General features: G+C 37.0%; 1 protein-coding gene across 2 annotated transcripts; it reads right to left on the reverse strand.

The window, feature by feature from the left end:
• Window positions 1-1,600: 1,600 nt before the first annotated feature.
• LOC108047339 (lachesin) lies at window positions 1,601-24,923 on the reverse strand. Of its 2 annotated transcripts, none has more exons than XM_017127482.2 (12): window positions 24,780-24,923; window positions 18,314-18,780; window positions 15,412-15,518; window positions 13,689-13,893; window positions 13,450-13,611; window positions 12,757-12,885; window positions 10,232-10,322; window positions 9,303-9,386; window positions 8,981-9,090; window positions 6,582-6,644; window positions 4,512-4,793; window positions 1,601-4,451 (listed from the first exon to the last, which is right to left on the reverse strand). In XM_017127482.2, exons 2-12 carry the CDS (start codon window positions 18,426-18,428, stop codon window positions 4,390-4,392), a joined length of 1,410 nt encoding a protein of 469 aa, XP_016982971.1. In that variant the 5' UTR covers window positions 18,429-18,780; window positions 24,780-24,923; the 3' UTR covers window positions 1,601-4,389. The 2 variants fall into 2 exon arrangements, with proteins under 2 accessions (XP_016982971.1, XP_016982972.1); XM_017127483.2 differs by lacking the exon at window positions 24,780-24,923 and adding an exon at window positions 23,900-23,981.
• Between the last annotated feature and the right edge of the window lie 47,166 nt (window positions 24,924-72,089).

Here is a 72,089-nt window from a genome sequence, read left to right on the forward strand (position 1 = left end):
AACTTTGCCGACAAATGTGGTTTCCGCTTCTATCTGGCTCCCTTCGTATTTCCGCCTCTGGCCGCCTTTCGTTTTGCATAAAATGTATATATACAAATATGTGGCTGTAAGTGGCGTCTGAATCTTCGTCTCGCCATGGCATAATTTTCGCGCTTTTGTGCGCATAATTTAAATGACTTTTGAAAAGTTTCTCGAGTGCCGCAAAGCAGGCATTTCAGATAAGAGTGCAAGGTGTCTCCGGCCCACTTCTCCCCACCCCTGGAATCCCCATCATCCCCTCCACAGCCCTGTAATTATGATAATGTTAGTGTGCCCAAGTGGTTACCCCTCAGATGTGTGAGGAACTTCAGTAATGTTCCAGAAATATTGCGTATACGTAGCGGGTTTGCACGCAAAACGATTTGGCGTCACTTCCGTTCACCTTGTTTCGTTGGAATAAATTACTAATGTTTTAAACCTTAGTTTTAAATGAACGATTAAAAAAAATGATTCCCATCAAATTAGTACGATAAAATAGCTAAGTACGTTGATTAATGGTTCAACAATTTTCAATGCTTGCACGTTGGATCAGAAATGTTATATTAAAATATCAATTGTTATTCAAATTTAAATAAAATTATTTATTACTCGAACCTTTTAACACAAAGCAAGGGAAGTACTTTAATTTCTAGGTAAATTTTTAATGTTATAAAATGTTTCCATTATATTTTTCCATTGAGCATGTCATTAAACAAATGAGGTGCTTTGAAATTTACCTTCTATGATACCTACAAAGTTATTCATTACTCGTGTTGTCTAAGTATAGAAATATTTATACACTATATCCTGTGAAAAGGGAACTTTTTCCATCACTGTTTATCCACTTCATTTTTGATAAGTTACTCTCTGGTAAATTCGGAGTTTTGGAGGTGCGTGTCGAGGCTAATAGCTGCACGTCAACGCTCAAGCGGCTGAAATCTATGCAAATAACATTAAATTATTAAACATTTTTCTTGTGCGGGTCCCAGAAAGTGTTTAGCATATTTTGTGTTAAATTTATTTGCGTGACTCAAACAATTAGTAGACGCACACCGAGGTTTTGGCGGTCTGCCGGCTCTACACTCAGCGAAATACATTTGACTAGATGATTGTTGATAAAGAAATTCTTGGATTGGATTGAAGAACTTGCCAAAAACATTGCCAGTGCACATGTGTGTTTGTAATTTGCCTCTTGCTGTAAATAAACGCGCTCATTAACGTTGTTTTTTCGTGTGGTGAGGATTGCTAAAACCAACCGCCGAATGTCAAACCCCGAAAAAGAGGAAATTTGCATAATGCCAGGCCAAAACCAAACCAACAACGTTGGGCATTCCCCTATGTAATTGAGAGCTAGAATCAAATGCAAATGGTTTAATGAAACAACAGTTATTTATGTTCATTTACTTTGTTTGTTTTGTTGAGTTCGCTTTTTTTTTTTGGTATCAATCAACCTAAAGTTTTATTGTTTAATTATTATCGCATAATTATATAACTGCTTACAATTTAATTTGATCAATCTTAATCGTAGATTTGTTTAATTTACCTTAGTTTGTTTTTTCTTCGATAATTTTTATTTTACAATAGTTTAGCGTTGATAAACCAGCTCAAATTACTTATTTTGCAAACAATTTTTTTGTTAAATGAATTAAATTTAAAAAGAAAGTGGTCCACTAATTTGTAAGACAAATTTCTTAAAATTTCTTATGAGCTTATAAGTAGCTTAGTTAGCAATTAACAAATAACAACAGAAAAACAACATGAAAACAAAAACTCAAGAAAACTATAAAGGTTTCCAAAATAATTTAAAAATATTTCACAGTTAAATACTTTGGCTTTAGTTATAATTCCTGTTTATTTATTTTACACTATGCCAACATGTTTATAGGAAAACAGATCCGTTCTTATATTTTTATTTGCACAAAAAGCTTTTAACATTTTACACATTATTCATTTGATGTTCAGCTAATTTTTGAAATACAGGCAACAAACAATATAATTACTTTGTATAGGCTATATTTTTTCTCATGTATTTTTTGGTTTACTTGCCATGTAAGAGTTAATTAATTATGTCCTAGTTTTACGAACTTTACATACTTTTCATTTGGTATTGTTAATTATTTGACAGAGCTTTGACTAATATATTTTAAATTATTTACTGGCTGACTTAATTGTTATTTTATGAAGTGAATTGGTGATGCTTTAATTATACTTTATCATATTTACACGCAACTAAAATGCTCAACATTTATTTACAGCTGTATTCGGTTACATCGAAAATATGGTTATGACCTCAATGGATTTATTTACAAACATAACTAAAATTTTAATTAGCACAATTTACTAATTAAGATAAAATGTGTGGTTGAATTTCGTAAACATTTGACGAGCAAATTATTGAAGCCCCAAATGAGCACTACAAACTGGGTGAAAATGTCGTTTATTATTCAGGCAATATAAATATTAAATAAATACATAAATATTGATAAATTTTCGACAGCATGAAAATCTACGACTCCCACAAGATTGTCATATATCCTTGGCCTGTCGTCTTTCCAGCTGAATTTATAATGCTTAATTAGCTGCATTGTTCGAGTTAACTGCACAGGCGACCTTACTTTCCTGTCCCCCGTCTGCGGGGGAAATTAAATAAAATGCATTAATTTTGTTATTGTCAGGACGTCGACACATCCAGGGCACAATGTTGATTATCAATATTTTCAACGCTGAATGTGCTTTTTTTCTTTCGGCATTAACAATGTTAATAAACGAAAGGGCAAGAGGATGGAAATGGGACCTCTGGCCCGGCGGAGAAAGGCAATTTCGCATGCGGTTTTCCATCGTTCATTATGTTTATGTCAATGCAAACTTTATGCAACACAAGTTGAATTATTAAAATCGTGCAACGACGCCGAGGCATAAATACAGCAAATTGGCAGGCCTTTAACCCGCAACTCTCCGCTTTTCGCCTGCATGTTTATACATATACATGAACCTATATGCAAATGGGCCATATATCTTCTGGCCTTAATGTCATTTTTCTTTGCCCCGTCGATATCGCTGCTGTCTGTCTCTGGATCCAGATCCTTCTCACTCACTCCCTTTGCCCGGGCATGAGTTATGGCCAATAAATTGGACATGTTAACTGTGTGTCATTGTGCGGGGCCAGGAGACCGCAGGCCACGCAATTTTATGCTGAAATTAATTGCAAGTATTTCGCACGGACGAGGGGTCAAGGGGGCGAGGGGTCGAGGCGGTGAAAGGTGAGGCGGACAGGACACATGGCAACGGGTCGTATGGGTAATAATATAATTAGCATGCACATTTATTAAAAAGTGATGGAAGTGCACAAAAGCCGATGACGACGATGACGAGGCCGAAAGCCAGGAAACGAAATCAAGGCATTGCAAATTATTATTGCAAATTTTTACCATAGCACCGACAGCAGGGAAACGATAAAAATGAATGAGATTTTCAAGGCGTTTAAATGCCACATGGCAACAAAATGCCAAGCCCTGGTAGGGCGTTAAGGGGGCGTGGCTGACTTGACATGCCATTGACTTTTTCCTTCATTAAATAAATTGGAATTTTTTGCTTCTGCTCAAAAAGGGGTAGACAAGTTTGTCACGGATCGAACGAAGATATCCGCTTTTTAAAGGTCGTGGTTTTTAACTTTTTTAATTGCAGTCCAGCATTTAATATTTTTAACTGATCTGGGAAGATATCTCTAAATTAATATAAACTACATATTGTAAAACTTAATATTAATTGCAAAAGAAATACCAAAGGGATAAAAAAGCTATTTAACGCATATGAGTTTCAGATATGTATAATTCCAAAACAAAGTGAACAATTTTAATCGTGATATGAGTAAGTTAAGCATCAGGATATCGTTTTCTGGGATATGTTGAAAGTGAAAGTAAACATAACAATAATAATAATCGCTCTTGAAAAGCTTTGCTTTTGGGCGCTTTAAAAAAATCATAAATATATACCATTCAATCTCCATTCTACATTAAATTTTAAGTTTAAATTTAAATATTGTACAATTCATATTTTACTCCATTTTTTAGTATGATGCAGTGGTTTATCTTAAGCTTAGAACTTCATTAATACTATACATACAATGAGCATTTTATTGATTTGCAAAATACTTTTTCAGTTTTGTATTTCGTTTTTCATAATTTTACAAATTTCTATAGCTTTGAAGTGAGCCAAGTTTGAAGCATTTGTGTTGTTTATTATAATTATTCGTTTTTGATATTCTTTCAGCTATGAAATATGTTGATGTTCCTAAACTATTCCCCCTTTTCAAGACCCCCTTTGGCTGCATTTCCTAAATGCTTATTGAGTAACTCAAACGATTTATTGATTTCAAAGCAGGGCCAGATAGAATCCAGAGCCCAGCAGCAGTGCTCTATGAAGCAGCAGGCCAGCTAGAGAAAATATGATTTACGTTGGGGACTGTTTAAGGGTTCGAGGACTATCGAACTTACCCACTGACGAGGAGTACTCATTCGGTGGTCGTTCCGTGTAGAACATGCTCTTGCCTATCGCCAGGGATCCCTTGGAGCCGACAGACGATAGACTATTTCCCGCCGCACCTCCTGGCAATGCGGAGGTCTGCATGGAAGTCGAGGACGAGGAGGCCGCCGAGGAACTGCCCCCCGATGATGATGAGGAGGCCGAGCCAGGATATAAATCGTTCTTCATGGCATATCCCACATCCGTTTGCAGGGATTTCGTTGTGTCGTTGCGTGATGAGGGTATGATATTGTCTGCAGATTAGATGTGGAATTATATAGTTTAATGGGCCAATATACAGTAGTCACTCTACAAGTAATTATCTCAAGAACGAGGAAGATTTTAACTTTAATTTATTTTTAAAATATCTTTTTTTTAATTTTAGTGGTAACAAGCACTTACAAACAAGCTTTACTTTTTGTTTTTTCTCAGCGTTTCAAAAAACTGCACTAAAAAATGAATAATAATTATTTACCGCAAATAGAAAATCAAAAATAAAATTAATGATAAAATGTCTTCGAATTAATTAAAATTTTAGAGTTATTTTATGATAAAACTCTCTTCACAAAAAACTTTTTATTAAACCTTTCTTTTATTTGGTTCCTCTCGTTAAAAATTAGTCCTTAAAAAGTTCAAGTTGTCGGAAATCGACAAGGAGTTCTCCTGTTTGTCGTCAACTGTTTGTTAATGTGTGGGTCACTACTGGCTAGTAAAAGTTGCGGACTCTTAAACAAAACTTAACCCCAGCCTGACATGGTTTTCAAGTTAAATTGCGTGGAAATCTTGGCTGCGATACAAAAAATTTATATCGCCGTACAAAAGGCACAAACTCACACATGTGCATCGACACATACACACGCAATGGCACATGAACACCCGCACACACACACACAAACAATAACATCCTTTGTTGGCTGACTCCTGGATTAGGTTCCGTTGCATTGCTCGCGCGCTGCTTTGCCAGTCACTTTAAATAAAATATGTTTGGTCTTTTGCTCCGCTCTGCAGCTCGCTAGCTCTTGGGCTCAAAGTCTGCGGCAGTGTTTCAAATGTGTTTCCAACCTAATGCCCCCGAAAATCCTCCTCCGCCCCAGCATAATCCCCAGCATATTGCTTTGCCCAGAGCCAGGACTTGGACATGGGAACGGGAAAAGGACACGGCCACAAGTCCGGACGGAGACTTGAAAGTGTGTGTACTTTTCTGCTCGACTTGAATTTCAACAGGAGCCGTAGAAAAGCACACAGAAAAAATGTAAGCTACACTTCAAAGTGATTTTACATTTTTGTATTTTACAATTTTTATCAATATAAGGCTTGTGTATATTTTTAGTAAATGAATTTTGAGCTATACCAATAATAATTTATATTAACTTAATTTCAGATCACATTAAAATGAAAGTCTTATTTAATAATAAAACGGCTCATAATAATTTAAATTCTTGATAACTAGAATTAAATTATAATAAGTAAAATATAAAGGAGTATGATGTTTGATCAATAATCAATTATTTATTTTTAAATAAAGCTATATTTGTCTCGGCGCACTGATAATTGTGAACTAACAAGACTTATTTGGAAAGCAGCATGATGATCAAATACAGGTCATTGTACAACTTTAAAACATTGCTATTGTGAAATTTTGATAGATTTTTAGAGCATTTGTACGGTATACACAGTAAAGATATTTACAAAACTATTGCCTTTTTTCGACTGTGTGTAGAGATGAAGGGAAGCAAAAAACCCCGTCGCTGAAGTAGTCAAAAGTGCTTTACTTTATCTCTTGGTGGGCGTGTCTCACTCCCCCTTTTCCCACCCACTCCCCCTTCATTCCCTCAGCGCCACCCTGTTTGTGGATCTGTCTGGCTTAGCTGCTACTTTCGCAGTTTTGTTTGTGGCTCGCCGTATCCTGTATCCTTCCCCCCTGTGTGTATGTGTGAGTGTGTGTGTGTGCGGTGTGACTTTCACGCTCAACGCTGAATGTGTTAAGCGCAAATACGGAACATTCCGCACATTTCCCCGCATCCGACTGATACTATACTTACTCTCCCTGGACTCGACGGTGGTGTGGGTGACCTGCTTGGATGGTGTGGATGGCAAAGGTATTTCTGCAAATGGAATTGAATAACATTGCATAATTAATAATTAGAAAGGCATCCAGCAGCAGGCATGGCAAAGGCGGCCAACGCAAAAATATAAAATTATACAAAATGGTTTTTCATTACATTATGTCGGCAGAATTTATGTCGGTTGCTGCTCATTGGTTTACTATGTCAAGAGGGGTTTTTCTACAGGTAAGGTCAAACGCACACTCCCCAGGCTTCAGTTGAACTCGATCCCGGCTCAAAGTGTGCATAAATTAAAGAAACTTTACTTTTAGTTAAAAGCCTTTTAGGTTTTAAGCACAAACACAATTAAACTGCTGAGTTTAACTTAATAAAGTCTTAGTAATTACTTAATAATCAGCTTTTAATGTTGGAAAATATTATTGGCGCAAAATGATTGCCTACTTTTTGGAGATTTGTCGTTTATACCTTAATTTAAAAAAATTAATTGATCAAGACATAAAAAGTAAAATATAAAAGTGCCTATAATTACACGAAAATTATTTTTTTCATTTAAGTATTTTGAATAACCCATTTACTGATAATAAATTAAATGAATATAATTAATATAAGCATTTAAATTTGAATTTATTTGCAACCATTTGCCGGTAATGTTATCTTATTTTCAATATTTATAAACGTTATAAGCTCTATCGAAATCTGTTGATTTTAATTTTAACTTTTTAACCCAAGAGCCCAAAACCAAAATAACAACGAAGAAGCCAAGTTCAACGGGTGTTTGCGATAACCTTTGGCACAGTACATCTTTAGCATTTGCCATGTGCACAAGCTGAACGGCAACTTGTAAACAGGAGGAAAAAACCCGAAAACAGCCAAAGTGCATAAAAATAAATAAATAAATGCAGGTAACACACACACGTACGTATATACTAGAGATGTGTAGTATATGTTAGAGGCGACTCCACTATGGGGCCAACGACCACTTTGGTTGGCCAAAACCCATTTTTAAAAAGTCGTCAAATCCAAAAAAGTTGTTTTAGGATATATTCACAGAAGACCAATCTGCAATGTTACGTTTCAGGAATTCCGATAGAGTGCGCTTCTGTTAAGATAACAGCTGTTAAATCAGATGTTTAAGATGCAAGCCACGTGCTTTTGAAATTCGACTTTTAAATTGCATTTTTAAAGCGTTAAAAAAAGCAGTTTATAAGCGTTCCAAAAAATTTTTGTGATATGAATTCGATGAATGGTGGTGTATACTAAGTGTTTGTGTGTTTAAACGGTTGAAATCTATCGTGCTTTCTTTGTACTTAAGTGTTAAAGTGAGTTGTCTAAAACGCGTTTTTTAATTAGAAAACTAATTTTTAAGTAGAGTAACAAAGTGAGTCCAGCGGAGTCCACTTCTGAAACCTATTGAGATTTGTAGAGTACTAAATTCTTTTTAAAATGTATATGGTTAGAATCGCCACTTATTGCCACTTTTTCCGAAATTTAATTTTTAAGCACATAACCTCAAGTTTTGCAACCTTAACAGTAGTTGCGTTGAATATTAGAATCCTTTTGATTTTCAATGAAATATTGAACTAGAATCCGAAGAGCATGATGTTTAATAGCAGGTGCCATTTTTTTACTTATTAATAAAATTTGTTTAATCCGATTTTTGTGCATTTACATTGAATCTTTGTGGAACGAAGAACATTTTGTCTTGCATTTTGAATTCTATTCGAAGCAGATATAAAAAATATAAAAAAATATAATATAAATGTAATTATAAAGTATATAATAAAAAAAAAAATTATTCGATTATCTTAAAAATAACAAAGTTGACTATATCGATCGTATGGCATCTATGGGATATATTTGTTCGATCCTATTCTTATTAACATATATGTTGCCTAAGGATACCAAAAAACGATTGGTAAAGTTTTATCTCGATATCTCTAAAATTGAGCGAGTTATTAATTTTGGCCAACAAAAGTGGTCGTTGGCCCCATAGTGGACTCCTTGGGCTAGCAAACGATACAAAGTCAAACAATTCCGAAATTCACCTTTATTTTCCGTTTACGTTTATGGTGAATGTGTCTCCGTGTTGCCACGGGGTATGATGATACTGGGTGGATGAGATGGGTGGTTAGGAGTGGAGAACATGGGGCAGATACGGCCAGACACCAGCCACCGCTCGTTTAGTTTTACGCTCTAGAGGACAACGTATAGTGCACATATTGGGAGGGTCGTGAGGATTCCGGGTCTATAGGTAAAAGCTTTTGGCAAAATTGTGCCACAAAGGGCGCACGATATTGCACAGCTCGGGGTGAGTGTGTGTGTGTGTCTGTGTGCCGTAACTAGTGCACTTAAGTTACCAATACAAATGCACTTACCGTAAACACGTATGGAGCCTTCCGTTTCCCCCAGCGAGTTCTTCGAGATGCATCGATAGTTACCAAAGTCACCATATTGTAGGTTTCTTATCGTCAACTTCATGTGGGCACTGCAAAAGGATACGTTAAGCTTAAGGACACATATCCATAGAATAGTTTTCCTTTCGCCAGCTTATCTTCGAGTTCGGGGGCGAAAGCATTTGCACTTGCACCTGACCCCCAAAAGGCAAGTGCAAATGCATGATAAATATTTAACAACACAATTTTCGATGTTGTAGTTTATTTTTATTCGATATGCTGTTTTTGTTTTAAAGTGACTTACCGATAGGAGTTCTCCGTGTAGTCGGTCTTATATTTCTTGCTCGGCAATACCATCACCGAGTTGTATACCCAATAGATGATGGCCCTGCAGGGGAAAAAACATTTCAGCATTACCAGTTAAACTCAAATCGAATGTAAACGAAAATGTGATTCGCACACACACATACACGGATATAAGAAAACTAATCAAATTCTCAAATGAATGTAAATATTTTAACAAAATCAATGAGAAATCGAATGAGCAAAATGCAGCATACACAGACCAGTTGAAATATTCACGGACACACACAACTAACTGCAATCAGGTGCAATGCCAAATTTGTTAAATCCAATAAAAATAGAACGGAATGAAGAGGAGCATACCCAGAATACACATCTAAAAATAATACAAAAATCACGTTTATACAAAAAATATGTACAGTCGTAAAAAGTTTTTTAAAATAATAGTTTCCCAGCCTTGAAATGAAGATTAAAAAAAAGACCTCTTGAACAAATTTAGGAACTTTAGGAACAGCAAATACATTTTTAAATTTAAATTTGGAAATATTTTTATTTATATATTTTATATTTGATATATTGTGAGTATGCTTAAGGAGTTTTAATCATTAAATGGGGTTTTAAAATGAATCACACCAACTATACCCCAAAAATAAAAATATATATATATACTTATATTCATCTTTTCATCTAAAAATGTAATTAGTTAAAATAATATTCAGGAATTAAATTGTATAAAAAGTTGTTATCTACAGATAAACGGAATAAATTAAAATGCTGTCAAAGGGAGTTGAACAGAAAAGTCGAAATAAAAATGTCTCAGGCACCCAGCTTTAATATATATGCTACATAAAATTGAACAGAACAAATTTAGTAAAAGGAAAACTAAAGGCAAAAGGAACAGGTAAGGGAAACCAGTACGAAGAGACTCACTTGGGATGCGCCTCCGTGTGGCAATCGATGGTTACATCTGTGCCGGATGGAGCGCCAACAAGTTGATTCGGCACCCAAATCATGGGTGAGACTGCGGAAAAGGATAAAAGCGAAAAAATAGGTTGATATGGTACGTTAGCAAATGTAAATGGCACCTGGGGGAGAACTCAGGTGGCGGGGAACGCGGAGGCAGGTGTCGCTGCAAAGCACGCATAAGCGGCAGCATTACGTCTGTTCAACGTATTCCCCATTCTGTCTGTCGGTTTTTTTCGCCGGCTTAAAATGAAAGTGCAATGACAAAGCTGGAAAACTAAGACGGGAGAAACAGCCCGCATTTAAGTGGAGCGATATACAATATGGCTAAGACAACACGTCAGCAAAATGGAAGTACGTAGCCAGGGAAACTAAGTTTAGCCGGAAGTACGTGCTCCGGATGGGTTTGTCTCATAGTGCTGCGATGGGCATAGAGGAGTTTCCAGAAAGGAAACTAAATTTATTCTGATATTTAGTTATAAAACAAAAAAATAAGGCATTAATATCAGCTGTAGTCTTTCTTCTTTATTGTTGGTAAATTTATTTTAAGGTGAATAAACAAAATATCTAGTATAAGTTTAAAATGTTTGAACTGGTTAGAATGATATACATATTTGTATTCAGTCGTTTTAAGTTTTTAAATGTAAGGTTTGTTAAAGAGCAATGGTTAATATCTATTAAAATGAAAATTAAGGAAATAATACACCTTTAATATATTTTACTTCTCTTTAACGAAAATCAAAATTTCTTTTGTATGTTTCCCAAGTTTAAACTAAGCCCATTTCGGTCATCATTCCCAAATCGCCTAACATCAGTCTTTGTCTCAGTCTCAATATATTAAGCCTTCCATCTCACTTAACACAAAATGTATGTGTTTTTTTCAAGCCAGCCTCAACGAGACTGTATATTAGGTTGCTCATTTTTAGGCACCAAAGGTCCCAACTCTAAACCTGAAACCGAAACCGAAACCCCTTTTCCAACCGAGCAACAAAATTGAAAGCAGCACAACGAGCTAGTTGGAAATTTTAAACGCTCCTGACAATGCCTACACCTGCAATATGAGGATTGCTCCCTTCCATGTGCCACACCCCCTTTCAACGCCCCCCGGTTCAGCCACGCACAAAACCGTTCATAATAAAATAGAGAGAAAAACACACATAGACACACACGGTGAAACAGAAAAACGCCGTCAAAGTCATACGTGCAACGCCGGCAAGTGACTTTATTGCAGGTACGTGACGTGAATTATTGTCAAGGGGGGCGAAATTGGTGGATCTGGGGCGTAGTCGGGGGCAGTTGGGCTTCGGAGGGGGAGGGGAGGGCTGGCTGAAACTCGTTAGGATTAACAAGCGTTTACTGGCGCACGGCGTGCAATGGCAGCGTAACTTTTACGCCCAGCGACAGGACACCATATCCCCTGCTCCAAATTCACTGACAAAAATTCTTTAAGGAATCTAGCATACCTAAACCAATTTTAAAGTTTATTTTAATATTTTGGCATGCCATTCTGTCAGACTGTTATTTTATTAGCAACAATTTTTAGGTTTTTAAGAGATAAGACGAATTTTCTTTTAAACGTTCTTGTCTTTTATTTATGCTTCAAGACATGTGACTTTAAGCCAATAGTTTCATTTTCAATATTGCTGAAAACTTTCTGTATGCGTATTCTAATAAACACATCCCTAATATATTGCCTTTAAAAATTGTAATTATTTAATATATTAATAACGCGTCTAAAAAAATATATTCTCCCTTTAATTTTGTTTAATTTAAATAATAATTCAATACTCTTAGGTAAGAAGTCAAACACTTCTTTGATCAATTATTTGTATATTTGTAAAATGGTTTTAATAACAATCAAATCGAAGTATTAACACTTGAATTATTGGCTTCATTTTGCTTTACGTCTTTACATTATGAATAAGAAAGCTCGCTCCCCTAATTTTAATAATTATTAAAAATCATTTGTTGCATTAAAAATAAAATAGTTTCACTGAAAAGATAGCGCTCAATTCCTCAGCTAATTAACTTTTAACTTTATTTCTGTCCGTGTATTCTATACACGTATTCGTTGTTATATATCAGCTGCATTAGATGGCGGCAGCTTAGCTGCGTTTGTCACTCATTGCCGGAGCAACGAGCGTGCAGTTAAATTGATGAGCAGCAGGTACAAAAAGCGGGCGATGCGCAGCTCCATGAAGGAATATGGCACGAAAACTAGATGGTTGGATGGTTGAATGGCTGGATGGCTGGATAGCTGGATGGATGCCAGTAAGCCGGGATGGCCGGATAGATGGATGGATGGCCTGGCTGGATGAATGGCCTCCTCGCGTTCCGGTAAGTGCGCGCGCGTGTTTCAACTAAACTGACAAAGGCAGCCAACTACGGACTAATATAATATGCACCCCGTTTACCCCCGTATTGCCCCCGATAGGAATAGATTTCATTCCTCATTTGGTTGAGTTCATGCCCTCCGGTAATCGAATACTCACACTCCACATCCAGAATGATCCGTTTGGACACCGAGGGCGGTACTCCATTGGTGGCGATGCACAGATAGGCGCCCATTTCATTGCGACTCACTTTGGTCAGTGGCAGAACATCGCCATCGTACACGAGAACTGATGTTTTCGGCGCCGTTTTTGATTGGCAGGTGAACGTTGGGGGCATGGAAATAAACGTGCAAAAAACATTGAGAATTTTGAATTGAAATTCTAAAATATGCATCACGAGTAGCTAAACCATTCCAAATAGAGGGAATGTTGATCGTTTGATATTTCAGCAAACATAGTTTTGTGAGAGATAAACAAAGCAATTGCTTAAAAGGTATAATTATTTTGTACACACATTTTATTTCAAGGGGGTGATCAAATAGGTTAGGATTCCTTCAATGAGTTAAATAATTTTAAGTAAACGAAATGCATTTAATAAACTGTCTAAATATATTACAAATATTAATTAACTCCACCTAAATTACCTTAAAATTTCGATTTTATAAAAACTTGTTTAATATATAATTATATACATTTAAAGCATTAAATTTATGTGATTTCATTGTAGTGATTAGTTAACTAAAACATAAAATATGGCTTACATTTAAGCCAAATCTTAAATTTTGCACAGTACTTTTAAACAAATTTGTTAAATTTCGAAAGGAGAAAAAGTGTTTCCCCCATTGCTCTTACCTTTTTTCTTCTTCTCGACGGCAATTTCCTCGCCATCCTCACGACGCCAAATGATTTTTGGGGCCGGGAAGCCATCTGCCCGACAAGTCATGTTGATGTTTTGATTTTCACGCACCGCCACCGAGGATGGCGTACTCTCAATGTCCAAAATGTTTGGCGGTACTACGCAGCAGATGGTGAAAATTCAAAATCGAAATGACTCCAGTTGATTTAGAGAGGCCAACAAGGTGTATACTCACCCACCACCTGTAGATAGCCGACTTGGCTAATCATCGGATTGGTGTTGACCTGGCACATATAGTAGCCGCGATCGTCCTGATGAGCCTGATTGACGTGCAGCAACCACGTGTTGTCGGTGTAGGTGATGCTGTATCGCGGAATCCTCGATATCACATGTCGGTGAATCGTTAGTATCATTTGCCTGTCTATGTGTATCCAGGCCACCTGCAAAACGAGGGACATTTTCAAAATCGATTTCCAGTTAATGTCGAAAGTCCTCAAGGCTATCTTTAAAGACCCAACTGTTCAGGCTCCCTGCTAAAACACATGTGGAGAACCTGCCATTATAAATGAACGTCATGTTGTGACGCAGGACCCGAGGATAAAGCCAGCTTGACAGCTGTTTCCGCATTTTTAATACACTTTTTTTCTCCTTCTGTTCGCACTTTCTTTGGGAATCGTTTCGCCTTTGCACCAAAAGACAGGATACACGGAGAGATATAATGTTCATTAGGCTATCGAATGTGTGAAAACTGCATTATTTTAACTTCATTTGGATATATATTTGGTGGTTTCCATATTGGTACTTAAGTACATGACAATTTTTACTAAAAGTTGTTTAAAGTTTTGCAAGTTTTTTAACTTTTTATTATTGCTAAAAAATCTTCTCGTTAGTTGAAAAAACTTAAAAAAGCATTTACTATGTAAAAACCACTTTTAGAAAATTATCAGTTTTATCAGTTTTTGGAATAAACTCTGTACATTTTTGCAGCACTAATAAATTATAAAAATAAATCTGTCTAAGCGCTTTAAGTAAAATAAAATTTTTTAAAAAATATTATTCTTAAAGTGTTTGCTTATTCAGTCTGACTTGCTACGGTTTTAAGAATAATTTTGTCTATTAAAGCCTGATTTTTTCACGCTGTGTTGGAGAGACGGATTCTTTCTGGTGGAAGGATTTTCCCGGCCTTGAGTCAGCTGCAAACTTTTCAAATTTACCCTCAGCACCAGCACTGACAGCAATGAGTTTCTCGCCTTACTGTCCTCTACCGTTTTTCTCATGTCCAGCCCAATGTTGACAAAAGTCCAATAAGAGCAAGGAGCAAGGACTCGTGTCCTAGCTGGGTCCTGGTCCTGGGGACAGTGTTTTATATGAAGTTGATATGGCGAGTAAATATTTGTGATTTGTTATGAGCTCGCTGTGTGCCAGCAGCTGAGGGAGATAAATGATAAGTGATTTTCTAGCCATTTTGTATGGTCGAGAGAGCGCCAGAGGTTCCGTCCAGGCCAGTCCTCTATCCATAGCTTATTGTGGATTAGTTGCATATATGCATCGCAGGCCGGGCCCCATAAATTGTGTCTTCGGGCAAACAAAAGTTTGACTTGCTAATGACAGCTGAAAGTCATCGACGGTGAGTGCAGAATTTCCATTGTATTCGTAGTAATATTTTGATAGGCCTCTTTATCTCGAGCTGCCAATTGTGCCCCCAAAAAGTCTGTCATTCTGCCTGCCTATCAGTCAGTCAGTCAGTCAATTGCCATCGCTTCGGTCCTATGGCAATTTGTGAAATTGATTTTTGACAGTGTCCGTCTCGGTTGCAAACTCCTTCATCAAGTGGCCGAGGTTCGGCCATGGCGTTCAGTTTACGCACGATTTATGACAGTTTGCCCAAGCTTTTCCTCCTACCCGGGGTTTTCCCACCTTCCCACTTCACTGGAATTTTCCCTTTCCCCGCCTCTTACCTTGTAGCCCCCCAAATGCTCCACAACGCAGGGCAGATTGGCATCTCGACCCACGGCGACAGTAACGTTTGGTATCGGCTGGGCAAAACGTGGCTCATCCATCATGACTGCGAATGAAAAGAGGTGGCGACAAGGAATTCAGTTAGTTAGTTAATGAGTGAAAGAGTCAATTGAAGAAACCTAATACCACGCCTGACCAACTGAATTTCCCTTTGACTACAGATGAAGCTTAGACCCGCTGAGTGATGACTAAAATAATGCTCGAATTACGATTGCTAAAAATTACAGGGGCAAAACTTTAAGGCCCTACCAAATTGATTAACCGGAAAATGGTGAAAGAAAGTAAAAAAGTGGTGGAATTGTACTATATTTACATATCAAAAGTAAACTGAGACAGATACAAAATTATACTTTCGGTAATGGCTTAACAGAATTTGTTTTTCCTAAAAATGTGGGTAATTATTTTAATACTTAATACTTTTAAAGAGAAAATCTGTTTTATTAAGGACTATAAAAAATAATCTTATTATTCAAAGTTGAAGAAATAAAATAATTTCAAAAGAAGCATAGACTTCAAATGTTGATGGTAAAAGATTTACCTATTACAACCCAACTTTAAACTTTATGAAAAATTATACTCTGTAATATTTTTTTTGAATTAATTAAATAAAATAGCGATATGAAGAAGTTTTATAATGATCACGTTACATAATCAAACAAAAAAGAATTCAGTTCCCAACCTAAATGACGGCCGACTTAATGCAGCTTTATCCTATTGTATGTCTGAAAAGCTATATATCTTATATTCACATTAATTTTATTGAACTTATACCAAAAATAAGTTTGTAAAAAAAGGGGTAATGCAGCATTTACCCAATTTGGGAGCAATCCTCTTGCATCCTTGCGATACCGGTATTAAAACTCAGTTGCTTTTTTAAATGGAGAAAAGCTGATTCGGTAAAGAAATGTGAGCTTCCAAATTTTTCCATATTAATTCGAAACAGATTAATTGGACTAAGCCAAAGAACAGCGGACTCAAATAAAAAATCGTAGCACCACAAATTGTTTAAGGCCTCACTTAGCAAATTAAAACCCATATCAATATACACATATCAATCCTTTGAAAAGCTTTTCTGGCAAAAACCGTTGAAAAAGGGATATTTAGCTTCTGTTAATACTGTGAAATGTAAATAATTGAATTAAATAATTGATCAAAAGAAAAACCAATGCGATGATATTCTCCGAATTTTTTGGTCCTTTGAATTTTCTTAAATTCTTACTGAGCTCGGAAGGAAAATTTCTGCCAAAAATAGTTTGCGAAAAATTCTTAAGTACGTATGAATAATTTGTGTGGAAGGCCAGCACAGCCCTCGCCATGGAAACCATAACGAAGTCATTAAAGCCCAGCGGAGTGTGCCGGGTAATAAAAATAAAGAAGTGCAAATGTTGATGGAGGAGCAATAGCAGCTGTTGCCGGAAATCCCTGACCCACAGGCCAAATATAATCAACAGCAGCAACGGCAACAAAAACGGTGGCAGCCACAGCCGCAGCGTCATTATGAAATAATTAAACAAAGCAATTTTTTATCTGGAAGGGAGTGGGGCGAAATGGCAGCACGTAGTCGCCGCCTGTTGAGGATGCCTCATGCAACTTTTGTCTCTGTTTTCCTTTTCTATGCATTCAGCTCGTGTTCGTGCCGTTGTCTTTGCCGCGGAAGTGCTGCACAAAAAGCGAAAATAATATAAACACTATTCTCAGCCACGACTCTGGGATACCTGTTTAACCATATACTACATTTCATTGCAACTTTTTACTACCTAGTAATCGAGAACTTTACTTTTTGTCTTCTAGAAATTCTTATAAATGACCATCTACTAAGCATTCTTGAAACCTTTTTGTAAAAAAATAAATAGGTGACACATATGTACATATGTCTACAATCTACTTATGCCATATAAATAAATACAAATTTAAAAAAATAATATGGTCTGACAAATTTTATAGACTAACTTTCTTCTAGAATATTCAAAAGCTGATCAAATATATCCAAAAATTAAAATGTTTTGTACGGAAGTGCAAAAGGGAACCAATTGCCTTCGCTATTTTGTTTCTAAAATACGAGTTAAATGTAATGAGGAGCAAGAACTCAATTCTTTACTTTCTCGAAATTCAATATACCCTTGCACCCTGGGTATAAACATGTCTACCTTCTGGCCAACTTGATGGGGGCCGTGTTGGCGTGTTATCTGCGTCATGCAGTCGGAGCACGCCCCTCGTCCCTCACTCCCAGCCACGCCCCTTTTGGCCGGTAGGCACCAGCATTGCACCTGTCTCACGGTTCACGGCTTTCACCTGCGTTTGGGTTGGAGTTTTGGTCCCGCTGCGAGGACAAGCGGCGTTTCCAACGTTTTGAGGTCTCATTTTCTTAATTAAATTATGGCCAGATCCGACAGTTTCAACATGGAAAACAACACGTATTCGGTGGCGGAAATATGAGAAATGCTTATTAAAGAATTCTAAAGGAATCCTTTTCCAAAAGGGAAAACTTAGTGGTAATTAATGACGCGAATTTTATTTATATTTTTTACCACAAGTTTTATCTAGATTATGCATTCAAAAATAATTTATTTCCCTTGCACTAGTAGTCATAAATAAAACTTCTTATTCTGTCATACATTTTTTAAAGCCTATTAACATTAATAATCCTCGTTTAAATGTATAAAACAAAACGTTGTCATCGACTTATCACAAGCTTATCTCAAAGTAAATAAGATTAAATTGTATTTTGAAATACATTTTATTACCAAGATAAAACTGTTTTACAGTTATACAAAAACATAAATAATCCCCAATAAAATTAAGCAAATGCGAAAATCAATAAATTAGAATATTGTTGCTTACCGTGTGTCACCAGATTTGTCATGTAGATGAGGAACATAATCCGTCGATTTGTGAATCGACTGGGAAATATATTTAGTGCTATCAGGAGCAATTTAATTACCGTTAAAATAAACATGTTATTTTATTTCTTGTTGCGTTTTTGCTCTGAAATATTTTCAATTTTATCTATGCTTTGTGCAAAATGTTTTTTCGTTGAATTATTTACACTGTAGTTGGTACTTTTTGAGCGACATTTTTGTTTGATTTTGCCTCTCTTAATTTTTTCCTATTACATTTATTTCTTTTTCGTTAAAACATTTATTTGATTTGCGTAATTTAATTTGCACACACAAGTGAACACTTTGGAAATTCAAAATTCATTTAGCGTAAAGCTTTAAAAATCGCTTAATTCACTTGACGCGTCGAATTGCATTCGTCCATTGTTTCTGTTGTTATTTGGTTTGTTGTTGTTGATGCGGTTGTTGTTGCTGCAGACAAAACAATGAAAATGGAAATAAAAATAAAAATGCAGCCAACACACATGGAGAAAGCAGTGAAAAGGGGCGGAGAAATGGCCACAGAGGAGCGCCGATTTCAGGGGATTATGGCATTTATTATTATTATGGCAGTCGTCCTGCTATTTGGTATTGTGCTCCTGCAGCTACTGGGCCTTTCAATGTTGTATGTTGACTACAACTTACACCAGCAACAAGCGAACGCAAAAGGATCGAAACCATATATGCCCTTACTTTATCATTTTGTAATTGATTATTTTAGCAAAAGTTTTGCATATAAAAATATGCATACAAAAATCAAAGCTTATCCTATTTTGAAAACTGATATTCTTGATTGAAATGCCATTGATGATGATTAAAACTAATTTTAAAAGTAATGTCAAAAAATGCCTCCTAAGTGTTTTTAAGATATCAATGACTTATTTTGTATGTATTGATTTAATCTTATAATTTAATTAGTAAAGTAATCTTAAGTCAGATATAAGTAACTTAACTGATGAATTATTATTATTAAATAAATAATTCAAATATTTTTTTAAACATCCATAGAAATGAAAAAAATATTTGTGTTCATTAAATTTTTTGTTAAAAAAATATTTGAAACAAAAAAAACATAGAAATCTTGCCTATTTTTTCAAATTTAACGTATATTAATAAAGTTAAATGAAATTTTTATTGTGAAACCTGGGAATATTTCAAGAGTTCTTCAACATTTTGTTGTTTTGTCGTTGCATTCTTTAAATTGCAATCGTACAACCCATTTGATTGGCATTAAAAAATTGTTTAAACCAAAAAAAAAAGGTTTTTTTAAATTTAAAACATAATTGAAAGTAATCCAAAATTTTTATTGTGAAACCTGGGAATATTTCAAGAAATCTCCAAGAGTGATTGGTATTTATGTTCATTAAATTTTTTGTTAAAAAACAGATTTTTTTAAATTTTAAATGTAATTATAAAGTAAACGGAAATCTTTATTGCGAATATTTCAAGAGATCCTCAACATTTTGTTGTTTTGTCGTTGCATTCTTCAAATTGCAATCATACTACCCACTTGATTGGAATGCAAACAATGGGGGTACGCATTGCAGTTCAGTTTTCATCGCGGGGAATGAAAGGGGTTATGACTGGTTGGTTGTTTGGCCGTTGCTTGTTTTCGGCTCTCGGTTTGCCAAGTTCATTTGCCACCTCGCCTTCGCCCTCTGCCAATGCAACATTTATTATTAATAGCACTTTATTCCGGCCAGTCGACGTCTGTGCGGCGGCTCGTACACGAATATGGCCACGTATGAATGCGTTCCATTGATGTTACTATTTTATGGTCCCAGAAATGCGTTGCTCGACGATGGATGGCCGGCAGTAACGGCTGTGTCATTGTAACAGTTACTTTTACGGTTAACGTCATGGTGACCGCTGATTTCTGTTGTTACTGTTGTTGCCAGCGTTATATGACGACATTTCCATTGCACTCCAATTTCGTTTGTTGCATTTTTACAGTTTTTCTTACTATGGTAAAAATGGAGTTAACTTTATTCTACCGGTTAAGAATAAGTGATAATAAAAGTCTATTTGTGATGTTTTCCTTACAATATTTATACAACTATAAAATAAAGAAACCATTTTTCACACTAATCCTGTAGGTTTTGTCAACCAATCAATTTTAAAAATTGGTATTCTATATAATAAATTTTGTATATATTTTATATTTATTTTTAAAATTTGTTTTTATTCAAACGAGTTTGTGAATCCATTTTTCAATTCTTTCTTCTGATAACCCAATTTGAAAAATACAATTCAATTTTACAAGATTTTCTAACTGTAATTTTCTGAAATCTAAATCACGATTTCACAGCTTATATAGATAGGATATCCGAGTAGCCTTTAAACCATCTGCTTTGGTGTCTTGTTTTTCCATTCAACTGCACTTCAACTGACTGGTTAGGCTGACATATCTGCTGTACTCTCTGACTTGGTCGCGAACAATTTCGCAAAATGAAATATGAATGAACATTCCATATCAACTTCCTGCATTGCCAGACTCATCCTGAATTCCCGTCCATTCTCACAACTCCTCTCCAGCGACCGTGATTCAGTTGATCCACTTACTCAACTCAACTGAGTTGGCGCTTCAATATATAAATATTTAATTCTGCCAAAAATAAAGTTCTGTTTTTGATGCCGAATTTTCGGTATTTAATCGGTCGCCGTCTGACAAGGGTTAAAATATTGATGCGTATGCATTTATTAATGTTGGTTTTTATAATATTTTGTAAAACTATTTGGAAAGTATATAAATATATTCGTCACGCCAATAAAATTAATTTTTTATTAGAGCCGTTGAAGCATTAAACTAATGCATTTATGAAATGTGAGAATTCAATCAAATTGACTTTGTTTTTTCGGAATGTCCACAACATTTTATGCGCAAATGAATTTTAAAATATTTTGATTTATTTCATTTTGCATTTTCTATAAGATATTAGGTGAAGGAGCGGGTCAAAGGGCTCTTGCAGGACCATACGAAAATCATGTTGAATAAAAAGATATGCTGTTTCCTAAACTTATGCCCAATCGACCATTCATAAACATAAGTTTTCCAACCTAAATATGTGCTCTACCCCAGAAGCTTAGTAAAGTTTGGTAAAAGCGTATAATATCACTAAGAAGTGATAATGAGTAAATAAAGAAAATATAAAGATTTTTAACATATCATTATAATAATTATAGGCGCCATTCCTTTTCCATTACTTTTAATTAAATAAGAAAAAAACCCAACATGCGTAAAAATCAATTGAAATGACCTAGAAATCGCTGTCAGATCATTAACATATGTCGCCAGCAAAGGACACAAATCCAAAATCATACACACTGTGCGTGTGAGGAGGCGTGTCCTTTTGGCCTTCATGTGTGTGTGTGATTCCGACGAAATGGGCGTTTTGTTGCTTTGCTTTGGTTTTTGACATTTTATTGCCGACAACATTGTTTAGCCTCTCATTTCCCCTTTCGATCCCCCACGCCCACAAAGCCTTCGCTGGGCTTGAAGTAATTAGGTTGAAATTACAAATTATGGGGTCCATGTAGCAGATTATTACGACAGAGTTTGGAGAGCGGCTGAAAGCGAAATGGCCATGCCGATTTGGGGGGAAACAAATGCTCGAATTTTTTTGTTTTGCTATTTTGGCCCTATTTCCAACGGACAGCAAACGGCAGCAGCAACCGAAGAGAGCTCGTTAAAAAGCACTTAGGGGGAAAAATCCGGGACGGAGGCAGTTGGGTAATTATGATGCAATCAGGACGCCAATGTCCACTTTTAGGCCAGAGCGCAATCACAACTTAACAAGCCCGACATGTATAAATTGAAGCTAACCAGCGTTTCCGCTCGCGCAACTCGAAGAAAGCCTTTCACTAACGAAATTCCTCTGAAGTGACAAGTGGAATTTTTACTAAGGAAAGGAATAATAGCTGAAAGCTGAAAGCAAGGAAAGCGAGGGAATCCAAAAACCAAAACGAAGCGAGCCAAGACAAACCATAAAAGACAGCCTCAACTGCACACTCAAGCTGGAACACAATGTAAATTATGCTTGAAGGTAGCAGAAGAAATGGCATTCATGGCTGTCATCTCCTTCAACCCGTCCCTTTCACTCCACTCAGGCTGTCTCTTTCGGCGACAGGAGAATTGTCGGCCAGGCTGGTGATCTGACAGCCATCGCAAATGGCATTGCTTGCAGATGTCTGAATCTGGATACACTACGCCACCAAGTTGGCAACAATAAAATATAAATGTAATGACAAAATAAAAGTTATTACATTTTGATAAAACCATTCACATTTTTGTTTGAAAATGAACAACTTTTTTTTGTCCTTTCTCCTGACATTTTTTGTAGCTACAGTAAATATATAAAATGATTAAAATAAGAAAGTTTACTACACAAATCTCTTCCATTAAAATTAAAGAAATATACGTACTATACAAATGTATTACATTTTAAGAAGAGGCTTAAACAATTATAACATTTAAAATAAAAATGCATGATTCAATAAAAAAAATGATTTTATTTGAAACTAACCATTTCTTTGGTCTAATATAATATAACCATTTTCCTAATTCTTTCCTTGAAAAACTTATGATTTTTCTAGTGTAAGACAAATGTAGTAAGATATTCAGCGCAATGTCATAAAGTGCAGGCAGAAATGCATTGAAATTCGTTTTCCTTTCGCTGCCATGAATAAGTTTTTTACATCCTCGACAACTGTTTTCAACAAATCTTTTCCTTTATTTCCTTATTAATACCACAAATAAATAAAACAAAAAAAAACAACTGAAAAACGTTTTGATAATTTTACATTCATTGTGTGTAGCCTTGGGAGTGCTAATTAGTAAATGTTCTGGTTTTTCCTTTTTTATTCTTTGTTTGAGCTAGGGGAAAATAATGTTCTGGTAGGGAGAGCCCCAAGCACTTAATGAGCTTGAGGCAAAAACACACAAGTACATATTTTCTTGTGGTACATTTTGGTAACCAAACCGCTTATGGTTAGTTTCCGCGAATTTTAAGATTGCTTTTTTGACTACAAATATTTGGCCTCATTAAAAATGTTCGGAAGTATCAGATTTTAAGGGTAGAGGAAATATTTTAAAAGCAATTGCAATTACTGTACATTTTAATAAACGCAATTTTCAATAAAGAATTTAAAAAACTAAAGATCATTATGAAATACCCTAACATTGAACGCAAAACATATCTGATTGTAGTCACTTAAAAATAAATAGAAATTATTATTGTCAGTATAACTTTTTATCGTGTTTTGTAAAATAACTATTTTAGTTTGCTAATCACTAAAAATATTTGTTTTTTAATTTATATACTCAATAAGAAGCAAATTTATTACAATTGCAAAGTAACGAATTTCGTGGGTTTCACTACATTTTCAATTCACAATTTTCTGAAGAAAATAAAAAGGGTAGATAACATTTAACAGTGCTTTTAACTTTCCTTCAGCTTAAGTAAATGAATATATCAATTCGTCAAAGGATTAAATTTATTCAAATTGTTAATAGCAAATATCCCTTATTGTCTTTATCCTCTTTCCATTTTACCATTCAAAGTGAACCAATTAGAGTTCATTTCTTGGCAAATTGCTTTGTCTGGCTGCGATTACATTTCAGATTTCTGCTCCACTCCATCACTGAACCAAAACGGGCTCTTTGAAATGCAAAAACAATTGATTTATTAATGCACTCGATGGCAATAACACCGCGCGCCTTGTTATCTGTACTTGGCCGCACCTAGTGCAATGAACCAGAAAGATGATGATGTTTGAATAACGAGGCAAATGATGGAAATAGACGAACCGAAAATAAAAGAAGATGATAAAAATGGGTAGACCCACAGCCGAATGGCCTGAGACTTGAGTTTGCTCTTAGTTGCCGGCTTGAGGAGTAATTCCTTTACAAGCTGAAGGATATTAAAAACAAGAGAGGAAAGCTGGTGCAGCAGCAGCACCGAGAATGTTGCATAAACTTAACATAAATAATGGAAGCAATATTTCAGCTGCAGGAGCCGGGATCCAGAATTCTGCAGATACAGCAGCAGGAGTAGAAGCAGCAGGAGCAAAAGCAGAACCCAAGTAGCAACAAATGAAGTTTGGATGACTTGCAGCGCCGGCTGATTGCCGTGAAATTTATGTGGCACAGGGCTGAGTGAGCAACCGTCTCTCGTCTTGGGCTTCAGTTTCAGCTGTATTTTTAATGAATTTTCCTCCCAATGCAAATGGCTAAAAAAAGAAAACTCCTCCTTCTCGTTCGCTTTTCCTGGGTCCTGGCTGCATTCAGGTAAACGAAATTTTAACGATCCAACCGCAAAATTTATTGTCGCCTGCTGTTGCGGCACGAATTATTTTATGACCAACCGCACTCACACACGAAATATTTTAATTGTTTAACACTTTGGCGGTTAATTGAATTAAAATTACTTTACTTTTTTTCTCGGTATAAGCACTAAAAGTAATTTTCGTAGAGATTAATTTCTAATTAACTCTTAATTAATTGTGTTGTATTTATAATTTAATTATATTGTGGTATTAAGGATTTTCCTTCTTTGATGGAAACTCGCGGGGCTGACTTCCACTTCCGGAGCAGGTTCGAGTCAAACTGATTTCAAATCGTCCAGCTCAATGGTTCGCTTCATTGGCACGGCAAAAAAGCTTCGGCTTTCCGAAATCCGAGGTCCTTACTTCGTATTCACTCGTTTTCAACTTCGTTGATGAGTAGGACCAAAGTTTCGTCAAGTTTCGAAAATGTTTTTTTGCGCAGGCGTCGTTGTTTTTCGGACCAAACACGTGCTCGGCTTCCGATGAGAAAGAAATTCGAGGAGAAAACGGAACCCAAATCAAAACAACATTTTATTTTGCGCCCTTTTTTTTGTATTCTCCGAACTTTGGCTCTTTGCGACAAAAATGTGGGTGAAAAGAGAGCAAAAGAAGTACAACAACTGGAACAACAACTTGTAAGCAACGCATAAATCTCATTGGCCAAGAATGTGTAAGCCAAAATTAATTCAAACGAGCGAACCGGCAAATGCTGTTCCCGTTTGGCTTTCGCTGCGGTTTCAGGCCTCCATAAGGGTTGACTTGAACTTGAATGGGGATTTATGTGGGGATTGAGATTGCTTTTAGCTCTACCAAGGTAAACAAAGGTAACGGAAATGTGTGAAAACATTTAAAGCAATTTTAAAGCGTACACTAAAGATCTGTATTTGAATTGTTGTAAAGAACAATAATCTCTAGTCACTCCCGTACGATTTAGCTTAACATATTAACAGGAAAATGTAAGTTGATTTACTGGTTTTTAATAACGCTGTGTTTAAAAAGACAATCATAAAAACGCAGATATGTGTGAATAAATAAATATATTTGTGTGTTAATTCGGACTATAATAAATCTTAAATTACTGGTGCGACATAATTTATTGATAATTATGTCATTAACGTAAATTTATAACCAATTTTTTTGTTTATTATTGTTTCAATGTGTTTTTTTAACCTACTGACTTTTGAACCTTGTCAGGTCAAAAAAATCGAGGAATCATGTTTTAATTCTAAATTAATAAAAGTTTGTTAAATTTGTTATGTATCCATTGTTTTTAAGGATGCGTATTATAATATGCAATCTTTGTTATGTGATAACGAAAATTAGAAAATGTCACAGCCTTTAAAGAATGCGTATTATAATGTCTAATCTTTGTTATGTGGTAACGATAAGAAAATTAGAAAATGTCACAGCCTATGACAACAAAATATTATTTGGCTAAGCTCGGGCAATCATAACGCACAAGAGCACCCACAAATGCGCACTGAAACTGGGACACAATGTTACGCAATCATTGGCCAAGGAGAATTTTCCCCACCTATCTCGGACCCTCATCTCCCAATGATTTCTTAAGTTTTAATGCAAAATTTCGCTTTGATATCTGCTTGCTCTGTGGGATAGGATGTTGTTGAAGTTGTACCCATTCCAAAGCCAGTTGTGTCGGAAATCCCAGTTGATGTTTTCTTTATAAGTTCTTCAAGTCAACAAGGAGCCCACTTCCTTTATGCCAGGACCACCGCAGAGAAGGCCAGTTTTGTTAGGGCTGAGGGGGATTTTCAGGAAGTGCGCGCTTGTGCCAGGAATTTGTTTTGTCTTCGGCATATTACAATCTTGTTTGCTTTACTGCCATATTGCGGTTGACTTTTGCCAGCTGCAATAAAGAAAAACAACCAGAGCCGAAAGCCCAAAAAATATGAAAACCCATTGAAGTCTGGCTGCAACTTTAATGGACAATCTCTTCGTGGCCCCTTAACGGTGTGTGTACTCGTGCATCCATCACCCAACCGGGGAAAACTCATCATAAAGTGAAGTGGATGAGAGACCCCCATTCCCACAGACATTGCATATGGAGCTGAGGAAGGATTTACAGCATCAGCATATGGGCATCATCTTTATCCGAGTGTCTGCGGGCTGCTCCTTTTATATTTATTACATCATTCGATGGCATAAACTCGCATATTAAGTGGATTGATGTATTAATATTTAAACGGCGATTTGTGGTTTGCGGTAGCTAAAGTTGCTCGGGGATCTTGACTCGGGGCAGTGCTTAACCCTTGACCCTTTCACGAACATATGGCAGGCACTTGCGGCATAATGAGGCATCTGCATATCGGAGTATCGATTGGACGAGCCATACTAATCTTACCACTTTGTAGCATCATTATTTCCCGAGCTTCTTGCTTCCACTTCCCTGATCTTGCCACATTAAAAGGCGACACGCATTGAGGAGTCCCGTGCGAACTTTTGTGTGTGCGTGGCTCATAAATAAAACATAAAGTCGCCAGCTTTTTATTTTTATACATTTTATATGCTGCTGCAGCCTCCGACAACTTTTCCGAGGTCGCCGAACATGCTTGGAAAATGTTTATAAAATGACGCAGAAAGCGTACAAGTCATAAATAATGCGTTCGAGCTGGTAGAAATGGGAAATTCAAGAGGAAGGTGACTAAAAAAGGGAGAGCACGAAGTTGAAGTGTCGCAGTAATTTGAAATTAGCACGCGTTTGACATGCAAATATCGGAAACAAGTTGAGACCGTATCTCCCATCTGGCAATTACAACTACAACAGACATCTCGTCGTATACGCAATATGCTACCAATAAGTTCTAGTTATAAAACGAAACTCTAGATAAGGGTCAGCCAAAGATGTCCCTAATATTGACCATTCCGGGAAAGGGTCTGCATACAAATTAGTTAGATATCCTTAAAGCTTTATTCCTTTATTCCCCCAATGTCCTTTTGTTGTGCTTAGATGACTTCGGCAAATAAATAAATTGCAAGTGACACATGCACAATTATTTACAATTAATTACACCTCCGACGCAGTAACACCCCTTCGTCCCTTTGAGATGCAGGGGGTCAATATCCTCCTCCCCATTTTGATTATATCGCTCAAGTATTCAGACGTGGGGCGTGGCATCTGACCACTGCCCTCCCACATAACACAAACTCAATCGATTAACATTTAATTGCATCTGCGGCTGCCCAAATGTAGGGCCACAAATTCCGTAATCGAAATTATTGTTGAGGGCTCTGCCCCAGAAACCGTCGCATAACGCCCGATACCGAAATATTTGATATGAGTTGCAGGACTAGTGGGCAACTCATCAGGTGCAGGCTGCTCATCAATGAACAATGAAATTAGGAGCTGCATCCGAGAAAGTGGTATTTTCCCCCGTTAAGGGGATTTCCATCAATCAGGGAAGCACTCAAGTGGCCTGCAAAGCCGAAGGGCAATTTAACCAGGATGTTAAAGGAGTCTTCATCAAAAAAATCACAAGCCCAAAAAAAGGTAAAGTGTGTGGCGGTTTTTTGTGGCTGCGGCTTCCCATTCCCAAATTTAGTGACAACAGGCAACAAATACTTCCGCATTTCACACGGTTTTCTCGGCTTCAAGTTTCCAAGGGGAAAAGTGTGTAGAATTCCACAAATGTTGTGCCAAAAATAACATTTGAATACCAGAAAGGTTTTTATTTTCAGTCCCGACGCAGACTAACAAGAATGGCGAGTAGGAAAAAAGGATGAGGCAGTGAAATGGAAATGTAGACGACTCTATTCGGAGTTATTTTTGGGAGGGAAATGTTTCTTCATTTGCGAATGAGTGAATAAGTGACACTTTTTTAGCCGTTGTTCTCGCGCACAGACAGCAAACAAACAAACCGAACCAGAGTTCTGAATGATTTTTCTAAATTTCTCTGTTTGCTTTGCACTTTTTCCTCCGTTTTTCTATCTTGTACTGATCCGATTGAATATCGTTAAATCGCGTTGCAGAACCTTAATATTTGACTTTGTTGTTTGTTTTTAATTTACTCGAAAGCAAATTTATTTAGCAATGCCCACATGTCTTCCCTTCTCATATGAGTAGACAGACGAAAGTCATCCAGTGCCCCCTTGCACCCCCCATTAAATCCCCTTTACCTCCTGTGAGATGCACTTCATTGGTGGAAATCGATATTCGAATGGATTCTTGGCACTGACACTGCAGACAACGCAACTCAAATCAGGAAAGAAGTGGGAATGTATCTCCTTGTTTTGTCTTTCAGAGGAAATCTCTCTCACTTTTCTGTTCTAATGAGTTTCCTTGGAGATGAGGCAATACTCTCTGATTCTCACTCACAAAACCTTTCAGTGTTGATTTATAAATATCTGTTATTATTTACGTCTGCAGATAAGCAGCTTTCCACACGCCCATGCAAATGCGTAAATATCCCTTTTAGTGATGGACCTTCCTGCTCGTAGATTTATGTACTCCAGGATGTGCAGAAGCAAGTCAGAGGTTAAGGGAAAGCAAGCTTCTTGACGCTCCTCAGAGGAAATCTGGTCCGAATCAGAAAGGATTTGACCCATTTGTCCGCCGTCCATTTGGCCAGTCTCAAATTCAGTTGTTTGCCCAGTAAAATGTATCTTGAAATACTTAAATTCCATTTCTATTTTTCATCATCATCTGAATCAGTCCCGAGGCTTAAGTGCTCACATAAGAGGAGGGACAGGGGATTCGACTTGGAATGTGCCAGCTGTTAATATTTTGACAATGATGCATAAGTCCTGGACGGCGGACACAGGACGCTCGACTCCTAATGCCAGACAGACAGTTGGCAAGATGAATGTCGACAGTCGGATGAAATCCGAATCCGAATTTCATATTCAGGCCAGGACTCATAGGCACTCGACCCGCAACCAAGACACTTTCCTCGTGTTTCGCCAGTTATTGTTTTATTGTGGCCATCCTGCTGATGCTGCCCATGCTCCTATCATCCCGTTTGGCTGGCACCTTCATTAGTTATTCAAAAATTGTCGAGGTTGGAAGAGAGATGGCCAGTTGGAGTGAGGTGAAGAGGTGGAGCCCAACTGGAGTCGTGACAGAACGGATTGGGATGTCCTGGGCCAGAAGCAAAGTGCACATGTGGATCTCTGTGAGGAACAGAAAGACAAGGGGCAGACATGATGACCTGACCTTTAAGGGGCATCTTCTAGCATTTTTTAGCCACGATTTGTAGAACTTAAAGAGCTTTAGAAGCCTGAAAGAACATTTAATGCCTAATGTAACGTATTAGACTGTGGTTCCTCTAATGATTTAATCTGAGATAAGTCAAAGCTGGTTATGGTTTAAAAGTAGAGGCTCTGCTGTACGATCGAACCTGAATAATTGTGGTTTCTCTAATGGCTTAATTCTCCTATTGTCTCTCCCACAGATTTCTTAGCCCCCACAATCAATAATCAATTACCTCTTGTTGGGGACTCATTGGATAGCCTTCTGGCATCTCTGTAGGACCACTCGTTTTATTGACTACACCCCCACCTACTTCCGATTTAATTTAACTGACAAGGGTCGTACATCCACCTTTATCCGATTTTCGTTATCCAACAAATGAGCGAATAATTGTGCGATACAAGTGAATTACAACGGGTTAAGCGCTCCAATTGCCAATGGCAGTGACAGCAATTGTTGTCCGGGAGCGTGTTAATGAGTTGTTAAGTTCCCCGAAAGAGTCCGCCCACCCTTTAACCCCTCCCCTTCCCTCCGCTCCCCGACCCACCTTAACCCTCAGCATTGTCTGGTGCTCGGCCAACGGCTATAAATGTCAATTGCAGGGCCTCACTGCGAATCTGCATTGACTGGGAGAGATGATGAGGCGGGACCTATTCAAAGTTCAAGACCCGCTGCGGCTCATTACGTATCCGAAATGCACTGCCGACCAGGAGGAGGATGATTCAGCTGGCGGAGTGCGGACAATAGATCCGCAAATGCAAACATTTCGGGGAACGGAGGGGAAATGCTAAATAGAGGAGCACATGTAGACCGACTGGCCAGGATGGTCAAGTGGGGGTCATAAATCGAGAGCGGCTAATGCCGGAGTGTGTACTTCATTCTGCCTGCCGTTGGCATTCATTGGCATCGGATCTGTCCCCTGGGAGACTAAAATTCAAATCGCACATCGCAGTAAATGGGTCGACTTTAAAGTGCTTTGTTAGTGTGGAAGGGGTCAGACAGAAGCCAAGCTAAACTTTTGCGCACTTTCGTCTGACTTTTGCCGAAATGAACCATTTGGTCTCCCGCATATTCTTCGATTACCAAAACCGACATGCGATACGGACGGGGTCAGACTGAAAGGCGGGAGAAGTTCAATGAGTTTGACAGCTTTTGACCGAAAAGAGGATGCTTTTTCAGGGGCTTTGTTTTGGGTAATTGTTTGGTGGATTTCAAAGGAGGAGTATTTCTTATGATGAAGCGTTTAAAATCAGTTCTCTATTTAATTGTTTCTCTCTGAAGTTGAAATTAATATCCAAACCACTATTTAATGGCCAATCTATTCTCTCTGGAAAATCTCATTCACACAATACAATGGTGGGAAAGCCTAGAAGAGTCAAACCGAAATCCCAGGACAAACATCACGAACTGGGTGAAGTTCGGTAGGACAAATATCCCCCGATGCTCCTCCTCTCCTCCGATTAGACACAATGTCAAGACGACAAAGGAAATTGATTTATTGTCCGCCAAAAGCCACAGGTGTCCGTGTTCCTTGTCCTGCTCCCCTAGTCCTCGAATCCCTTTCGAAATGGCTGTCCTCGGTTGTCCTTCCCCTTGACAGACATTGCGGTCGCCATCTGCGGAATCCTCGCGGTCTAATTTTCACTTTGTTGTCCTTCAATGGCCTCCTATAAAGTCTTCGACCTTTGCGGTTTTGGTCTGAGTTTTGGACCCCTGAAGGTCCCTCTTTCCATCCCTATCAATACCTATAAATCTTGTGCGGTGTTAGAATTCAATTTTTCCTGAAGTGCTTAGGGAGACTTCTTGCCTGTTCCACCTGCTAATTCGAATTTAATGCCTCTACTCAACATGACAAGCTGTGCAAGTGTCCTGTCTGCCAGGTGAATGGTGACAGGTGAGCAGAAGGCGGAGGAGTGCGGCTTGTTTGCGGTTCCTGTGAGTCCCAGTTCCGTTGACAGTTTAATTGAATCTAAATCCCGACTGCGCACGACCAGAATGAGCAGAAAATATGTTTTTAATTTCATTGTTTGGTCTGCTCCACAAGAGCTAAACAATGAGATTTATGGGAGAAAAGAGGATGTGTGCAGGAAATGTCTACATATCCCAACGATGAGCCTCATGAAAACGCCCAACAAATGTGGTAGAGTGCAGGCTGCATCTCTTCGCAGAAATAAAAAGCATGAGAGTATTTTAATTCTCCGCAAGAAAAACCATTTAATCTTCATGTTTATGTCTCAGTTTGGGTAACAAATTCGGTTGTCTATGTGTGTTCAGTTAGGATGCGGTCATCGATAACGAGAATCGCATAATTTATGGATATTAAAAAGGCATTTGTCTTGCGGCCAACTGAAATATGTCAAAAGTTGTGCGGCAGTGGCGGTCCGAAATGTATTTGCATACGCAATGAAATAAATCTAAATTTGCCCAAAGGTTCGCACATGTGAAATCAGCGCAAGGAAGATTTATCGCGTGTCCAGGAAAATATCCAGATGTCCACTCGACACAAGAAAAAGTGCGGCTTAAGTTGTGGGCGTGTGCGTGTAAGGCAATTTCCGTGGGTCAGACGCTGCGTATGAGCAATATTAATTAAACTGGCATCTTTCTTTTTATACCCTTGCAGAGGGTATTATAATTTTGGTCAAAAGTGTGCAACGCAGTGAAGGAGACATCTCCGACCCTATAAAGTATATATATTCTTGATCAGGATCACCTCCTGAGTTGATATAGCCATGTCCGTCTGTCCGTCTGTCCGTCTGTCTGTTTCTACGCAAACTAGTCTCTCAGTTTTAAAGCTATCGGATTGAAACTTTGCACACACCCTTCTTTCCTTTGCACGCAGTATATAAGTCGGAACGGCCGGGATCGGCCGACTATATCCTATAGCTGCCATATAACTGATTGATCGGAAATGCCATAACTTTCGTGTTTGTAAAGTTAGGAAGTTGGGATTTTCTATGGGTTTTATATTTGGCCAATCAATCCGACCTACCAAATTTCATAAGGATCGGCCGACTATATCCTATAGCTGCCATATAACTGATTGATCGGAAATGCCATAACTTTGGTGTTTGTAAAGTTAGAAAGTTGGGATTTTCTATGGGTTTTATATTTGGCCAATCAATCCGACCTACCAAATTTCATAAGGATCGGCCGACTATATCCTATAGCTGCCATATAACTGATTGATCGGAAATGCCATAACTTTGGTGTTTGTAAAGTTAGAAAGTTGGGATTTTCTATGGGTTTTATATTTGGCCAATCAATCCGACCCACCAAATTTCATAAGGATCGGCCGACTATATCCTATAGCTGCCATATAACTGATTGATCGGAAATGCCATAACTTTGGTGTTTGTTAAGTTAGGAAGTTGGGATTTTCTATGGATTTTATTTTTGGCCAATCAATCCGACCTACCAAATTTCATAAGGATCGGCCGACTATATCCTATAGCTGCCATATAACTGATTGATCGGAAATGCCATAACTTTGGTGTTTGTTAAAGTTAGGAAGTTGGGATTTTCTATGGATTTTATTTTTGGCCAATCAATCCGACCTATCAAATTTCATAAGGATCGGCCGACTATATCCTATAGCTGCCATATAACTGAACGATTGGAAATGCCATAACTTTGTTGTTGTTAAAGTTAGGAAGTTCGGATTTTTTATGAGTATTAAGAATGCATCATATGAATAATTTTGGAGAATATAATTTACAGAGTATTCTGCAAGGGTATATCAACTTCGGCTCCGCCCGAAGTTAGCTTTCCTTTCTTGTTATTCCTCTCTTCGTAATAAACGGTGTTTCGAATTGCTTTTTGAGGTATATAAATTATGTAAATACTTATAAAATTTCTTAAATGAACATTGTTTATTATTTATTTGTTGGTATTAAAATAAAACGCCAACCTTCCTAAAGTTTTCATTATATTTTTGAAATTGATTATGAAATTAATTATTATAGATAGTATAATATTATCTTATATCTTAATATTTAAATTATGTGTTCAAGACATACCTTTATTATATTTACGGAGATTAAGAAAATTGAAACCCAGAAGAGAAATTTATTGAAGTAAGTATTGCCACAATACATATATAATTTAAATGAATTTTTCTGTTTCCTATTAGTAGATCAGCGAATCTAATGTATATAAAATGAAAATTAATTTACATGTTTGCTACTAGTATTTCAGTGAATTTGCGAATTTACATAGTGATTTAGCTTTAGGTAAAATTGAATGATTAAATAAAGAAATTTTTAATATATTAAGAAAAACTCTGAAAACATTTAAAATTACTAAAAAAAATGTATACAATTTCGTAACAAACTGGTTATTAAATTTTCTCAATGGGTAAGCCATAGTCTACTTAAGTTGTAATCTCCTTTTGCCTTTATTATTATGGCTTCCATTTTACAATGAAATATTGCTTCACCCTTTTACGCCTTACTCATTTTAATTTGTCTTCCCTTTTTCACATTTTCCCTCCGCTTTTCTTATTCTGATGTTGAGGCAATTCATTAACAAAATGAATGATTGCCGAAGTACCTGGCTCCTTTTTCCCTGCATCCTTTACTGACATGCACATGTAAATTGATGTTCTTGGTGTTATTGTTTATTGATGTATGCAAAGGAAGCTGGAGTAAGCAACAACATAAACAGAACTCACTTACTTAACTCGAATTTTCATTTTTCATTTTTGCCGATACGGTGAAGGCCTCAAGCACTTGAAACAGAGCTTAATAAAAAGGGAAGGAGGTACTCTGCATTAGGCTAAGAGCTGGTAATTAATTGCTCGATGGAAGATATCGATTATCGCGCTGCTGAAACGTAATATTCACGGTTTCAATAAAGTTTCGATGATTTACGAGCTTAATGAGTAGGAGTTTAATTGATATTTGTTGTATTAATTATCTTAATGTGGGCTTTGGTGTTGAAGTAGATTGAAACACATTAAAGTATATTATTAAATAAATAGGGTGAAGTAAATTTAAAAACTTGTGTATTTAAAAATTATTTATTTACCACTGAAACACTTTTGACTGAAATTATAATGCCCTCTGCAAGGCAATAAAAATATTGTAAAATATGTTTTGCTACGGACAAATAGCTCACCCATATCCAAGAAATAAAACTTTATTTAAGAAACTCAAAAACCCGGTTATCCCTTTAGCCATTAAATTGTGTTATTTAAGATCGCTTGCAAAGTTCTCCTTCTTGGAAAGTTAATTTCCCCTTTATGGGCAAACTTTGTTTAACTTTAATATAGCCAACATATTACATAATTTGTCAGTAAGACTCTTGACTTTCAAATACACCAGTCAGCCAGCGAGACAGACAGCAAACTTATGAGAAGTTTATGACACCAGCTTAGCCTGACATGGAAAGGATATACATACGCTCATGTTTGACACGCATGTAAAGTCATTACTCAGCAGGAAGAAGTTTCTGCAGCAAGTGCAAAGTCGTTAGAGGGAAAAAAAACGAAACGAAATCAATTCATGACTTAAGGTTAAGTGTAAAAGTTTGGCCATTAAAACTGACAAGGTGACGAAGTACCAATACAGGGCAATACACTTATGTGTTTTTGGTTAGAAACAATCTGTAAAAATAATAAAACATATGTCTAGAATATCCTTTTACAGCTTAATTAATTTTCAAAAACCTTCAGGCGAATACTAAATTTCCTTTACAAGTTAAAAACATTCAAGAAAAAGCATAAAAACTTCACCATTAGGCAAGTATTAAGTTTACTTTTGCTTAGATGGAAAATGTAACTGACACTTGAAAGACCGAACCTCAACTGGAGGGCAAAAAACTGTCTTCAAATATTATTTGAACAAACTTCGTTGCTCCACACACGGCAGGACATCTGAGAAGGTCTGCAACTCATAAATCACTGCGGAAAAGCCAGCAAATTTTCAGCACACATACCAATGCGTACAGGCACTAAAGTTAATTAAATGAAAAACCTTGTTTGTAGGTCAAGTCAACATGCTCTCTCGCAAGAGTTGAATAAATTTTTTGGTTTGCAAATAATGTATCCGATTTAATGCCCAGGCAGATCAGCTGCGAATCGTTGAAACCATTAATGGTTAAGAGAAAAAGTCTGATTTAAATGTGGACAGAAAAAAAACCATTGCTGTTTACACAGAAATTGTTTTCACTTTTTTGCAGGCCTTTTTTGCATTACAATTTTTAAATGAGCTGCGGTTGCATTTCCGCGTGTCAACAGGAACCGCAAAATATTTAAAATGAATATTATTTAATTTGTTGTTGCAGCTGTTTTAATGTCTATACGATTTAAAGTGCCACCGGAGCTATTTCACAAATCTCGTGGGTCTTATCGACACAAAGTTTGTTCAATTTGCAGCTGCTTTAAGCCCAGAAAAGCGTTCGATTCGTGACCACAGTTCGTATCTCTTCAGCTGCATTTCTGTTCGGCATAGCAGCGGAAAATCCCTGAACTTGGCTGCCAGCGGAAGCCCTCAACAACAACAACGGCAGCAACAAGGTTTTCGACCATCAATAACCGACTGCAGGAAGTCTGCACAAACACAAACGACGAACCGGCGAGCCCCAACCACGTATTTATCAGATTAAGATACAAACACATGATCGAGTGACTGGCAGGGGACGGGGGCGACGCAGGAGCAATGGAGCAAGTTTGACCAGCTTCTAATTTTGCGGTTACTGCTACACATTTGGGGAAATAAAGGGTGCAGTTCCTTATATCTTAATTTTAATAAAATAAATTGAATGATAATCAACGCTAATACATAAATATTTTGTATTTAGTAGGCACTTTTATACATACACAATTTCGAGCTAATGTAATTTTTTTAAATTGTTCAAATATAAATTTTTTATTGTAAAAGATTTTTAACAGATTTAAAGCTTTACTAAAAATTATTTTATCAAGTAATTATTCAATCAATTGTAATTTTTCGCAAACAACTATTTTAAAAGTCCATCCATTTTTCATAAGGTTTATCGCTTTATAAGCATTTACTAATATCATAAAAAAATATTTAACACCTAATTCTATTTAAGGGATGGCAATACAAAATAAAATAAATTCTTCGAAAAATAATAATTTAAATAATTGTTAAATGACACAAGTACATTTGTAAGTATTTATGAGTTTTTAGTTTTTTTTCAAATTCGGTTTCCCTTTAAACCCCTCAGATACTAATTTATTTGTTTTTCCCAGTGTATTCCCTTCTAGCCGCTTTGGTCCGCCTGTTGTTTACGTGAACGGTCGCAGACTAAATGCGACTGCGGTCTGAAGCACTCTGCGCAGCCTGCGGCTGCCTAATGAACGGCGACATTAAATAAAATGTCGGTCAATTGTCGTTGCGGCAATATTTGCGCCAGACAAGATGGGTTCCGCCAGTTTCACGGAGGGAAAATCAGCAGGATGCTACCTCACCAGATAGTTAGGCAGAGGGAAATGGCCACAGATTCCCGGCTATGTGTGTGGTAATTGATTTTCCAGTTTCGAGGTCTTTTTATGCGACCGGCCCAAAGTTTTGGACCAAAACTTTGCCGGCTTGATGCACTTGTTAATGTTTAAGCACTGCAAAAACTCGTTGTTGGCGCCAGCAGGAGCAACAAGCTAAAAGTAACCGCCAGAAGTTGAAAACTGCAAGCTATCGAAGTCCGTTGCTTGTATGCCCTAAAATATTAAAATTTATTTTAAAATTCAACGGAACAGGAAGAGTACTCGATTTGTAGCATAGGTTTATCGAATCTCGTTAAACATTGCTTGACTGACTTTCAACAACTTGTACTTTGGGGAATAGCAAGCATGAGCTGAAAGTAAACACAGCTCAAAGCAGCTAACAAGCCCGATCAAACAAGAAACAAGTTTTATCTCTTTCGGGTTCAAAGGTTAACATTAAGGAAATTATTTAATAACGTGGGAAGCTTTTGTTTTGATAATAGCGAAACTATATTCAAAGATTTTAAAGATTGTTTTTAATGGTAAATAAAAGTGTTTGTTATGTATAAATGTAACCTTTTTTAATTTCGTATGATATTTTTTCCCCTTGCTAAAACAATCCTAATCCAGAATAAGACCTAAATGGCGGGATGCCTGTAAAGCGTGACATGTAGTAGCAAGAATCGCGCTGAAAGGAAAATCAATATTTGACAGGCATTTAACACGGATCAGCTTTAAAGGGAAATCGAGCCCAAAAAAATATTGACAAAACAACCCACACACACCAAGTCAGTCAGTCAAAACAGACGTTTGGAATAATTCAAAGCGACGCGCGCATTAAATATTAACACTTTAATCTAGCCGATGGCTGGGTTTGTCTGTTTGTCTGTGTGTGTGTGAGTGTGTGAGTGTGTGTGTATCCCAGGACCTCCAAGTGTGTGTTTTAGAACCCAACTGCGGTAGGGGTCATAAAGATGGCAAACTTATACAATATCCTCTCTCCAGCGAAACACTCACGGATTTCTGTGCGCTGCATGCTAAGCAGTTTTGAAAAACACACAAAACTCGGCAATTGAAAAATACAACAAGCTAAAAAGACATAAAATCCGGGGGAGTGTGGATAGAACGGGAGAGCTATTCCCGGCCAGCACGCGAGCGGGCTGTCCATAGAACATAAATTGCCAAAGAAACATTGTGGAACACGCCCATTTGCAAAATAATTATACGCCTTTAGATGGAACGGCAAAGAGCGGAGGAGTGGGCCGCAAATTAAATCAACAAGCACAAACGTGGCTCGGCCAAATACGCCCACCACAGAACGCAAACTTTTCAGCGCCGCAAAATATGAAGCATTAATATTCACGCCCATGTTAAAAGCACATAAATAGGCGTGGCATGCCAGCAGCACTTCCGTTTGGCTCGGCCTGCCATTTATGCCCCTCGTTCCCCCAAAAAATGGCATATAATTTTCAGCGAAGCCCATTAACCCGGCCAATAGACAATTGGCCGAGGAAAATTGCCTTCGCATCTGCAGCTGCAAAATCTACCAAAGCATTTCCCGCAATTAAAGCTTGGATATTCGTTCTTTTTCTGCTCTAAAAAGTAGGAGATCAAAACTTTACTTTCAATAAATGTCAATATTTGTTTTTTTTTTTTTTTTTTTTTATTATTTATTTTATTTATTATTTGATTAGCGCACTGCTACTCAATTGGCAACTTAATCTAATCAGTCTTTAATATAATCGGTTTCATTGGGTCTTCTTTGTTGCTTAAGACTAATAATTTAACCTAGACATTTTAGGGAGAAATATTGCTGTTGTTGTTATTGATGATGTTTAGGTCAAAACCCGGTCAGGTAGGTCTTGAGGGTGGTGTAATATTTGTTAAATAAAATACTTATTTTTCAATGCGCTGAAATGTATGCTATAAAACTTAACTTTTTTTTTTTTTTTTTTTTTTTTACTTTTATAAATGTAGAAATTTTATTCTTAAGATTAGCACACTGCTACCCAACTGGCAGCTTAATCTAATCGGTTTTTACAAAAATTTTACAATAATTAGTCTAATCGTTAATTAGGGCAAGAAGTAAATTCGTAACATATATATATATATACATATATTTTTTATTAATTAAAATGAGTTAGGTAATGTTGCTAGGTCAAAATCCGGTCCGGTAGGTCTTGAGGGTGGTGTCTTTTCAGTCTTCTTTTGACTCGATTACTTGGTTCAGCGCTGTTTATAGCAGCGGTACCAAGTTTTCTAGCTAGGCTGTTGGGGTGCTCATTTAGCCTCTCCATGTACTTCCGAGCAAGTTCCTGCAGCTTGTCTCCAAGTTTGGGCACATTGAGATCACGTTCGATGTCACTAGTTCGCATAAACCAGGGAGCTCCAGAGATCCTTCGAAGTGTTTTCGCTTGCAAAACCCGGATTTTGTTGAGGTTGGTTTTTGCAGCGATGCCATAAACCTGGAGTCCATAGAAAGAGTTGGCGCTAATATGGACTTATAAATTTGGACCTTACATCCAAGTGCGAGCTTGTTGCGTGGTCCGAGAAGCCAAGCCATCCGAGAAACTTTGGTCCTGTAGGAGTGTTGGATACAAGTAATGTGCCTGCCAAATGTTAGTTTTTTGTCCAAAGTGACACCAAGGTACTTGTATGCAGGAAGGGCTCTGATTGGACTTCCGTTGAGGTTGACTCCAGGGCAGCTACTTCGACAATTAGTGAAAGTTACATTGGCACATTTGTCTGCGTTTACTCGAATGTTCCAGTTCATGGCCCATTGGTGAAATGCGTCCAGATATTGTTGCAATGCAAATGTGGCAGCCAAGATACTTTTGCTTTTTGTCAGGACAGCAGTGTCATCAGCGTAGGTCGCAATTAGCACGTTTTGTTCAGCAACTTCAGTGATTGGAGATTCTGTAGGCATATCTGAAGCATAGATACTGTATAGAGTAGGACCGAGGACGCTACCTTGGGGAACTCCGGCAGAGATCGGTTTGATTGATGACTTGTACCCATCAGCAGATACGTGGAAAGTCCGTTCTTCCAGGAAGCTTTTCACGAGCTGGAACAACTGTGGCGTAAAAAGACTTTTGGCTTTGTACAGGAGCCCAGGGTGCCACACTCTGTCAAAGGCCTGCTGGATGTCAAGGAAGGCAGCAACTGCATACTCCTTCTTCTCTAAGGCTTCTAAAGCAAAATTGACCACTCTGTGCAATTGCTCAGGAGTTCCATGTTGAAGACGAAAGCCGAACTGAAATTCCGGAATCGCACTAGTGACACTCTCGTAAGTGAGTAGCCTGTTCAGGATCAGCCTTTCCATGATTTTTCCCAGGGATGGTAGAAGACTAATGGGCCTGTATGAGTCCACGTCAGTCGGCGATTTACCTGGTTTTGGGATCATGATTATATTCGCCGATTTCCAAACTTTCGGGAAGTATCCAATAGTTAGTACGCTGTTGAATAATGACACCAGGAATTGCAAGGCTTGATCCGGTAGAAGTCGAATCATCCTGTTGTCCAGCAGGTCTTCACCGGGAGTTTTCTTCGGTGAAAGTTTAGCTACAAGGTCTTTAACCTCTGTCAGTGTGACAGGGCTAGCAGGCAGGCTCATTTGAAAGGGAGATTCCAGAAACTCTTCAACTTGTCGACGTATGCTTTCAGGCGAATAGTCGTAAGGCTTGAAACGTTGCTCGAGGTTGTTAGCGAACGCTTCAGCTTTCTCTAGGCTCGTACGGCACCAGCCACCTGAGGGGTTTTTAATTGCTGACTTTGGGGTGGGCTGAGCCTTGTACCGTTTTGTGATACGCCACAGCGAGTAGTTGGAACTAGCGTCTGTGCCCAGATTCTCTAAAAAGCTGTCAATAGAATCTTGTTTTCTTCGGGCGAGCGCCTTGCTTAGACAGTTAGCTAGCCGTTTATATATCTGATGCATTCGAGCGTCTCCCGTTCTTGCATATTCCCTTCTTACTCTTCGCTTTAGGTTGAGAAGTGCCGCAATTCTGGGTGGTAGCTGGATATGCCTAGAGGTCTCTGTATTTTGGCGATTCCCGGGTGCAGCTATCTCAGCAGCCTGGTTTATCATGCGCATGAAAAGGCTGATGGCATTGTCAATGTCAGAAGGTTCCTGGACTTCTATATTAACCTCGCTCAGCTGCTCTAGGTAGGCTTTGAATGCGCTTATATTAGCACCTCTGGCAAGGAGTTGCGTGCGCTGTGGTTTTTTCACAGGTGTGGCATGCAATCTGGCCAGGATTGGAGTGTGGTCCGAGGAGAGTTCATGTAGTGTTCTTACTTCTAGCCTGTCTATAGCGTATCCATTGATTATGAAAAAATCAAGCGCTGTCGGTGTTATCAGGGGGTTGTATGAGTAAAAAGTGGGTTCACCCGTGGCAAGTACTTGGTAATGCCCATTTGCAATGACATCTTGCAACTGCTTACCCCTTCTACAGGCTCTTGAGTTTCCCCACCATGCATGTTTGGCATTATAGTCACCGCCAGCAATAAACTTTCTTCCAAGTCCGGCCAGCAAGGACTCAAATTCTGATTGGATCCATCTTTCTGCTGGAGGTAGATATATAGCTGCTAATGTTACATTTCCGTCTGCAGTCTGTAATTGGATGCTCGCTATCTGTCTGTCATTGCTAGAGGCGGCGGGCAAGGGATTATGACTAAGGGAATCCTTTATAATGACTGCAGAGCCACCTTTGCTGTTGCCACTAGGGTGATAAGCATGGTAGACAAGATAGCCTGGCAAGTAGATGCGCTGACCATCACGCATGTGAGTTTCTGTGGCAAGCATTACGTCTATGCTATGAGCGCTGAGGAATATTCGTAGCTCTTCAGATACTCTGACTAATCCACGAGCGTTCCACAATCCGATATTTAATTCTGGTTGAATCATTTCGGCAATCGCGCAATGAGAACGTGGACCAGCTCTCTGAAAGCCTTGTTGGACTCTGCATTTTCCTGCATTAGCTTAAACAGAGTGTCGAGTTTGCTATTAATGTCGCGGATGGCATTATCTAACGCTGTGAACTTAAGGCTGAGCCTAGGGTCTGAAGGAGAGCTTGCGTCACTCTGCAGGGTTGAGCCAGTCCTTGCTTTCATATCTTTGGGTCGAGCTATATCAGCATACGATATGTTCGTTCTCAATGCCTCAGCTGGTATAAATCCACGCGATGCGCGTCCTGGATCATTAGATATCGGAAGTCTAGGCCTCGGCTTTTGTTTTTTATTTTTTTCTACTCTGACTGGGCATCCTTTATCTGACGAGACGTGGTTACCGCCACAGTTTACGCACAAGCATGTATCGCTTACACAGAGTATGGAACCAGTAACATGAGGACCACTACATTTACCACAAACAGGGTCCAGAACACAGTAGTTCTTAGAGTGCCCAAAAATTTGGCATCTTTGACATTGTAGTAATTGCTTTCTACGGGAAGCACGCTCGACAGTGACTCGGTATCTCCCAAGCTGCGTAATTTTTAGGGACTCTGCGACGTTTGCACCCTGCTTAAGGTTGATATAAAACAAATTCTGCCTAGTTTTATAATTTACCGCAGCTTCGTTGTCATCCTCATTAACCTGGATGTTCTTCCAATCAGTTTTTTTTGGGGCAGTATATGTTAAGAACCTCAAAGCCGAATTCAGTAAATCCCTGTATTATCTGAGATTTCGGAACGTTTGTATGAAGTCCTTTGATCACTACTCTGTAGGCCTTGTCCTCTTTCAACTGATGGTGCCAAAATTGACAGTTCAGCGTTGTCAGAGTTTTTACAGCTGCCCGAAAAGCGTCTGAGTTTGCTGTATAGATTCTGGAAACACCAAATTTGGAAGTGCGGATGTTGTAGTTTTTGGAGCCAATGCTAAGATCAAGGGATTGTTCCAATAAGACCGGATCGCTTACGTTCGGCACACAGATTGCAGGGATCTTGTTAGATTTAGGGGATTGATCATCTCCACCTGTACCGCCATTGGTAGAGTCAGCATCCTCCAGATCCTGTTCCATTTGTTCTGCTTCAGCAGCCAGAATCGCGAATCGATTGTTACCCAATGCCTTTGCAGAAGAAGAATTGGTCGGCTTGTTGAGCGGCATTGTGGCCTGCAACTTAGTTTTGCGGATCGGGGGCGGAGTAAGAACAGGTATAGAGGGCTGAGCCACGCCTTTACGTTTTCGACTGACATTTCGGTCAGGAGCTTGAAACGGGCATTTCGAATTATTCGTTTTGTTCGTCAATGTAGTTATTACATTTGTCAACGGAGTCATGGTTGAGCAAATGCTGCTGGCCGCAGTTGCAGCCACGGTGTACGTAGAAGAACTGCCCAAGATTGTTGAAGCGTTCGAAATGGTGCAGGTAACACTTGTAGTAGAGTTACTGCTGATTGTCACCATGGAGCTGGTGATCGTTAAATGATCGGTCATACCTGCGAGGTGGACAGATAAGCCTGGATGGCGGGCGCGGATTTGGGATCTTATTTCCTCAGGGTCTGCACCAGCTATATTTCTCATCTTCTCAAATTTATCGCTCCTATTGCTAGGCTGCGAGTGAGCAGATGACTCTTCCATTATATCAATTGTCTTTATACTTATAATGTATAAAGCAATTGATATTCACAGTTTACGATCAAAGTCTTCAAGATAAGTTGTAAACAACCTCCCGCTTACGCAACGCGCAGAGCGAGGGGTAAAAACAACACGCTTTAAGTCTCGCTTATCTCTGTTGTTTTTCGCGACAATAACAGCCACCGCTTTGCAGTGGCCAAAAATAGTCTTCGTGTGCAAGGTGTACACACGAGCGGTAACGATGCCTAGGCTGGATTACTTGAGTTAACTATAGAACACACGTCTTTACTCCACGAATGCTGGGGGGGAACTATAAAACTTAACAAAAAAGTTTCTGCCTAAAAAAATATATAAACAAAAAATGTTTTATAAGTAAAATAAGTAAATGTACGGTCATCTTAAAGCACTGAAAAATCTTTAAACTTTCTCAAGACCTCACAGAATTTCTTCAGACAAAACCACACTTTTGGTAGCTAATTGAAAACATTAAATTCTCACTTTTTGACTCTGCGATGTTTACACAACCTACAGTCAGGTACATTGAATTGTGATTTTTATTGTTGTTTTTCGGCTTAACCCGCCTAACTTTGTACCCTCAAGGTGTTTTGTCTTTGCTGGTAAAAAAGTTTTGCCAAAAAAGAACACAAAATTGAGCTGGGCACTTGTTTGTGCTGTTTGCCGGTTATCTGGTCTATTGGAATGGGCACTCGGTGCTTTTGTGGTTGGCTTGTTACAAGCTTAACTTGCCATGTTTATCTTTGTTGAACTGACCCAGAAACACATAAATTTCGATCCTGGATAAAAGTTGTTTAATGAAATTTAAGTCGTTGGCAAATTGTATTTACATAATTTTATTTTCAGCGGGTTTAAAATGAAATTGTTTAGTTATACATTGATTAATAGTGAATTCCATGTAAATGTTATATTTTATTTAATATTAAATCGTCTACGCAAAAGATAACAATTAATATTTAATATATTAATATTTATAATATTCATTATACTTTTCCTGCAGTTAGCAATTGACAATTATACACTTCTTTGTTAAGGAACATATTTTAATAATTAGGTTGATCGATATTTTTCTTGCTAAGGCAATTCTTTAATTTTTTAATGTTTAAAATTGATTACTTAGCAATCATTTATCAATTGCTCAGCTGCAATGATGTCAGCTAAAGTAGGTAAATTTTAATTAGTGGAAAAGGCAAGCCATCTAATCAACTTAAAGATTTCCTGTTGACAGTGACAAGATTGTAAATTGTTTTGAGTAACTCCTGCCCCCTATTTCCCCGACTAATATGCGGTAAAGTAAAGCAATTTGACTGAGCTTGATTCTGTTTGCTCAGCCTTAAATGGGGCACACAAACCCGGCTGCCGTGTCAGCTAAACGGATTTTCGTCGCCTGTTTTGGCATCGCATTACAAGGCCTAACACATAAATTTCCTATGCCCCGAATCGCTGGCTTCCTTCCTTCACTTTGTTGTCACTCTCACGTATGGTGGAGAAATCGGTGTGGATGAGAAGGTCTCAAAAGAAATGCGAAACGGATGTTAATATGTGGGGAAGCAAATCATTTTCCACCAGCAATTGAGTAAAATTGTTTGCCCTATATTGCTAACTTATAATCAACTGTTGATCCAAATGATTGACTTAAAATGCTTAACTCAGATGTTTGGCTTTAGTTACGCTACAAGTGGGGATGAAGATATCACTTTTCACGTATTCTCAAGGCCAAAGGGCCGCATTTATTTTTATGGGACTTAAGTCCCTTTCTAAGTCGACTACTTATTCCTTAACTGATTCAATTAGCTCAAAGCTTAGCTCGGATCTTTCATTGCTGATTTCTTGAGCCGATATTAAGTGTGCACCCAGTTCGCCGGCACTTCCACACAATTTGTTCCGCTGGCCATGGCCAGGAAAACTTTATAATTTCATCAAATTCACAACCGAAATTGCGTGCGTAATTTTGTTATTTTGAAAGCACTTCAGCGAAGTTTATCTAAACATGTAGAAATCAGCACCCCTTCCATGTTCCCTCAATTTTGAGGCTTTGGCCAAAAAGTTGTTTCAAACAGCAATTAAAATAAATTACATTTTGCGATTTTAATTGCGTCTAATTGCAGGTAAAAGCCAGCAAATAAGTTCAAGCGCAAAACTTAAGGGTGGGGGCGGAAATTGTGTGGAATGGGTACTGGGGGAGGGGGCGTGGCAGAATTAATTTCCACAGTTGTCAGTTGTTATGAGCTGCCACGACAGCAACAACAAACTTTTCTCGATGGCACTCACAAATGGACATTGCAACAGTATTTGGAGAACAACAGAGTGAGTGGGAGAAAGACCAACATAGAGTTATAAAATGACAATCTAAAATGAATGACAATCAGCGTCCACGCTGCGTATACGTAATTGTCAACATAAAACTTTTATGAGTGACAATTTTGAAATGGTTTTCGGGTTGGCTACGGTAAAAGAGGGTGGAACGGGGTCCCGCATAGTCCAAAGTTCATAACAATGTGCATAAATGCTAATGAGAAGTGCTGATATAAGAGAGGTAGATGATTGGAGTGCAGTTTAAATTGAGATTTTATGGAGAAAATTGTTTATTTTTGTATATTGATAATTGGAGATTAAAACAAATAAAACCAATTGTGAAATATAATAATGACCACCCAGTCGATATAAGTAACAAATACTTACTAAGTCGGGCAACAATATAAATTGATAAAATTAAAAAAAAAATTTTAAACGTCGTTAAATTTAAAGTTATAGTTTTGCAATAATATATTATTTAATTTCAAGCTTTTTGTTTGAATTAAAATTATTTAAATTTTTGAAATATTTTTAATAATGAAATTCCAAACTAAGTTTCCCAAAATAAAACATTTAGTACTGAATCGCTTCCATGAACTTCTGTATTCGCTTTAAACTTTCACTTCATTTTCACATTATTTTTCTAACCAAATTTAGTTTCTTGTGTTGACATATTTGTTTCACTCTTAAAACTTTCCCCCATGAGTAAACACATATGACACACATTTTAAGTTAATGGTTAGGTTAATACCCCAAGAAAAACAAAAACTTTTCAAGGGATATGGCTGGAATTTAAACTTGTGTGATTTTATGATTGAGCTGGTAGCATGTGTAAGCCGAGTCCGGAGATTATGTCAAGCGATCTTGGCCATAAGTCACCCGAAAGTGTCCCACTTATGCAGACGTGTCCTGCCGGCTGTCATCATTAGTTTACTTTGTCCGACACTCGTGTGTCGGCAATGCTGGCAAAATGCTCTTCAGGTGGCTGCCTTTTCAATGTGCAAAGTGCCAGAAAGATTGAAGCTGCCAGGCCTGTCTGGGCAACTTGAGTGAAACGTATTTTTTAAAGAGTTGAAAATTGAACTAAAAATGGCAGGGCAGCTTTTGCTGGAAAAAAGATAAACAAAAAGACAAACACAGACCAGATCAAAATATTGCAAAACCAATTAAAGCCCTAGGCAGCTTCATAAACTAAAACGTAAAGGAAACTAGTTTTCTCCGTAAGTCGATAAGCAAATTCACTTAAAAAATAATTTTTCAAAATTTTATTAAGATTTCTTACAACATTTAAAAAATTTAGATTTTCTTTTTATAATAAATTAAATAGCGCACAGAAAAAGTAGTATAGTAAACAACTGATTTATATATTGTATTTAATATTCTGATAAAAAGTTTAATTTTAAATCAAATATTTGGAAAATTTAATTATAATATCGATCTTAAAAAAGCATAAGCTTTTTAGGTTCTGTGTACGTAAAATTTGCTGAACTCACCTCAGGGCGTGAAAAACGAGTTGCAGTTCAATTACAATTCTGTCAAATTTTGAACAAGAACTAGAATAAATATATGGTCTATTACAGTTTGCAAATTATGAGATCATGTTGCATCTGAAACTTATGTCACGTTCAGCTCGTTTATGAGTTTCAAAGGAGTCATCCTTTTTTTAGTTTTATAGATAGCCCAGAGCTGTTAAAAATCTCAATTTAAATTGTCTAGATTTTTGTACTGGAGAAGAAAGCAAACGCACCATTATAATAAAACAAGCAAGGCTTCAAAACTGTAAAAACAATTACCAAAAAGCAAAAAAAGGAAGTGAATGATGCTTGGGCTTCTGGCGAATTCGCTTCTTTAACCCATCCAACCCACTATTAGCCTCGAGGCTGCTTAGCTCATCGTGTTTTCCAGAGCCATGCACAAGTTACTCGGGAAAAAAAATGCCGTGGAAAACATAGGAAAATTTCCCAGAAAAAAAGAACACTTAAATTTACATCATTTCCAGTCCACATCACTGACGTTGATGCAGCTCGCGTAGCTTTTGGCCCTTTGAAATTGGCTCAGCCAGGTGAAAGTTTCTAGCATTTTTGCCCGCATTTATTAGTTTAAAGGAGCAGCTGCTATCTGTTGGGTAACAAAGGCGAAACTAAAGCTATAATTGTTTCAAATTGAATTCTATTTTCATAGACCGCTGGCCTGGGCGGGAATTGTGTCAAGTGCAGGCAAGCCAAAGTGGTCCAGACCACGCCTCCGTGAGCAGTCAAGAGTTAAAAGGGACAACGCCAGGATAACAACATTTGCATGCAAATGGCGAGCGCAGGAGTTACTTTGCCAATGTCAAACGGAGAACGAAGAATACGTGCCCATGGCTTGGCAAATGAACTTGTTTGGTAGCTAATGAGATAAGCATGCAAATGCCAGTGGCAGAACAAAAACGGCAAAGAAAACTAGAAGGCCAGGCGGGCAGACGCCGGAATAAAGTCAAGTCAGTGGCACAAACAGGACGAGTCAATTAAGTGGCGTTTCCGCGGCGACTTGTTGGGTGACACAAAAAATAAAGGGTTAGCTCTAGGAAAAAATTCCAAGCTAAATAAACTGCTAAGAATATTATCTTAAGTTGAGGAGAAAAACAATTTTAAATAAGTTTTCTTCGACTTGATATCAACAAAACGAAGCAAGGAAATGCGCAACTACATAAAATACTTTTTCATGCATAATATTTACGAGATAAAATTGTTTTGAATGCTTTTTCTTTATATCCAATATTCTTGTTTATTTTAGTTTTGTGCCAACTTGTATCATAAAATCTTAAGCAAACTGCCATTTTAAGGAATAAAAACTTTTTGCGACAATCGCTTTGCATGTTTTGGGCACATAATCATAACTTAAGTCACCGCACACATGCGTTGACATTTCACAAATATAATTATAAACAAAGATTGTGTTTTGCTAATGCATTGGTCGCCGAAAAAGCCACCGCCCCCCGAAAATTGTCAACAAGTTTTATGGCCTACTCAAATTGAATTGCTCTAAGCACGCACATCACACTTTCCCGTATCTTCAACTCTTGAATTAGGCTTAAGTTCTCTGGTAAATCAAAGATGGATTTTTTCTGCTGTCGGGGAACACTTTTTCGAGAATTGAATCACAAAGTGGCTGGCACACATTGAGTATGCGTAATCTAGCAGTTTTTTTATTCTTCCTCTACACATAAACATGTAAACACATTTTGTTGTATTTTTTCTCACACTTATGCCTTTTTTTCCTGCTGCTTTTTATGACAAGCAAATACATGCAAATCTAGAATTTTACAAACGATAAATGCCTTGAGGCAAGCTGCTGCTCCCGAGACTCCTGCCACACAATTGATGCCATTTTATGGTCCATGTGTGCTAGGATGTGTAAGGGACAAATCCTACTAATGCCCCAATGCGTATGCGTACGCATTCGAAGCTCATTTTTCTTCCTGCCGTTAAGTCCTGCACAAATCAAATGAGAGAGGAGAAAACCTTTTAACGTAAAACATACTGATATGTACAAAAAAAGTATTGTAACCTTGTGCTGTCCATTATCTAGACACAGAATACAGCCTTAAAGGAATGGAAACTAGTAAAGAGCCCCAAAACAAAAACCCAATTCGGATGCATGTCAATTCCAATTACAAGCCGGCATAGAAGACCTTTGGAGCTCAGTGAACTTATCTAATGCTTAACCACAAGACATGTTTCACCTCCTCCTTGCCTCGAAGACGAATCTATGCACATTATATTTACTACAACACTGAGCGACAAATAAAAAGAAACACGAATAACATCTGTTGTCCTTCAAGGAGCAGGGAACAACCACTGGCTTACAAGAGTATTCAATAAAATAGTAATAAATTAATATATTTTTGTCGCATCTTTAAAAGGACTTTTTATATTTTCAGGATAGTCTTGAACATGAAAAAAAATAAAGAAAAAATATTTTTTTTTTTTATATTATTTTTATAAAGTGCGTCATTATTTTTTAGAACTTTGTAACAATAGGATAATAAACCCACTTAACATTTTTAGTATGTAATTAAATTAAATTATAAAAACTAGATTTAATTAAATTTTTTTTAATTTAACTTCTATACTTTTGGTTAATTTGGGAACTAAGATATTTTCGAAGCATTCTTAATTGTTTTGAAGTGATCGTATTGAGAATCAATGTTCCAAATACAACTAAATAAAAGTTCAGGAAAAACATTAAACTGAAAATGTCTCTGCTTCATGGTTAATTGCCATAAATTTGATAACCTATTTTTTCCCAGCCCACAACTAATATTTTGTACGCAACTGTAGGTGCTGGTTGATAAGAAATTTTGCTCCCCAAGGGACAAGATGCTGGAAACCAAGCAACAGCTGCATTTGAAATGAAAAGCATTTGTTTCTGACACAACTCGTCTTCGCCTCTGGTTGCTGGGTTAGTTTATTCTTGGCAAGGGCTTGGTCCATTGAGAGAGCTCGCCTGAATGCGCTCACTCATTATGTTGATTATCCCAAGCGGTCCAGGATCTCAGGGATTTCCGCAGAAATATGAATTGAAATAAATGCGCTTACGGCTTGTTTTCAGTCTGTCCGAAAGATTTCATTAGAAATGTAATAAATTCTGTAGCACAATATATGGAGAAAACAAAAAAAGAAAGGGGAATGGAGGAAACCGCACCATTAACCCTTCTTTGCGGTGGCTTAACACACATGGAGGGACAAAAAACATACACATGAAATGTTCTACAATTTTTTTGCTGGTGACCTTACCATCCAGTGGGATTTATGGCCTTTCCCCTTTCGGGTCATCTAATGCCATTTCATATGGCCAACGTATCCCTCTTCTCGACTACTTCTCTGGAAATCCCCCTACACTTCTGTGGCAATTGATGAGCCACAAAGCCAACAAGCATGAAATGAAGTCCAGTTCCTCTTTCATTCCTCATTCCCCACCCCCCAATTCCCATTACCATTCCCCAATTCATTTTGTGGTTAATGTGATAAATCAATTTTATGCGAAAATCACAGAGCATAAATTTATTTAACTAGCCCATAAGTCATGGCCCTAGCTTGGACGATTGTAACCCCGCAGTTGCCTGGGGTTTATCAATTAGTTTAGGGGCATAGATTTGAACGAGATATAATGAAATGGGCCTGGATTAGATTGGGGTAATAAAATTAAGCTGTGGCTACAAACTTACCCAATAATAGAAATCTCAAAAGGGCTTGAATCAATTTGTCCAATTAATTAAAATATATATTTTTATAACCCTGAATTAATTTCATTTTAATAGCATTTCGCTGTTTACGTTTGCAAAACCCTTTGATATATTTTTAAATATATAAAACAAATACCATTTTAATGTATGAACTCTTTTCGCTCAAATAATATATGACCAAAGTAAAAAGGTGGCAAGGGCGGACCACGGGTCGTATGCTTAATGAGCATTTAAAATTCATTTAGACTTTTCACCTTTTATCTTTGTGTGCACAATGAATAAAATTAAAATAATCCGCAGCCAGTCGGCGTCGCCGGGTCTTGATAATATTTTTTTCGCTCTCTCCGCTTTCCCATTTCCCCGTCTTAATTTGAATAACTGAATTGTTAAGTGGACTGTCTGAATGATGGACCTGAATAGATAAGACAGGGCAGGCAGCTTCCGACCTTTTAATTAAATTTAATTGCAAATGCCGAGCCAAAGTTGACTTTTGATGAAGACCGAAGAGACCCCGCAATTGACAGGAGTTAAAGGTGTAGTGAGTGCGTGTTATTACCACAGTTGAGTAGCCCCCAAAAGCGGCACTTTCATCTAATGCATTAATTTATCACGCTCGCTTGGGCTCACTCCCTCCCCAGAGGCACAGTGGAAAATCCAGGTGCCAGAGACAAGCGGCCACGTAACCAAGGCCAGAAAGAAGCTTTTGCATTTCAATGAAAGCATTTGTAAAATATTACTGCATACTCAGGACCCCGGGATCCCCATATGCGAGGCAAACAGACAGAACTGCGGAGTACCCACATTTGTGTCGCACTCAAGTCACGTTTGCCAACTGGCAGAAGCTTCAACAAACGTTAAGCTCAAGATTTATTGAGCTACTTAAGTTGCTGTTGATGATGTTCTCTGCCTTTCCCGGCTACTCAGGCTACACCCACGCGATGTGGAGAAAAGGTTAACAGTCAGCATCCCTCTAAAAATATATATATTTTCAGCTTGGCATTGAGCACCCACACTCTGGCGACATAAAAAACATATTTCCTTTGAAAAGTATTTCTAAAAATTCTCATAAACATCGAGAATCAGAAGCAAGCTGTCAAAGCTCTGTTTAATGAGTTCGCAACAAACTTTAATTCTCCTTTTATAAGCAAAACATTCATGTGTATCATGCACAGAAAAGTAAAGGTGGTAAACGAAAGGAGAAAAACCATTATAAATTCTTCAGAAAATAAATATCGTATTGCAAGGTATTAAAAATCTTCTTAAAAATTCGTACAAAAACTCTAACTTTTTTTTAGTCTCAATGTTAGTGGACTTACATGTTCGTAAAAGAATGTTGATATTTATTAAGTTTTATTAAAGACACTAATTTAAGAAAGTCCTACAACTTTCTTAAAATATTTTATCAATATGTATTCATTTATTTTTAACTTTAGCATAGAACTGCTTGACTAGTTTTTTTGTTCAAATTTTCTTACGTTCTATTTTACCTGTGTAAAAATTAAACTTTTTCCAGTTTCAAAGCATAAATGTTTATATGGCAGCAAAACGTTTGGGTCATAAATAATGCCTTCGAGCTGTGCAAGCACATAAAAATGTATAAAACGAACATCAAGAAGCTGCGTGCCAAACATTTCAAAATAAGCTCCAGGTAATTTTTCAGCCAATGCAGCCAGCTAATGGCCAGTTTTTAAAGCTTATCTGTCTAATGTGTTTCATATGCAAATAATGCAAAAATATTGCTTATCAGTGGCTGTCTGTTTCCTAGAAAAGATACGAGAAATTCCGTCAAACCACATGGCGTATGAGCAATGTGCCGCAATTGCTTACAGTTTGTTCCATCTTCTCTTAACAACGAAACATTTTCCATTTTCGGTGATCCATTTGTTTTTTGCGATGTTTTTTAAAACAATTTTACAATTCAATTGAATTGTTGCAAACTGTCCAGAAATATTTTGCATGCTGGAAAAATGTACATACATTTTTTGCTGGGGTCTGGGGATTGCCTGGGGCATATTTGAATTGTCAAAATTGTAACGAGCTTTTCGGTCTCTCTCCCATTTTAGTGGCCATTTTCAACCCGTTTCGCTGACATCAACTGCATTGAAATGTCATAAAAATTGAAACACGTTCCTCGTTGTGTTCGCTGCTGTTCCCTGAATCTGAACCTGTATCCCCAACCTCCTGCCGTTTTTGGGCTGACTTCGAATGGCATTTCCGATGGTAACTCTGGCCTGCAGTGTTGATGCTTCTGACCTGCTGCTTTGCATACAAATAACGCTAATCTTCTCAGCTGGCCAAACCCATTTCCCATAGAATGTCCATGTCTATATCTATCCCAAAACCCAATCTCGCTGTTTGTGTGCCTGCCTCTGACGATGTCCCGACTTGGTCCATTTCGCTGATGCTGCAATTTTGCACTTTACACGTGGCCCTCCTTGGGGGCGGCGGTTGCGGAGGGGGCGTGGCAAACACGTGTGGGTGCGCTGGATATTATGAAAATTTATTGTTTTACGTGCCAGTAATTTTGTGCAATTTTGAAAGACTGCGCCAAAGGACTGAATCAAAGTGCTGTGAGGAATAGTTTTCAGCTTTGTCAGCTTCTCAATTCCTCTGCAACGTTGCTTTAATTGGATAAATTAATAAGCCTTATGACACAATTATTTTCAATTAATTAGCCGAATTAAAACAATAAGTCCCCGTTTTCCTTTGTGATTGGCAGACACACAAATTAACAAGACGACCTACTTATGTCAGATATGAATACACAAGGAAAATATAATGAATTTGATTCCACAAATTCTATTGGTTTTCTTGGGGTTAGTTAAAGAAATTATTATTTTCAAAATCTTGAAAAATGTATAAAAACAATATTAATTTAAATATTCCAATATTAAAAACATATCTGGAATAAATAATTTTATTTTCTAAAATAACATAAATGTCATGGAAAATTAAAAGCTCCACGATATCAAATAACCGATTTGCATCTGAATTTCTGAATAGTCAGAAAAAGACTATGATATTAGTTAGCCTGCATTTTATGGCACCATGACACCCACACATGTGATCAGTTTTAGGGTTGGCGTGCCAGGTTTACTGACGCCCAAAATACAAACAAAATCGATTTGCATTTAAGTGCATCTGCGGCTGCACAAATTTCCAGGGGTACTGTGATGGAGCGGGGAGTGGACCAACAGAGGACAAGGACGAGCAAATTCTGTAATCAGAATTATTGTTCAAATTGTCGTAATGTTTATCCAATTTGTTTTGTTGGTTTAGTTGCTGCTGCCTGCATGTGTGTGTGTGTATGGGCTTAGAACTTGTGTGCACGTTTGTGTGAGTGTATGTGTTCTATGACCATAATCCGATTAGAGTGTGTTAAGTGCTGTGCAGAACTTGGCCAACACCTTTTGTTAATTACGTAATTGTTTGGGGTAAATATTGTCAACAATTTACAGATTCTAGGTCCGAGTGTGTGCAACCGCTTCGCCCGCTCAATCAACTATTCAAAAGCCTCTAACCAAATTGGGAAAGAGCTTAAATCCACCTAGTTTGGTATGTCAATCTGTCATGAATTAGTCAGAATTCCATTGATTTGGTTTTTGTCACAAGCCAAAGTAAAACAAAATGTTAACTATTTTACGAAAAATGTGTTACAATTTAATGTTGCAGTCGCAAAGCATTTTTATAATTTTATGGAATACACAAGAGTATGCATTTACATATATATTTTTTTCTTTGTCGCTTGGAGAGATGTTAATTTGCGTGTTCCAGCTGCAATCAAGTGCATCAAGTGCCTCGAAGCATTTCGCTACTGGCAAGTTTGCTCGAACTTCCTTCTCCCTTCCATTTGTAATTTCATCCTCCAATGTTTGCATATCAAATTTCCGATCCCAGTGCAGTATTTCCCTCCCACTATGCCTCTCCTGAACCCTGCTTGTTATGCATTCGCTTGTCGGCACTTTTTTCATGGCGATTCTTCCATGTTGCTGACAACGTCGTTAGCTATTCAAGTTTGTCAATTAAAAACATAATCCCCAATCAGAAGCCAATAATACCAGGCTGTTGCCAGACAGGGTCCCTCCGCCCCCACTTTTTTATCCTCTGCTTCGCCAGGACTCCAGTTCCCCATATCTATATCTACATCCGCCTGTGGCTGTGCCTCAGATAATCTGGAATAGAGACTCGCACACCATCAAAAAGTTTGCCACGCTGGAGACACTGTAACGACATTGTCATGGCAAAAGTAAATATTATTTTCTTTTTTTTACCGGCTGTCTCTGTTTGACTCCCTTTTTCTCTTTTCCTTGTGTTTTTTTTCCAATGATTTTTGTTACAATTGCTAGCCAGACAGGATCAGAAAAGTGAATATTGGTGGAACTTTGTGGGCGCTGGCGGATAATTGCCACGATTTCCATGACTTTGCTTTCGAAGTTCTTTTGATTTTTTTCAGCCATTAAAATATGATTGAGGCCATGAAAAATAAGAGATGAAGTTTTGACTGAATCTTAAGTGGATTACAATAATTTGTAATTGATCTGAGAAGTTTTCAGTCAAGTTTTGTCTCATTCCACAGTGTTTAATAAATGGGATTGTAGAATACAAATTTAAGATAGAAGGAAAACTTATAGAAAAATGAGGCATCAACGATTTATTATAAATTTTTGTGTTCATTTCATTGAATATTATTATCGTTTCATTACTTATTTAATTTTTACGAAGTAAAAAATCTATCCAAACTGAAAAATATAACATTTAAACAAAACGGAAATCCTTAGTATTAAATTTATTTTTAAGTCCACACAGTTTAATTAATTTTTTTTAATAATTCGTTTTTTGCAGTTTATTTATGTGATGTTAAATATTTGTTTTCCTTATTACTAACTTCTCATTTTCTTTAGCCCTTATTCACATGATGCGGATGTGCATTGCATCAAACGATTTGCCCGTATCAAACACTTTTCAATTACGCCCTTTGATCCAGAATAAACTCGATTCATAAAAAGCAACAAAATCTCGACAGAGTTTGTTTGGCTTTAGAATGCACTGAATGTTTGATTTTGTTTGCTTACTTGTTTGTTTTTAATTTGCGCGCTGGTAAATATATTCAGAAGCAGAGGAAAATAGATGGTACTATCAGCTGTCTATTAGGAGACTTAAGCTGTACTATGAATAAAATAATGAGAATTTTCTAATTTGCATTTGCTTAGGGAACATATGGGGTCCGTATCTCGTGCATCAATCTAAATCCTGTCAATATTGGCCGGCTAAAGTTGCACACCACGTCAAACTTTCGCTCCGTCAACCAGTCATTGTGGCCAAGTCCTGGCAGACAATCTGCTCCTTTCAATCCCGACCCATCCCAAAAAAACCACCGCACATTTGTTGTTCATTTCTGTGTGGGATTTCAAGGGAAGTGTTTACTTTTCCTACCTCAACTTGTCTGCGGTTGGCTTCTGACCATCAGTTCATGAACCTCAAACTTGAAACTCAGATCATTACTTAACCTTTGTTCCTGCTGCCTTTTGTAAAGGCATAAATAATCCACTATTCTTTGCTAGATAATACAACTAATTGCATCTTCACTTATAACTTCCGTCGTCAAGACTTTCCAAGGAAATCGTGAGAAATCGCAGAATTAATTTGTCAGCTGACAAAACAGTTATAAAACCCCGCGGCACGAGAGCTCGACAAAATGCGAAACAACGCAGAAAATAATCAGATTTGGGTAAAGTGAAAAGTGAAAAGCTTTTAATGGCATTTGCGTAAATTAAATGCTATTAAAATTATTTTCATAGCTGCTGCTGCTGTGAACTCACAGAACGGAGGAAAAGTGGTCGGGGAAAACTATCAGTCTTAAAGTGCCTTGTGGAGAAATGTGGCAGGGAACTACATAAACATTTATGCAATTGAAATAATAATAATTTTGCTTGGCATTTAAATTAAAGTGCCAAAACAGCTAGCATCAGCTGAAAGCAATTAGAGGCAGAGTATGGGAAAGTCAAGGGTTGAGAAAAAACAGAAATGTGTTGGTATGATTAAATTACATAGGGCTTTCGTTTTATTTAATTATTTAATTTAAACCCATTAAACATATAAACAAATTGTATTTAAGAGAAACAAATTTAAAGATTTAAACGAGTTTTATTTTGGAATTGAGGGTTTAACTAATAGCAGTATAATTTAATGAGTAACAAAATATGAACAAAATAAATAATCAAATATATGTTTATTTTTATTAAGAACTGTTTATTGACCTGAAATACTTTAGAACTCATATTGAATTTAAAGGGAATGAAGCTAAAACAAGAAAGGAAAACAAACTGGGGGGGGGAGAAAAAAAAAAAAAAACAAAAAAAAAAAAAAAAAAAAAAAAAAAAAAAAAAAAAAAAAAAAAAAAAAAAAAAAAAAAAAAAAAAAAAAAAAAAAAAAAAAAAAAAAAAAAAAAAAAAAAAAAAAAAAAAAAAAAAAAAAAAAAAAAAAAAAAAAAAAAAAAAAAAAAATAAAAAAAAAAAAAAAAAAAAAAAAAAAAAAAAAAAAAAAAAAAAAAAAAAAAAAAAAAAAAAAAAAAAAAAAAAAAAAAAAAAAAAAAAAAAAAAAAAAAAAAAAAAAAAAAAAAAAAAAAAAAAAAAAAAAAAAAAAATAAAAAAAAAAAAAAAAAAAAAAAAAAAAAAAAAAAAAAAAAAAAAAAAAAAAAAAAAAAAAAAAAAAAAAAAAAAAAAAAAAAAAAAAAAAAAAAAAAAAAAAAAAAAAAAAAAAAATAAAAAAAAAAAAAAAAAAAAAACAAGCCCAACCACCTAAAAAAAATAAAAAAAAAAAAAAAAAAAAAAAAAAAAAAAAAAAAAAAAAAAAAAAAAAAAAAAAAAAAAAAAAAAAAAAAAAAAAAAAAAAAAAAAAAAAAAAAAAAAAAAAAAAAAAAAATAAAAATTAAAAAGGAAAAAAAATTTAAAAAAAAAAAAAAATATATTTTTTAAAAAAATTTTTTTTTTTTTTTTGTTTTTAAATTTTAAAAAAAAAAAAAGAACGTACTAATTGCTCCCCAAGAATTTGTTAAAAATCAAGTCAAAATTGAAACTATCAACAAGCTTAAAAATGCATACTATTACATGTGAACTGAAACTATATTTTACACAAACATATGAAAACTAAGCCACTATTGCTAATCCTAAGAGCTCTAAAAAATGACCCTCTCGTAAGTTAAGCTATTACTCACTTCGAATTTATTCACATTTCATTCTTAATGTCAACCGTAGTTCACAGCAGTTTGTAAACAATAATTTAATAGAGCTCAACTGGCTAAAGCATGAAGAATTCAAATAAAATGAATGAAGATTTGTTGAGACCAATAAATTTGTCTGCATGTCTAATTTTCGCACACACACATAGGAATCTGAAGGGGCATCACCATAAATTATTCTTATCTACTTCGTCATCGAGACTGCGACGAGCGAATTTTACCTTGTGGTCAGCATGTGCGGTCAGCATGTGTAAATTTAACCGCAAACTTTTGTCCGTGTGCAACACATGAGACCGGCAAAAAAGGGGGCTTTGAAAATGGAGGGGAAATGCACTTGAAAACTTGTACTATTTTAAAAAATTTTTTTTAATCGATCGACAATTTAAAATAAATTCTCTAAATAAAATTGAAAGGGGAATCGACAATTTTAATACCGAAGTTTATTAATTATACAATTTATATTTTAAAGCTTACAAAATTCTAAATATTGCAATTCATATTTTACTCAAGCTTCGTTGTTGTTTTAAGTAATACGCCAGAAGCTTTAGTGTTTTTTCAGTTAAACAATTTACATATATACCCTTGCAGAGGTTTTTATATAAGTATATATAGTCTTGAGCAGCATCACCAGAGAGTCAAGCCATGTTCGTTTGACAAAGGAACGATTTCCATAAAATGGAAAGGGAAATAAAAACAAAGAATCATTTTTGTAACAGTTGCAAGGTAAATAAACTTTGGCTTATTAAAGTTCGCTTCCTTTCTATATCATTTCTAATAAAGCTGTTATGGTTAGACACAAATAAATAATTAAAATTTCTACTTGATTTAAAAATAAATTTATAAGCTTCAATAAACATATTTTCAATATGAAATGAGCAAATTTAAACAAATACGGTATATTTTTTAAAGTGTGAGGTTAGAGAACTATAGATCTAGGCAGACCCAATGTGCATATTGTCGAAAGTACAGACGCATTTATCTGAAATGGCTCTGCGACCAGAGCGCAGAGTCGGGTCATAAATTAAATCAACGGGGGTTCAAGGGAGGTGAAAGGAAAAGGGTTGACCTCCTGGGCTACCACTGCAATTGCAGTCGAAGGCTGCAGCATCGATAGATAGTTAGCCAAATAGATGGGGAGATAGATGGGTAGATAGACCGTCTGCCGACAAGACAATGGACTCGTGTTCTGCCGCCTCCACTACTCCGATTTTCCATCTGCAACCTAATACCCTCGGACTACTTACAACCTACAAATGTCAGAACCAGTTGGCAATCTGTGTGTAATCCTCTTTTTGCATTGTCTATACGGCTTTGAGCTGGGCTTTCAATTCCACTCCAATTAAGATGTATGCCAGGTGAAATGAATTGTTGTCGTCGTCACTGGTAGAAATTCAATGCAAGTAAGAGTCACCTGCAGGCAACCACGCAAAACAAAACCAAAAAACATTTTTCATTATTAATATACATCCCCATTTCCATTAGAGTTGTGGTGAGTTCAGGGTGCGTTAAAACTTTGACACTTGGCCTGGCCAACTCAAACGATTTGTTTGGTTGGCCAACATGACCAAAACGACAACAACAACAACATTGGGTACAAAAAAACCCTTAAAACCTAAACACAAATGCTTTGGGCAAATGCTTTGGCGAAAGAGTGAAGGCGAGGCAGATACTTTAAATGACTGCCAAAGCCTCAAATGGGTGTATAAATCCCCTGCAAGGAACATCAACACAAAACAGATATCGGGCAAAAGGACAGAAAAAGGGTTTTGTTTTGCTTTTTTTTGTAAGCCCACAAAATCCCCAACTAAATCCGTGTGTAAACTTTAAGGACACTTTTGAATATTTAAGACTTTCTAGTGATATTTGAATTTGGGACAGAGGAGAAATCACTTTTGGCCATGCCAAATAAATATTTAAGTTTAATAACTTTTGGGTCGTTTTACAGAAAGTATTTAAAACTGTAAAAAGTTTTTCTTTTATAAATTAAGATACATGTACAGAAAAAAGAAAAAAGCTTTAAGGTTTTTAGTATTTTGTCATCGTAATTATGGCTTGAAGAGCATTTATTTTGTACATATTGTTATATTTAATACACATTTTTTAAAGACATTTAACATTTTTGACATTTAACAATAAAAATATTTTTAAGCTTCCATTTGACAGATTTTTTCACATAATCAACCGAGAAACCACATTAAAGTCCAAGCAAAAACTAGACAAAAGGCGGCTTTGGTGGGCATGACAATTTAATTTTAGTTTTAACCCATTGTGGGCCAGCAAAATAGCAAAAGGATATGTGCGGTACCCACACAATGGAGCTAACAATTTAAAGCTCTTTGTTATTGGCCAAATGTTGTAGAACACAAAAAATAACTATGAAAAAAATTGGATGAATAAAATGTATGAGAATTTTAAATGCAATTCATTTGGAATGGCAGGAAGTGCAAGAAATGCTCAAATAATTGCAGCTCCGAATGGCCATTTTGTAACAAAAGAGCTCAAGGACTCGGCCGCCGTCCTTTTGTGAAAATCCGTGTCTGTGTGTCACTGGCTGCGTGCAAATTGAAAGTGCAAATATTAACATTCAAGACGATGTGCCAGGCACACTTGTGGCTTTTGTGCCGTCATGTCCTTGCTGCCACTTAATCAGCAGGACTCGGACCAGCAGGACCAAGACTGATGCGAGCAGGACAACAGCTGCTGACAAGGACGAGCCATGCATGGCACATGTGTATTAGTTGTGCCTTTCAGGGCAAAACTTTAATTAAATTGTATATGTTTTTTGGGCCAGGCCAGGCAAAGGAAAATTTAATTTACCTTTCATATTTCTTCTGACCCCTTCGGGCGTTGCATAAATTTATGAAAAAGATTTTCTCGCAAGAACAAAACCCGACGAAATCCCATTTCTATTTCCTAGTTCACGGCTGGCCAAAGTCTTAAATATTAATAATGTCAAATGCAAAGCACACACATCCAAAAAAGGGACACCAGGGGGGTAGCAGATAGACCAGCACATAATTGTTTTGAATGCCTCATTAAGTGTTTGAGAACTTAAGCCCAAGTTCGTTGCGCCGGCTCTCACATGTGCGTGTGTGTGGCAAAAACAGGAACAGGACCAAGCCAGCACACAGCAGGAGATTATTACGATTATTATTAACTTTAATGAAATTTTTGGGGTGTGTGTACACTGAGAAAAATTTGGTAAGCAAAACAAATAAGGCACTCACGTAATGCTGGGATTTAGGTATAGAATGAAATAGGTAATATATTTTTTTTAATAAAATTAATACATTAAATAAAAATAAAGTCAGTTGCTCCAAATATATTTTTTCCTTAAAACTAACAATTAAAAAAAAAAAAACACTTTAAGACTTTTTTCCGGCTTATGCTATAAACATATAATTTTTGTAAATTAATAAACGTTATCTTCTTTATTATATTTGGAATGCTTATACATTTTTTCCAGTGTCTGATTTAGTTCTGGTGCAAATGTTTTTTGCTGCGACTCTTTAAAGCCACTTCATAGCGAATGACGCTAACGTTGGACTTCTGTTTCGAATTATCTAACTGGCTGCCATAATTGCCATCTCCGTGTACTGAACTCCTTCTCTTTCTTTCGCCATCGGCCCTCTCTTTCTATAATTCTTGTACCATGTATGTGGGTGTTTTTAGGCAAAGCCAATCATTTGGGCGTTTCATTGTCATTATGTCAATCTTTGCGCCACCATTCGACACGGTCACGTGTGTGGTATCGTGGATGCCTGTGTGGGGCATATCCTTCAATTTGTGTGGGTGTATTAGTATGAGAGTGTGTGCGGAATGATAATGAGTGAGTCGTTATCTTTTCCATGATGTTCTGTTTTTGGTAGTTCATTTCGATGTCGTTAAATACACGTTCCAAGTTAATTGGTTAAAGGGAAAAGTCTTAAACCTAGATCCCCACAAAAGTTTAATCTATAAGTCAAATAAAAAATTGGATTAATTTATAAAATTCCTCTTTTAAACGCTTTTCAAATTAACTAAATTATTAGCGAAATTTTTTGTGTCACTTACTTAAAAACCCATTAAGAGTAGTCCTTCGACATCTGCAGTCAATAATCGAGTGGGGTAAAAACCAACTTTCATAAAAGAAAATCCGCACATGCTCCAATTTGGGCAAAAACACAAATGCTTGTAACTAAAACGTTTTTAGAATATGCTCAGACTATAAGTTGCATGGAGCTCAGCAAAAACCATTGAAACCGAACATGAACCTAACATCTAATTTTCAAGGAATAATGAAGTGCTTGTTGTGGCATTGTTGTCGTAAGCATTTGAAAACTTTCTCTTTGTTTTAAAGGCTAATAAGCCATGTTCTGTTTGCTGAGCAGCAGCTTAAAGCCGTGTTAAAGTTTTTAAATTCAAAAAAGGGTTTCCGGCTTTTCCTTCCTAGTACCATAATAATAACTCAGGCTGAGCAAATCGCGTGCATTAAATATTTACACTTTAATCTACTCAATGGCAGGAGCAAGGAGGCAGACAGTCTCCGGTTTTTCTCTGGGGGGAACGAGGGGCCGATTCCTGTGGCCATAAAAAATAGGAAAATATCTGGCGAATCAGACAATCCGACAGGCCAAAGAAGAGCGAGCCCTCCCGTCGGGTATGTCTGAATGCTAAGAACGTGTTTAGAGCTCAACACATATATTTTATACAGAATTTGCAAGTGTCAGTGAGAGGAGTCCTAGCTGGCGGGCTCCAGCGATGAAGTTATCCTTGAATTGGCAATCGAAACATGTCTGCTACAGGGATTAAAGCCTCAAAGTCTACAAGCCGTCCATAATTATACGCTTCGAGGGTTCGAAAAATCAACAATATACGCCTGTATCGAGCCCCATAATCATATTAAAAGCTAAACGGCAGGAAAGCCAGGGTTCCAAAATAAAATATGAGACATTAATATTCACACCCAACGGGAACTGACCTTTTCTGAGCAAGGACGACGGCCAGGACGACGTACTTCCTGACGCCTCAAATTATGCCATAAAATGTTGCCCAAGGGATGAATTCATTTGCACACACACACACACGCTCAGTCTACAGGACCATTAAATCACCCAAAAACAATGGGCTCGAGCCTCAGTCCACGTCCTCAGATCCTGGCTGGTCCCTCCTCCGCACCGGGTTTACCTTGCGAAATTAATTTCATTTGAATTAAGCACAGGCAATAATGCCGAAATTATTCACAGACACCCTGACCGAGACCCAGGATATGGCCAAAATCTGAGGCCCATGCAATCAACGCTCGATTCCCGTTCCTCGGTACCAAATTGTTTACCAGTCAACTCGACAACACTGGCCCCCATGCCATACCATACCCAAAAACCCATTTTGGGGGCTCTTTGTCGATGCTTAAGGGTTGCTGATTGTGTGGTTTAAATGGAGGTGGTGGTGCTTAGTGGGTGTGGGTGTGTGTGGGTTGTAGTGCCGTGTGGCACCGAGAGGCATCGGGGCGAAGAACACTTTCTGACAGCTAATTGAAAACATTAAATTTTGTTTGCCTCCAGGTCTGTGTGTTCCTGGCAGTGTTCGACTTTTGTGGCTTATAAACTTTATTTATTTGGAATTGGAGAAGACGAAAAATCTTTGTTAATACACATTTATTCACTCAATAAAAACGCCATTTCGATTGAGAAAACGAAATCTGAAATACCTCTAAAATAAATTAGGTAAGTAATGACAGCAGTCACACACACAAACTATTTTTCTTTTTGTTATTTTTTTCAATATACTTAATGAAAGCATTTAAATTCAACTAAAGTGATATATCAAAAAAAAATATATAGGTTTGTTTGAAAATATATTTTGCCATAGTAATGTTTTTAAATAATAAAAAATCGAGTTCTTTGATTGCTTGAGCTGATATGTATTTTATAAAAATTAAAAAAACGAAGTGGGGGAAAAAATTAAAAAATTAAGTTCCATGAAAGATAAGCCATTTTGAGTGTTTTATTGTATTACAAAAACTCGAATGAATTTTGATGATTTTTGCTGGCTACGCATTTGCAGGCATCTGTCCAAGCATTTGAACATTTTGCTGTCCATTCAGCTGGGCTCTCCTGTCAGTTGAGCTGTTGTCAGGGGTCAGTCGCTTGAATAAAGCGCTGCCCTTGCATATTTAATACCACAAACGGACAATTCTCCCTGGGGATAAATAATATGAAATATTTACAGGCGCCCTCACGAGGATTTTGCCCCTTAAACGTAGTCAAATCTGCATGAACAACTGACACTTGTATGCGCATACAGATACATGTAATAACAATAATAAAACATTATTGTTGTCTTAACGCTCCCAATGGCATTCAGCCGTGAGCAAACAAGCAAAAACAATTTGTTTTGACAGTTGTTACGATTTTCATTATGATTTTTGGCTTGGCATATAATGAATAAAGTCGACTTCTAATGAAATTATTTGATACTTGGTAGGATAAACTGAGATGGTTTATTATTTTACGAATAAGATAACAGTACTTGTGGGTTATTATTTTCAGCCAGTGCAATAAAATTTTATGTTGACATTTTTAAGAAATTAATTACAGTTCTCACTGCATTCAGGTGTTAAGGTTTTAAGCCATATTGTTCCGATGGTGAATAATAATGGATGCTTGCCTTGTCTTTTATAAAAAATATTCATATTTCCTCAAGGATTTTTATTTTCTTTGAATTTTACTATTGCTAAACAAGAATGTTCCTTTAGCGCTTTTTATCATACTTTTACAACGGAAACCTATTTTGCCAGCAGGGCCGCTCCAGGTGGGTTTGTTGTTCTGGTTCCTTTGGCAATCGCATTGGATGAATGGATGCAGGCGTGCAGCATCAGGCAGTAACACATCCATAGCCCTTTACCTTTTTTCCTCAACATTTTTCGCCTCAAGTTGATTGCATTTTTCAGACGAGAAGAAAGCGGCGAGGGAAAGCGGAAAAGTTGGGGGAGCTTGTCAACTCTCGCACATGAAGAAAACAATCCGTTTGGAGTCAGCTTTTGTATGCATCGCACGTTCGTTTTTGGTTGATTTCTTGCATTTCTCATAGCTCCCCGGGATCGACTTCGCATCGCATCGCACTCCGTACTCTGCATTTATAAATCCCGGCATCGCGGGTCAATTTCATGCAACAGCGACAGCGAACCTGGACGAACTCTGGAAGTACACTGAAAAACAAACATAAAATGAGGAAAAGTTTTATTGAATTTTTAAAAAGTATTTATTAACATTATACAAAATATTATGTTAAATGAATTATTTGATTTATTTATACAATAGATAATTGATTGTGGGGGAACGAAATATTCATCACTTATCCACAAGACAATCATAGGTTTAAGGAAATGCTTTGAGCCATCTTTACAAAAGTTAATTTCAGGCTTAGAAATTATACAAATTAAATTATAAAATTAATTATACAAATTACATTTAAAATTTATTCCAGAAATTATATCTTCAAAGTTGATTATTAAAAGAGACAAACACCTTATTAACTTAATCAAGAATCCTTTTTTTAGGAAACTATTTCCTTTGTTCAGTGAATATATTTTAAACATTTGAATAGTTTTGCTATCAATATTTTGATTTTTGGCGTTTATTATTTTAAGTGAGCTGGCTGAAACCTGGACAACGGCACGTATGCGCGTTTTTCTTCATGCCACTCAGCCTCACCTTTGCCCTTCGCCTTGGCGTTTTCGTGGGCGGAGTGGGCGTGGCGTCTGGCGGCACGTAATTGATTGTTCAATCTGTTCCAGATCAAACGAAGTTGCAAGCTGAAGGGGAAGAGTTTCACAACCTCTCACCTGCAAAAGAGAAATTTCTGCGCGTATCTAAAAAATTCCTAAAGCTACCCTACGTAGCAGACTTAAATGAACTGTGAGCTGTTTGGGCACTCAGTTGATTGAGTCACCTTCCTTCCCATCGTCCTTTCTGTGGGGTGCAAATGAGCGATTCTAAGTGTTGGGTAGAAGGTCGTAAGGGGTTACAATTGTATCGGTATGTTTTCCGCCCTTTAACGATCTTTGACCAGCGCCCCCTGATTTGTATGCAAAGTTGGTTCGAAATTATTGCACGGCTGTCCTCGATGTTTAGAGCCCATTCTACACTGCAGCTGTCACTGATTGCTCACTAAATCAGCATTTCGATGGCTCACATTTGTTTGCAAATTGATCTTTGAGGCTCTAGTGCCAAATCACCGCTTCAAAAAGCCGGCCAGCTGGCAACTGGCCAACGCAAATACTTGGATATATCTTCATTTCCAGCCGAACAGATGGCAATCGTTGCATTCGGGGCTATTAGCTCATAAATAAAACTTTGAATTGCCCAAAGGGGCGTATACTTAATGCTGATGAGAAAAACATTTTGCTTGGAAGTGGACGGCCGTTGCAGTTTATTTGACTTTAATGGAAGTTGATGACCAATTGTGTAGCCAAAGAATAATTAAATAAATAAAATCAACCTGAAACATTGAAACACTAAAGTTGCAATTGAGTAGTACAAAAGGAAGATTTAAAAATAAAATTCATGTTCTGGTTTTTATGTTTTTACAAACTGAAATAAAAGTCTAGAAAGGAACTATAAAATTGGCATAGAGCTTAGCCTAAAGCATTTTGACATTCCCTTATTCCATTGTTGTTTCGATCGATGGAATGAATAGAAATAACCTTTGGTAATTTCACTTTTCAAGCCGTAAAATCCATGCCATACCAGTCAAATCGAATTCATTCAATTACGTTTCATAATTCATGAGTGGTGCTCTGCGATATTTTCCGGATTTGCCTCACAATGAATATGCATGTAAGTCTCCCCATCAGACTGTTTGTTTTCAGCATTTTTTGTTTCCATTTTGCCAATCTTTTTGCCTTTTTTTTATTTTGATTGTCCATTGGGCATTCATTGGATTTTTGTGTGTGATTTCTCTGTTGCTGCTGGAGCTGCTCCCATGTCAAAATTTTGGACAGTTTGTCACTTTAATTGAATTTCCATGCAGAGCCAAACGAGGCAAATAAAAAGTTTGGTAGTTTGTTCATGCGATTTATGGCAAATAAGACTGAAAACAAAAGCAAAAGAACCGAACTTTTTGCATAAATTTTCATACGGCAAAATGTTTAATTCAGACCATATGGTGTGTGTGTGGCAAATGCAAAACATGCCTCTTTGCCAGATGTTGCTGCCTCGCCCTTACACTTTTACAAGGCTACACAATGGCAAAGAGTGTGAACTGAAAAAAAAAATAATAATATTAACTAAAAACATAATAATAATTAAGAAAATGTAAGCCAGTTTCAATTAACTTTAATAATAGTAATTCCAATCCTTGGTTTATCGAAAATATGAACCAAATTATTTTTAATTTTTGGTTTTGATTTGTATTCATTTCTTTGTTCATTAAATAAAAACTTTTTTTGTAAGGAAAATGCAAATATGAGATTTAGTTTCGTATAAATTGATTTATAAATAAAAATTATTCTAGTTATTAGATAAATATAAATTGTCTTTTCTTTTAAATTCTGTTATTTTCATCAAAATGAGGATATCTATAATTTGTCATAAATTAATCTTTCTCGTGAATTTTTGTCAGTGTGACTGAGTACATTGTAACCATTGGCACAATTCACGCTTCTTAGACTTTGCGGTGACGATTTCCGTCTTTCACCTTATTGTGGAATGCTACAGCTTCCCGTTCAGGACCCTATACATCCCATCCTTGCATCGCTCGTTACCTCAAAAGCCGCTAACAATGCTGTGAAATTTCCTACGCAGCTCGCGGGGATGTATCCTGCATCCTTCCTCGGTGGGATGCCGAGGTCCTCGTTCCTGTAGAGCTTGCGGAATGTTTTATAAGCTATGCAAAGCATCTGACGCCTTGTATCTGCTGCCAAAGTATCTGCTGATGGTGATGCTGTTGTTTTGATTGAAAACATCTTGGAGCGGTTGCCAAAGTATTTCATATCTAATAAGAGAAGTCACTGAACCGAACAAACAAACTATGTCAGCCAACAATAAATGTTGACAAATATAATTTAAGACAAAAGTTTTAAACACCCAGGGAACACGGTTGAGATACTCTGAATCATCACTAACAAAAACTCTAGTTAACCATTAATGCACAAGTTTATCTTCAATTTAAAAACTTTTGACTTTGACAAGTAAAAGTTGAAATTCTAACATTCAGTTTCAATTTGCATGGAGGCAGAAAATGTTGATGATGATTTCACCGGAAGGGGACATTTTTTTTTATTGACAAGGAAATGCTTTCTTTGGAAAGGAAACAAACTGCGGATGTAGTCACATGCTTCCTTCTCCCCGTTTGACCTTTTGCAGGACGTATAAAGTGTATGAAAAATGTTATTGCCATTATTTTGAGCTTAAGGCCTGACTTAATCTTAGATGGTCGAAGAATTGCAGAGGAAAACTTAAGTGCCCCACAAATTGTCGCCTTAACACCTTGTAAATTATGGCACAGGCTGAAACTTTGGACAGGACATAAAAGGGACACTCAAAGTAACCACAGACAAACACTCATAAACACTTTATGACAGTGCCGCATCGGATCAGGTGCGGAGCCAAGGGCAAAAGGGGGTAAACCCGTTTCAACTCCACTGCCCAAACACTGGGGAAATCAAACGGACATGGCACGGTATCGAATCGCCTCCCCATCAAATCCCACATGTCCCCCATCGGACAACGGAGATGTGACAATGAAATCAAACCGAGAACTGGGCGAGCAACTGGAGATACATCTGTGCTCCGCTGCGGGCTATTGCCCAAGCAAAGACCAAAGCGAAATATTGAGTAATTTCGAGAGCCGAAGGTTGAAATACCCTTTTAAGTTCATCCGTGTGCTGGAGTAGTGAAAATAAAATAATAAATAATAATAATTGTTTTTTTATTACTCCTCTATGTCCAGACATTGTTGTAGCGCACAAAACAAAAGGATTTCTCGAATATCTCTAGAAATATTTTTTGGTTTGTTCTTCTTAAAAATTAAATTGAAATTTAATTACGAAAGGTTTTATAAGCTTTTACATATCGTTTCTCTAAAAATGTAAAAATAAATATTATATGAATATTTGTTTAGTCATAAAAAAGAAGAAAAGGTTATTTATGAGCAGCAATAGATTTTAGAATTTAAGAATTATAGATTTTGTGCATTAATTGAACTAAAACTAATAATATAAATTAGCTGCCTCTCGTCTTCAAGTTCTTACATATTGAACAAATAATCGTACCTTTTGCGAGGGTATAAATTGACCCACAGAGAGATAGATTGAGGAAAAACTAGAGCTAGAGGCAAAACCACAGTTCTAAGGCCCTACTCCGACCCCCTCGATTGCCTCACGCACGACTGTCTTCATTGTGGGCCAATTTGTGGACCATCATCAAGTGAGAAATTTCCAATTTCCGAAATGTTCAATTGGCCAGCAAAACGGCCCGCAGCCACAGGCCAAGGCGACTATTGTCATGCCTCCAGAACCCACTTGTTAGCCCACAATTTCTGTTTGTATTTACATTTAGCGAGGTATTTTTATCAGTTGCCATTTGCCAGATGCTTTGTATCTTCGATCTGGTAAATATATGTATCGGTGGAAGATGGAAAATGGAGGTGCCTGTACAACTATTTCGTTGGTCCTTACTTGTCCTCCTTTTTGTTTATTTTGCCTGTCCTTGCACTATTTCTCATGGGGTTCAATTATTTGTGTTGAGCTCCGTATCCGTTTGACTTTGGCATTTAATTGTCTTGCTCTCACTGTCCTGGGAACTCAATTGTTTTTCCATTTGTCGGATAAGCAACTTCTGACCTTCCCTATCATTTTTAGCCTAAATAATGCAAATTGGTTTTAGGGACGGAGGCGGTGTAAATGTCGCATAAGCTGTGACCTGTATGCGAGGCTTCATTTGAATAATTGAATGTTGAACGCTGAAATTAGAGGGAGTCCGGAAAGGACAATCCATTTCCTTGAATATAGTCCAACACATAATTACATTCCAGGAGACATTTTTTTAAGTCACTCGTAATTCGTTTTGAGGGGAAGTTATTATTCAAAGAATTTTAACGCCAAATTGTATGGGAGTAATTGATAATGGAATTTTAATGATGCACTAATGATGTCACTTTGGAATCGGCTTAAGTTTGGCAAAGTTATAGACTCTTGAAGTCCAGTTTTGAGTCACTCTTTTGCAAGACATCGGAAAATAAGAAATAACGAACATGAAAATAACAAAGAAATAACTATCATGAAAATGGGTCCATAATTTGATCAATGTTACATTGAAAATTTTGAATGCAGATTTTTAAAGAATCAAATTACGAGTCTTTAGAGGTATCCCACTTTGGAATCGGCTTAAGTTTGGCAAGGTTATGGACTCTCGAAGTCCAGTTTTGAGTCACTCTTTCGCAAGACATCGGAAAATAAGAAATAACTATCATGAAAATGGGTCCAAAATTTGATCAACGGTAAATTGAAAATTTTTAATGCAGATTTTCAGAGAATTGAATTACGAGTCTTTAGAGGTATGCCACTTTGGAATCGGATTAAGGTTGGCAAACTTATGGACTCTCGAAGTCCATTTTTGAGTCACTCTTTCGCAAGACATCGGAAAATAAGAAATAACTAACATGAAAATGGGTCCAAAATTTGATTAACTGTAAATTGGAAAATTTGAATTTCACTTTGAAATCGGAATAAGTTTGGCAAAGTTATGGACTCTCAAAGTCCAGTTTTGAGACACTCTTTTGCAACACATCGGAAAATAAGAAATAACTAACATGAAAATGGGTCCAAAATTTGGTCAACGGTATATTGAAAATTTTGAATGCAGATTTTCAGAGAATTGAATTACGAGTCTTTAGAGGTATGCCACTTTGGAATCGGAATAAGTTTGGCAAAGTTATGGACTCTCGAAATCCAGTTTTGAGTCACTCTTTCGCAAGACATCGGAAAATAAGAAATAACTAACATGAAAATGGGTCCAAAATTTGATTAACGGTAAATTGGAAAATTTGAATTTCACTTTGAAATCGGAATAAGTTTGGCAAATTTATGGACTCTCGAAGTCCAGTTTTGAGTCACTCTTTTGCAAGACATCGGAAAATAAGAAATAACTAACTTGAAAATGGGTCCAAAATTTGATCAACGGTAAATTGAATAATTTTTAATGCAGATTTTCAGAGAATTTAATTATGGTTCTTTAGAGGTATGCCACTTTGGAAACGGCTTAAGTTTGGCAAAGTTATGGACTCTCGAAATCCAGTTTTGAGTCACTCTTTCGCAAGACATCGGAAAATAAGAAATAACTAACATGAAAATGGGTCCAAAATTTGATCAACGTCAAATTGAAAATTTTTAATGCAGATTTTTAGAGAATCAAATCAGGAGTCTTTAGAAGTATGCCACTTTGG

The sequence above is a fragment of the Drosophila rhopaloa genome, unplaced genomic scaffold (assembly GCF_018152115.1).
Source record: "Drosophila rhopaloa isolate 14029-0021.01 unplaced genomic scaffold, ASM1815211v1 contig_163, whole genome shotgun sequence".
NCBI lineage: Eukaryota > Metazoa > Arthropoda > Insecta > Diptera > Drosophilidae > Drosophila > Drosophila rhopaloa.

Coding starts and splice junctions, on each gene's coding strand:
- LOC108047339 (XM_017127482.2), bottom strand. CDS start 18,428: ATGTTTATTTTAACGGTAATTAAATTGCTCCTGATAGCACTAAATATA. Junction 9,387..10,231: donor CACACGGAGGCGCATCCCAA/GTGAGTCTCTTC, acceptor TTTCCCCTGCAG/GGCCATCATCTATTGGGTAT. Junction 6,645..8,980: donor AGGCTCCATACGTGTTTACG/GTAAGTGCATTT, acceptor TTCCATTTGCAG/AAATACCTTTGCCATCCACA.